This window comes from Pseudophryne corroboree, chromosome 10, assembly GCF_028390025.1.
Source record: "Pseudophryne corroboree isolate aPseCor3 chromosome 10, aPseCor3.hap2, whole genome shotgun sequence".
Classification (NCBI taxonomy): domain Eukaryota; kingdom Metazoa; phylum Chordata; class Amphibia; order Anura; family Myobatrachidae; genus Pseudophryne; species Pseudophryne corroboree.
Window position 1 is genome coordinate 271,050,158 of NC_086453.1, and position 72,089 is coordinate 271,122,246.

Genomic DNA, 72,089 nt, shown 5'->3' on the forward strand with positions numbered 1-72,089 from the left:
TGTAACTCTTTTGTGTTAATAGTTCTGTGATATTTAGACTTAGAGCTCTTTTGTTTTTAAGATCTTTCATGTTCATAATTCTTTTGTGTGTCTAACTATTATTGTGGAGATACGTAGTCTTCTTGCATATATATATATATATATATAAATATATATATCTTTCTAGTGTGTACAATATAATGTGTATAGTCCCTTTGCATGTAAAAGTTTTTGGGTTTTTAGCTCTTTTGCAATTATAGCTCTTTATTGTTTCTTTTTTACTCCTGTTTTAGTATCAAGATCTGTTACCTTTTATGTGATTACAGACAGTCTGGTACTGGACATCCTAATGGTGTGTTCTATTCCACCTCATTAATAATAATAATAATAATAATAATTTTATTTATATAGCGCTCTTTCTCCAATAGGACTCAAGGCGCTTAACAGATACATAGCATAATATAGTACAGAAAATAATGAAGTACATTTTCATAAAATACAGAAGCATCAAGATACTAAAAGGGACACTATGGAAATGCTTTAGTAAACAGGAAAGTCTTGAGTCTACTTTTGAAGGATTCTATAGTTGGGGCCTCTCGCACTGTGCGGGGAAGTGAGTTCCATAGAGTCGGAGCCGCATGACTAAAAGCTCGACCCCCAGATGAATTACGGGAGATTCTAGGTACTGCTAAAAGTCCTTCATCTACAGATCGCAGTAATCGAGTGGGGCAGTATGGGGTCAGAAGCTGTTTCAGGTACCTTGGGCCTTGGTCATGTAATGCTTTGAAACTCAGTAAGCCAATCTTGAAGATGATTCGCCATCTTACAGGCAGCCAGTGAAGGGAGTAGAGCAGGCATTCCCAACCACAGTCCTCAAGGCACACTAACAGTGCAGGTTTTAGTGATATCCAGGCTTCAGCACAGGTGACTTAATTAGTAGCTCAGTTATTTTGATCTAACCATCTGTGCTGCAGCCTGGATATCACTAAAACCTGCACCGTTGGTGTGCCTTGAGGACCGTGGTTGGGAATGCCTGGAGTAGAGGATGGGTGTTATGTGGCTAGAACGGGGCTGGTTGGTTAATAGCCTGGCAGCTGTGTTTTGCACCAGCTGTAAGCGTTGCAATTCTTTTGCTGGTAGACCAAGGTAGAGGGCATTACAGTAGTCTAAACGAGATGATACAAATGCATGTATGACTTTTGGCATGTCATCTGAGGGAATTAATTGCTTGATTCTGGCTATGTTCCTCAGGTGAAAGAATGAGGATTTGATTGTGGCTGATATCTGATGTTTAAGTGTCAAGCCACCATCCAGGACAACGCCAAGATTCCACACACGATCACTGGTCTGTAATTCTGAATCCCCCAGTGTAAGTCCAGTTGGTTGGCTATGCTGCAGTCTTGTCCTTTGATGTTGCGGTCGTATCAAAAGGACCTCTGTTTTATCCGGGTTCAGTCGCAGCCAACTGGCGCTCATCCACTCCTGTAGTTCAGCTAGACAGCCATTTAGGGTTGCTATTGGGTTATCAGTGCCCGGAGCAAAGGACAAGTACAGTTGTGTATCATCTGCATAGCAGTGGTAGACCAGGCCATGGCGCCTGATTATTTCTCCCAATGGGAGCATGTATACTGCAAAAAGCATGGGGGATAGTATAGAACCTTGTGGGACACCACATGGCAATGGCACTGGTGGTGATGAGTATAATCCAGATGATACTCTCTGTGACCTGCCTGTGAGAAATGATTTGAACCAGCTTAGGACTGTGCCATCCAGACCACAGAAATGTATCAGTCGCTCAATTAGAAGCCCATGGTCCACGGTATCAAATGCTGCCGAGAGATCCAGAAGGATTAATATTGAACAGTCACCTCTGTCTTTTGCCATCAGAAGATCATTTAACACACACACCAGGGCTGCTTCAGTGCTATGTCTTCTCCTGAATCCTGATTGAAATGGATCATAAATATCATGGGTTGTCAGGCGGGTTTCCAGTTGATTTGCAACGACTTTCTCAATAACCTTTCCTAGGAAAGGAAGGTTTGATACCGGTCTGTAGTTGGTCATGCAGTCGGGATCTAAATGAGGTTTTTTAAGAAGCGGTCTAACAATTGCTTCCTTTAGGGGTCCAGGAAAAATGCCTGTCTGCAAAGAGCATTGAACAATTTTTGTAAAGACAGGACCAATTATATCCATACAACCTATTAGAAGCTTGGTTGAGGCTGGGTCCAGATCACAGGTGGTGGGACGCAAAATTCGAGCTATTTCAGCAGTGTCCTTTACATCCACTGGGTCAAAGCTGGTCCATGAAGGCAGGTAGCTTATATTGGCAGGCTTTGTAGTTTGGTACTCCTTTGATGGCACTGTGAGGATTCCAGCCCGGATGGTGGATATTTTATCTGCAAAGAAGTTTGCAAACTCGTTGCATCTTGCCTGGGAGAGGGTCTCATCAGTCTGCAGGCATGCTGGCTTGCAAAGCATCTCCACTGTGCGGAAAAGCTGAGCTGGCCTATTGTTTGCTGCTGTGATCTCATTTGACAGGAACTGTGCCTTCTTACGAGTAATTGTCGATTGATATTCTTCGTTATGCTTTATTAGTTTTATTTTGTCATCCACTAGGTTAGTCTTCCTCCATCGTCTTTCCAGTCTACGCCCCCTTTTCTTGAGCTCACTAACACTGTTGTCAAACCATGGAGCTTGACGTTGTGGTTTACGAGGTCTTAAACGCACAGGGGCGATAACATCAATTGCAGCCATAACATCCCTATTATAATAACGGACTAGGGAACAGGGATCTTCACAGGCACCCAGTATAGCAGAGAGATCCAGATTTGCTGCAAGAGCCTGGGGAGTCATACCCCTCCTTGGACGATACCTGGTCAACTCCACGGGCAGAGATCTTATTTGAGGGGTTGCAACTGAGAACCAGAGGGAGTAGTGGTCTGACCAGATGACTGGGTTTATTTTTAGGTCAGTGACTTCTAATCCAATCTGAAAGACAAGGTCGAGAGTGTGACCACTTTTATGTGTGGCAGAGGGAACGACCTGTGTGAAGCCCAGACCATTCATTGTGCACAGGAGGTCTTGGACAAGGCGTGAGAGCTCATCATCCACCCATGCATTGAAATCCCCGAGGATGAGCCATCTTTGATGTTCCAGAACCAGGCCAGCAACAGTGTCTGCAATTTCTTGTAGAAATATCTTTCCATCTCCAGGTGGCCGGTAAATGAGAAGTACTCTGAAACCTAATCCTGTCGAACTCCGGGCAGCAATGCACTCGAATGAGCGAGTAGTTTCAATAGGGTGGACCCTAAGTTTAAGTTCTTTTTTGAAGCAGATAGCCACCCCGCCACCCCTGCGGTCCAGTCTTGGGTTGTGGATGACAGAGTAGTTTGTTGGTACTGCAGCCTCCAATATAGGTGCTGCATTTTCATCTAGCCAGGTCTCTGTAATACAGGCTAGATCTGCAGATTCAATAAGGTCAGCAATTGTTGCAGTCTTGTTTCTTATAGATCTGGCATTACAAAGGACTGACCTGATTGGGCATACCAGAGGGCCTTCAGTTTTCTTTATGTTAAGTGCAGGAGCTCTGGGTATGGGGGTCACAAAGTGAGAGTTGACAGTTCTGTCCTTCCAAACATTGGAGCTTGTGCTTCTGTAAGAGAGAAATGGAGGCAGTGTTTGTATAATGCTGTGCATGTGGTTAGGGAGCACAGTATATAGTATGTAGTGCATAAATATGGTTATGGGTGTGATGGTGGGGAGTAGATTAGAGTGTTGGTAGTAAAGGGGGTAATTCCAAGTTGATCGCAGCAGGAAAGTTTTTAGCAGTTGGGCAAAACCATGTACACTGCAGGGGGGGGGGGGGGGGGGGGCAGATATAACATTTGCAAAGAGAGTTAGATTTGGGTGGGTTATATTGTTTCTGTGCAGGGTAAGTACTGGCTGCTTTATTTTTACACTGCAATTAAGATTGCAGATTGAACTCACCACACCCAAATCTATCTCTCTCACCACACCCACATCTATCTCTCTCTGCACATGTTATATCTGCCTCCCCTGCAGTGCACATGGTTTTGCCCAACTGCTAAAAAATTTCCTGCTGCGATCAACTTGGAATTACCCCCAAAATGTGGTGTATGGGTTAACTGTATGAGGAGGGTGCAGAGTTGTTGTTGGAGTTGCTTTGTAGCAGCTGTAGGAAGTTGGACGACTAACTTGTGCATAAATGTGTGTGCTTGGTGCAGGGATGGCCATTGGAAACTGATGGTTGGCAACCATCATTGATCCTAATTCAATGGAAATGCTTTGTCCATATGATGATGGAATGGCGATTGTTGTTAACATTGTATATTTCTTTCCGCTAGCTCATCCGATGGCTGATGATATACATTCTGCTGTGGACACCAGGAAAAGGAATCTGTAGCAGAGCTCGCACTTGCGCATACTTGAACTTCCACTCTTCATATGCACTAGCTAACCATTGGTAGTGAAAAGATCAAGTGGTTACACCACCACTATTCAATGACCATTTTGTGATGATCAAGCCTACAGTCGTTTGGTGGGTCTCAACCAGTGGCAGTGGTGTATAGTGGCCCATGAGTACAGTGGATTTGTAACATCACCACTCACAATTCCACAACTGTGTCACCCTCTGTACGCACCACACCATATTTTACAATTGTGTATAGCTGCACCTCCTCTGGTCATCATGCCACCTTCTGTAGCAGGATCCTTCCAATACTGATGGAGCTACACTCATCTAGGTGCACCAAGGATTATTAGCATAAGCCTTTCATCTATTGTTCTCAGCTGCAATAAAACACAGAGAGAACAAAACAGCAGTGGATTAAGGGGGTAATTCCAAGTTGATCGCAGCAGGAATTTTTTTTAGCAGTTGGCCAAAACCATGTGCAGTGCAGGGGGGACAGGTATAACATGTGCAGAGAGAGTTAGATTTGGGTGAGTTATTTTGCTTCTGTGCAGGGTAAATACTAGAGATGAGCGGGTTCGGTTTCTCTGAATCCGAACCCGCCAGAACTTCATGTTTTTTTTCACGGGTCCGAGCGACTCGGATCTTCCCGCCTTGCTCGGTTAACCCGAGCGCGCCCGAACGTCATCATGACGCTGTCGGATTCTCGCGAGGCTCGGATTCTATCGCGAGACTCGGATTCTATATAAGGAGCCGCGCGTCGCCGCCATTTTCACACGTGCATTGAGATTGATAGGGAGAGGACGTGGCTGGCGTCCTCTCCGTTTAGACACTTGATTTACTAATTTTGGGGAGCATTAGGAGTACTCAGTAGTGTACAGTGCAGAGTTTTGCTGATAGTGACCAGTGACCACCACTTTTATTTATAATCCGTTCTCTGCCTGAAAAAAGCGATACACAGCACACAGTGACTCAGTCACATACCATATCTGTGTGCACTGCTCAGGCTCAGGCCAGTGTGCTGCATCATCTATTATCTATATATAATATTATATATCTGTCTGACTGCTCAGCTCACACAGCTTATAATTGTGGGGGAGACTGGGGAGCACTACTGCAGTGCCAGTTATAGGTTATAGCAGGAGCCAGGAGTACATAATATATTATATAGTGAGTGACCACCAGACACACAGTGCAGTTTATTTAATATATCCGTTCTCTGCCTGAAAAAAGCGATACACACAGTGACTCAGTCAGTCACATACCATATCTGTGTGCACTGCTCAGGCTCAGGCCAGTGTGCTGCATCATCTATATATATTATATATCTGTCTGACTGCTCAGCTCACACAGCTTATAATTGTGGGGGAGACTGGGGAGCACTACTGCAGTGCCAGTTATAGGTTATAGCAGGAGCCAGGAGTACATAATATTTTATTAAAATTAAACAGTGCACACTTTTGCTGCAGGAGTGCCACTGCCAGTGTGACTAGTGACCAGTGACCTGACCACCAGTATATAATATTAGTAGTATACTATCTCTTTATCAACCAGTCTATATTAGCAGCAGACACAGTACAGTGCGGTAGTTCACGGCTGTGGCTACCTCTGTGTCGGCACTCGGCAGCCCGTCCATAATTGTATATACCACCTAACCGTAGTTTTTTTTTCTTTCTTTATACATACATACTAGTTACGAGTATACTATCTCTTTATCAACCAGTCTATATATTAGCAGCAGACACAGTACAGTGCGGTAGTTCACGGCTGTGGCTACCTCTGTGTCGGCACTCGGCAGCCCGTCCATAATTGTATATACCACCTAACCGTGGTTTTTTTTTCTTTCTTTATACATACATACTAGTTACGAGTATACTATCTCTTTATCAACCAGTCTATATTAGCAGCAGACACAGTACAGTGCGGTAGTTCACGGCTGTGGCTACCTCTGTGTCGGCACTCGGCAGCCCGTCCATAATTGTATATACCACCTAACCGTGGTTTTTTTTTCTTTCTTTATACATACATACTAGTTACGAGTATACTATCTCTTTATCAACCAGTCTATATATTAGCAGCAGACACAGTACAGTGCGGTAGTTCACGGCTGTGGCTACCTCTGTGTCGGCACTCGGCAGCCCGTCCATAATTGTATATACCACCTAACCGTGGTTTTTTTTTCTTTCTTTATACATACATACTAGTTACGAGTATACTATCTCTTTATCAACCAGTCTATATATTAGCAGCAGACACAGTACAGTGCGGTAGTTCACGGCTGTGGCTACCTCTGTGTCGGCACTCGGCAGCCCGTCCATAATTGTATATACCACCTAACCGTGGTTTTTTTTTCTTTCTTTATACATACATACTAGTTACGAGTATACTATCTCTTTATCAACCAGTCTATATATTAGCAGCAGACACAGTACAGTGCGGTAGTTCACGGCTGTGGCTACCTCTGTGTCGGCACTCGGCAGCCCGTCCATAATTGTATATACCACCTAACCGTGGTTTTTTTTTCTTTCTTTATACATACATACTAGTTACGAGTATACTATCTCTTTATCAACCAGTCTATATATTAGCAGCAGACACAGTACAGTGCGGTAGTTCACGGCTGTGGCTACCTCTGTGTCGGCACTCGGCAGCCCGTCCATAATTGTATATACCACCTAACCGTGGTTTTTTTTTCTTTCTTTATACATACATACTAGTTACGAGTATACTATCTCTTTATCAACCAGTCTATATATTAGCAGCAGACACAGTACAGTGCGGTAGTTCACGGCTGTGGCTACCTCTGTGTCGGCACTCGGCAGCCCGTCCATAATTGTGTACTAGTATCCAATCCATCCATCTCCATTGTTTACCTGAGGTGCCTTTTAGTTGTGCCTATTAAAATATGGAGAACAAAAATGTTGAGGTTCCAAAATTAGGGAAAGATCAAGATCCACTTCCACCTCATGCTGAAGCTGCTGCCACTAGTCATGGCCGAGACGATGAAATGCCAGCAACGTCGTCTGCCAAGGCCGATGCCCAATGGCATAGTACAGAGCATGTCAAAACCAAAACACCAAATATCAGTAAAAAAAGGACTCCAAAACCTAAAATAAAATTGTCGGAGGAGAAGCGTAAACTTGCCAATATGCCATTTACCACACGGAGTGGCAAGGAACGGCTGAGGCCCTGGCCTATGTTCATGGCTAGTGGTTCAGCTTCACATGAGGATGGAAGCACTCAGCCTCTCGCTAGAAAACTGAAAAGACTCAAGCTGGCAAAAGCACCGCAAAGAACTGTGCGTTCTTTGAAATCCCAAATCCACAAGGAGAGTCCAATTGTGTCGGTTGCGATGCCTGACCTTCCCAACACTGGACGTGAAGAGCATGCGCCTTCCACCATTTGCACGCCCCCTGCAAGTGCTGGAAGGAGCACCCGCAGTCCAGTTCCTGATAGTCAGATTGAAGATGTCAGTGTTGAAGTACACCAGGATGAGGAGGATATGGGTGTTGCTGGCGCTGGGGAGGAAATTGACCAGGAGGATTCTGATGGTGAGGTGGTTTGTTTAAGTCAGGCACCCGGGGAGACACCTGTTGTCCGTGGGAGGAATATGGCCGTTGACATGCCAGGTGAAAATACCAAAAAAATCAGCTCTTCGGTGTGGAGGTATTTCACCAGAAATGCGGACAACAGGTGTCAAGCCGTGTGTTCCCTTTGTCAAGCTGTAATAAGTAGGGGTAAGGACGTTAACCACCTCGGAACATCCTCCCTTATACGTCACCTGCAGCGCATTCATAATAAGTCAGTGACAAGTTCAAAAACTTTGGGTGACAGCGGAAGCAGTCCACTGACCAGTAAATCCCTTCCTCTTGTAACCAAGCTCACGCAAACCACCCCACCAACTCCCTCAGTGTCAATTTCCTCCTTCCCCAGGAATGCCAATAGTCCTGCAGGCCATGTCACTGGCAAGTCTGACGAGTCCTCTCCTGCCTGGGATTCCTCCGATGCATCCTTGCGTGTAACGCCTACTGCTGCTGGCGCTGCTGTTGTTGCCGCTGGGAGTCGATGGTCATCCCAGAGGGGAAGTCGTAAGCCCACTTGTACTACTTCCAGTAAGCAATTGACTGTTCAACAGTCCTTTGCGAGGAAGATGAAATATCACAGCAGTCATCCTACTGCAAAGCGGATAACTGAGTCCTTGACAACTATGTTGGTGTTAGACGTGCGTCCGGTATCCGCCGTTAGTTCACAGGGAACTAGACAATTTATTGAGGCAGTGTGCCCCCGTTACCAAATACCATCTAGGTTCCACTTCTCTAGGCAGGCGATACCGAGAATGTACACGGACGTCAGAAAAAGACTCACCAGTCTCCTAAAAAATGCAGTTGTACCCAATGTCCACTTAACCACGGACATGTGGACAAGTGGAGCAGGGCAGGGTCAGGACTATATGACTGTGACAGCCCACTGGGTAGATGTATGGACTCCCGCCGCAAGAACAGCAGCGGCGGCACCAGTAGCAGCATCTCGAAAACGCCAACTCTTTCCTAGGCAGGCTACGCTTTGTATCACCGCTTTCCAGAATACGCACACAGCTGAAAACCTCTTACGGCAACTGAGGAAGATCATCGCGGAATGGCTTACCCCAATTGGACTCTCCTGTGGATTTGTGGCATCGGACAACGCCAGCAATATTGTGTGTGCATTAAATATGGGCAAATTCCAGCACGTCCCATGTTTTGCACATACCTTGAATTTGGTGGTGCAGAATTTTTTAAAAAACGACAGGGGCGTGCAAGAGATGCTGTCGGTGGCCAGAAAAATTGCGGGACACTTTCGGCGTACAGGCACCACGTACAGAAGACTGGAGCACCACCAAAAACTACTGAACCTGCCCTGCCATCATCTGAAGCAAGAAGTGGTAACGAGGTGGAATTCAACCCTCTATATGCTTCAGAGGTTGGAGGAGCAGCAAAAGGCCATTCAAGCCTATACAATTGAGCACGATATAGGAGATGGAATGCACCTGTCTCAAGTGCAGTGGAGAATGATTTCAACGTTGTGCAAGGTTCTGATGCCCTTTGAACTTGCCACACGTGAAGTCAGTTCAGACACTGCCAGCCTGAGTCAGGTCATTCCCCTCATCAGGCTTTTGCAGAAGAAGCTGGAGGCATTGAAGAAGGAGCTAAAAGGGAGCGATTCCGCTAGGCATGTGGGACTTGTGGATGCAGCCCTTAATTCGCTTAACAAGGATTCACGGGTAGTCAATCTGTTGAAATCAGAGCACTACATTTTGGCCACCGTGCTCGATCCTAGATTTAAAGCCTACCTTGGATCTCTCTTTCCGGCAGACACAGGTCTGCTGGGGTTGAAAGACCTGCTGGTGACAAAATTGTCAAGTCAAGCGGAACGCGACCTGTCAACATCTCCTCCTTCACATTCTCCCGCAACTGGGGGTGCGAGGAAAAGGCTCAGAATTCCGAGCCCACCCGCTGGCGGTGATGCAGGGCAGTCTGGAGCGACTGCTGATGCTGACATCTGGTCCGGACTGAAGGACCTGACAACGATTACGGACATGTCGTCTACTGTCACTGCATATGATTCTCTCAACATTGATAGAATGGTGGAGGATTATATGAGTGACCGCATCCAAGTAGGCACGTCACACAGTCCGTACTTATACTGGCAGGAAAAAGAGGCAATTTGGAGGCCCTTGCACAAACTGGCTTTATTCTACCTAAGTTGCCCATCCACAAGTGTGTACTCCGAAAGAGTGTTTAGTGCCGCCGCTCACCTTGTCAGCAATCGGCGTACGAGGTTACATCCAGAAAATGTGGAGAAGATGATGTTCATTAAAATGAATTATAATCAATTCCTCCGCGGAGACATTGACCAGCAGCAATTGCCTCCACAAAGTACACAGGGAGCTGAGATGGTGGATTCCAGTGGGGACGAATTGATAATCTGTGAGGAGGGGGATGTACACGGTGATATATCGGAGGGTGAAGATGAGGTGGACATCTTGCCTCTGTAGAGCCAGTTTGTGCAAGGAGAGATTAATTGCTTCTTTTTTGGGGGGGGTCCAAACCAACCCGTCATATCAGTCACAGTCGTGTGGCAGACCCTGTCACTGAAATGATGGGTTGGTTAAAGTGTGCATGTCCTGTTTTGTTTATACAACATAAGGGTGGGTGGGAGGGCCCAAGGACAATTCCATCTTGCACCTCTTTTTTCTTTTCTTTTTCTTTGCATCATGTGCTGATTGGGGAGGGTTTTTTTGGAAGGGACATCCTGCGTGACACTGCAGTGCCACTCCTAGATGGGCCCGGTGTTTGTGTCGGCCACTAGGGTCGCTAATCTTACTCACACAGTCAGCTACCTCATTGCGCCTCTTTTTTTCTTTGCGTCATGTGCTGTTTGGGGAGGGTTTTTTGGAAGGGACATCCTGCGTGACACTGCAGTGCCACTCCTAGATGGGCCCGGTGTTTGTGTCGGCCACTAGGGTCGCTAATCTTACTCACACAGCTACCTCATTGCGCCTCTTTTTTTCTTTGCGTCATGTGCTGTTTGGGGAGGGTTTTTTGGAAGGGACATCCTGCGTGACACTGCAGTGCCACTCCTAGATGGGCCCGGTGTTTGTGTCGGCCACTAGGGTCGCTAATCTTACTCACACAGCTACCTCATTGCGCCTCTTTTTTTCTTTGCGTCATGTGCTGTTTGGGGAGGGTTTTTTGGAAGGGCCATCCTGCGTGACACTGCAGTGCCACTCCTAGATGGGCCCGGTGTTTGTGTCGGCCACTAGGGTCGCTAATCTTACTCACACAGCTACCTCATTGCGCCTCTTTTTTTCTTTGCGTCATGTGCTGTTTGGGGAGGGTTTTTTGGAAGGGACCTCCTGCGTGACACTGCAGTGCCACTCCTAGATGGGCCCGGTGTTTGTGTCGGCCACTAGGGTCGCTAATCTTACTCACACAGCTACCTCATTGCGCCTCTTTTTTTCTTTGCGTCATGTGCTGTTTGGGGAGGGTTTTTTGGAAGGGACATCCTGCGTGACACTGCAGTGCCACTCCTAGATGGGCCCGGTGTTTGTGTCGGCCACTAGGGTCGCTTATCTTACTCACACAGCGACCTCGGTGCAAATTTTAGGACTAAAAATAATATTGTGAGGTGTGAGGTATTCAGAATAGACTGAAAATGAGTGTAAATTATGGTTTTTGAGGTTAATAATACTTTGGGATCAAAATGACCCCCAAATTCTATGATTTAAGCTGTTTTTTAGTGTTTTTTGAAAAAAACACCCGAATCCAAAACACACCCGAATCCGACAAAAAAAATTCGGTGAGGTTTTGCCAAAACGCGTTCGAACCCAAAACACGGCCGCGGAACCGAACCCAAAACCAAAACACAAAACCCGAAAAATTTCAGGCGCTCATCTCTAGTAAATACTGGCTGCTTTATTTTTACACTGCAATTTAGATTGCAGATTGAACTCACCACACCCAAATCTATCTCTCTCTGCACATGTTAAATCTGCCTCCCCTGCAGTGCACATGGTTTTGCCCAATTGCTAAAAAAATTCCTGCTGCGATCAACTTGGAATTACCCCCTTAATCCACTGCTGTTTTGTTCTCTCTGTGTTTTATTGCAGCTGAGAACAATAGATGAAAGGCTTATGCTAATAAACCTTGGTGCATTACAGCAGGGGATTTAGTCCGACTGCCCTGGCTCAGTTAATCCTATTAAAGGCATCGATGAGGAGGGCTCCTTCAGTATCTTGGCATTCCCTGTTCCCTGGGCTATTGCGACATAATAGTAGCTGAGTACCTCTGCTGTTGCTGCCATCTGAGTGCAGATGAAGTTCAGTGTCATTGTTTCCATTGAACTTAGTTCGGGATGGGCTTCTTCAATGCTGCAGTGTCAGTTTGCATATATGGCAGTCTTTATATAATGAGTGGAGAGCAGGGTTATTAGGATGGGCTTGTGTGCTGCAATTGGCTGTTTTGGAGAGGGCAGCAGCATATAAATGAAAAACCAGTGATGCTCATAGATAGAGAGGGGCAGTAGCCTCCCTAGGATAACCAGTGATCTGTCTGTACTGTTAACATGATGGGGAGCTATTGGTTTTTTTTTTTGTGTACCAATGTATTGGTAGATGGGAGCACTGGAGGCCGATCTTTTATAATTTTGGTGTTGTAGCTTTATAATATAGTAGCCATGGAATCTGGATTGATTGGTGATTAAAATAATTGACAGATAAGCTATTTGATATGTTATGTTGATAGACATCCAGGAAGGTCGGTGCAAGAGCCCACTCACCAATGGATCTTGTAGTGGTTTCACTCACAGCACCCACCATAGCTGTACTAATGCTGCCCTAAAATCATTTGGAATCTTTAAATCTTTTATATTAATAAACAGAATTCAGATATTTACAAAATCTTTACGTTATGCAAAGGTCATTCTGATTTTTGATGTACAGTTTGAGGTCTAATGTGAAAACCACCCACAGGATAGTAAACCAGAGGTCTATTTCTGAAAATAGCATGCAATGTGTGGTTTGCAAACTGAATACTCAACCACTAATTAGTTAATCTCAGCTAGTTATTTATTGTAAATTACTTACTGGTCATAGAGTATACTGACCCATGACTAACATTATGGTAACTCTTATTTATGTATGAGAAGAATGACAGAAGAAGTAACAATCTCACCTGCACTTTAGATTGTCCAACAACAGTAGATGATGTTGTTCTTTCATATTTCACATCGGATTGTCCATACATTTGAACATTAAATAAATGAAAACAATACAAAAGTGTAATATTGTTTAAACCAGACGAACCCAAACGCGGTCCTCAAGGCACCTCAACAGTCCAGGATTTAGGTATATCCATGGCTCAGCACAGATGGTTAAATCAAATTGACTGAGGTGCTAATTAAGTCACCTGTGGCCAAGCATGGATACATTTAAAACCTGAAACGTTGGAGGCCTTGAGTATCACGTTTGGGAACCTCTGGTTTAAACACTTTTCATTCCACATGTGAATTTTAGAAGGGAAAATAGTGGAAACAGTCCCATCCAGGAGATGAAGGTTCCCTGCTTCCTTTCTATACACCCAGAATGTGCTGGATGATAGGCGTTGTAAAAACTCTTACATGTATGCTTACATCATAAACTTGTTTAAAGAATATCACACTATTGTATTGCTTTCATTTATTTCATGTTCAAATGTATGGACAATCCCATGTGAAATACGAAAGAGCCACATCATGTATTGTTGTAGGACAATCTAAAGTGCAAGTGAGATTGTTACTTTTTCTTTTCATTTGCACTATGTATACGTTTGGTGAATTATTGTTGTAATTATCTCTGTTGCTTTGGAGTGCAGTGCCATTAGGTGTGAAGACTTTTTTATGTAACAGAAGAACATGACTCCTGAATCAATATACCATTCTAGATTTGATTTTTATTATCTGTATATTTCTAAACCAGTGATCTGTTGCACAGCATTGTACAATGAGGGGATCATAACATGACACAAAAACATTTTATACTCTGACATGACTGTCATGGTTCTGCAGCTCTTTAGCTCCGGCTCGGGGCTCTGGGTATGAGCTGAGACGTGCAGATAACGGGGAGGATTGACATTACTTGAATTTATAGGATTTACGGGAGTTTAAGCACACTAGTAACACACAGGAACCATGGACAAGTGATATGCAAGGATACTAAAATGAAACCAGGAATCACAAGTCACCGTGCAGCCTCTCACCTGGTGATCAATTAAAACCAACCAGGTCAGAGACATATTCCAGCAACAAGGACCCCTGGAACTCAAAGCAGCATAGTACTGGCATTGCAGAACCAGAATCCAAGTCAGAAATCAGAGTCTTATGTAACCAGGAAAAAGCATAAGGAAACTATATCTCTGGCACTACTTTGACGCTAGATCTGGCCCTAGAATCCAAATGAGGAATTTGGAACAGAGGATCAGAACAGGTAACACAGTAAGGGGTGTCTGAGTGCTTAGACTGCAACCCAACCCCAAACTCTAGCCACTGGAATTAGCACCCTATTCTGCCAGTCCAGGACAACGCACACACACTACTGGAAAACCAATAGGTACTGAAAGAGATACAGCACAGTGCAAAAGATTTAGGCAGGTGTGGAAAAATCTGCAAATGGAGTTGGGGATTTGGTCAGGATTAATGGTGTCCTGAATGCTGAGAAATACAGGCAGGAACTTGTCCATCATGCAAAACCATCAGGGAGGCATCTGGACAATGACTCCAAAACATACAGCCAATGTCACTAAGAACTATTTTTAGTATAAAGAAGTACAAGGAGTCCTGGAAGTGATAATGTGGCCCCCACAGAGCCCTGATCTCAACATCATTGAGTCTGTCTGGGATTACAGTGCATGAAGAGAGAAAAGGATTTAAGCAAGCAAGGATTTAAGCAAGCAAGGAGACCACAAATAGGTTGAACTCGATGGACAAATTGTCTTTTTTCAACCTTAGATACTATGTTACTATGTTACATCCACATAAGATGTGGTTAGATCTCCAAGATGTTTGGAACAACCTCCCTGCCGAGTTCCTTTAAAAACTGTGTGCAAGTGTACCCAGAAGAATTTATGCTGTTTTGAAGGCAAAGGGTGGTCACACCAAATATTGATTTGATTAAGATTTCTCTTCTGTTCATTTACTTTACATTTTGTTAATTAATAAAAACAAACTATTAACACTTTTTTGCACACCTGCCTAAAACCTTTGCACAATATTGTATGCCGTTTAACCTGAGTGAACTACAGAGCAGTGCACAGTCCAAGGAAGTGTCAGCCCAGACATAGGGGGTAATTCCAAGTTGATCGCAGCAGGAACATTTTTAGCAGTTGGGCAAAACCATGTGCACTGCAGGGAAGGCAGATATAACATGTGAAGGGAGAGTTAGATTTGGGTGTGGTGTGTTCAATCTGCAATCTAATTTGCAGTGTAAAAATAAAGCAGCCAGTATTTACCCTGCACAGAAACAAAATAACCCACCCAAATCTCTCTGCACATGTTATATCTGCCTCCCCTGCAGTGCACATGGTTTTGCCCAACTGCTAAAAATTTTCCTGCTGCGATCAACTTGGAATTGCCCCCATAGAACGGTATCAACGAAGATGATGTGCGATGAGTACAGCAGCAGATGGAATGAACTGCAGGTACACTGGTGACAGTGAGGACTAGAAACACATCTGTATGCAACATGGAAGGCACATTACTGGTGGATGGCATCCTAGCGGTAGTGTAATGTTCACTTAATGCCGGCAGCGTGGAAGCCACAGAGCTGATAGATGGAATAACAGCAGCAGGTGAAATTGCAGGTAACGGCAGGAGGACATGGAGAAGCAGAGTAGTTACTGGAGAATAATCACAGGATACACTGGAGCCTAGAATGATCCCTGGAAGGGACACAGTTGTTCAGGCAATGAGCTGTTCCCTGAGACAGGTTGATAGAGGAAGTTGTGTCAGCTCATTGGTCTGGCTGACCAGGTGAGCACTATAAGAAAATATAACCAGGCGCTAATAAATCATCACCATTTCCTGGTGATCAAATTACTAGTATTAAAGTTTGTATACAGATAGTACTATGATTAATAAATACTTACGCTGCAGGAGAGAGCTCGACTTGGGGTAAATCAAGTCAAAAAGAACCGGCACTTAAAAGTCTCCGGTAACACTAGAACACTAAACAAATCCCCTCTTGCACTATAAATAATATGGTATGGCTCAAAAGTTCAAATAAAAACAAATTGATAATTTCATATAATCTATGTTTTTTATATGTCTTTGCATATCTAAAGGAGGTGGATCTAGGTAAACTCTGTGCACAGAGAATTAAAATTTTCAAAAAATTTATAAAACTCAGTCCATATGTTGAAATATAAAACAAAATACCAGCTGTGATTTGCACCCTTGCTGTGTACTGAATTTCCTCTATAAGCTGCCACTCGGTAAAAGGAGATGTTATTGTGCAAAAACGATCGCTCCACACTGGAGCCTTACGTGTAGCTTACACCGGTTGTTGTAACACGGGAGAATCCAATGCCAGACGAGGCGGTCTCGGGCTGCGGGAATGGCGCTGCACTGGCGCCTGCTGTGTTAAGTGTTTTACCCGACTTCCAAGCTCTATGAGTCCACACCTCTATGTGCCGTATGCAGACACCACAGTCGCGGTTATGTTCTCCCGATCTCCGGTTTGTCCACAGGTATTAACGCTGGCTGATTATGTAATTTGGGGGTGCAAAGAAGGCTGGTACAAGTGTCCAATGATCTGCTTCTGACGCGTTTCGCTCCTCTCACGGGGGCTTCCTCAAAGAATGAGCTCCAAATACTCCAGAACCCTTTTTAAAGGAGAGATCTTAGCTCCTATTGGTGTTTCCATTAATGAGTATAAAAAACACCTGTTTCAACATTTACCTAATTCCACCTCCTGATCCAACCTCCTCACAAACACCATTTCAATTTATAACAGAGTTCTAAATACTCTTCTACTAAAAAATACAAATTAATATGTATAGACATACATATATATACACATACACATGCATGCCCGCTTGTCCATAAAAAGTCTTCTATAATACATATTCAATTATTTCCTAAACGATAAGAATAATAAAAAGAAAATAAACAATCTAGAACACACACATATATATATATATATATATATATAAATATACACCTACACTTATATTATCAGTCCAACATGTGAATAGAACCAAGTACCCTATCTCTCATAGTCCGCTGCTCTACCACTTGTCCGTCCTCAGCCTCTATAGCCCTGTTGGATCTTGATCACATAAGTGATTGTATTGGAACATGCGGCATTACTTATAAGTGCATAACCATACATAGCAAGTGTGACTTCCCTCCTCAAAGGGTAGGTTTCATATTCTCAATTCTATTATGTTTGAATAAAGAAAATATCTATTAACACAGTCTATATCAGTATTAATCTGCAGATACCATCATTCAACACTAATTTACCAATCTATAGGTCGTCCTATTATTTCGGGTATTGGGTCCCTCATGTCTAATTTATCACAATTTATTGATTATTATTTACAAAAGTTCGTGGTCTCTCTGAAATCCTATATAAGGGACACTACTAGTTTGATTAATTCCTTAAAAAATATAAAATGGAATCCTAAATATGCATTTTTGTCACTAGATGTACAGGCACTGTACACTCATATTCCCCATGATAAAGGGGTAAAATCTATTGAAAACTATTTTTTAAATAGCCCAGACATTTCAGAGGGACTAGGACGTTTTTTGCTTTCTGCTATTAAGTTTATTTTGGAACACAATTATTTTGTTTTTGAAGGTGATTTATTTTTACAAATATTAGGAACGGCCATGGGTACCAGGTTCGCGCCGAGTATTGCGAATTTATATATTGGAATGTTCGAAGATCAATTTATCTGGGATGGACCCTTCGGCGCGAACTTGGTATTCTATGGCCGTTATATTGATGATTTGTTTTTTATTTGGGATGGGGATTTGGATTCGGCACTTGAATTTGTCACTTATTTGAACACTAATGATTATAATTTAAAATTCACACACACTTATAGTAAAATTATGGTTAATTATTTGGATTTAGCTATCTCCTCGAGTGAAGGGAACATAATTACAAAAAATTATAAAATGGAAGTTGATACCAACAATTTCCTTCACTACTCTAGTAATCATTATAAACCTTGGTTACGTAATGTACCTTACAGCCAATTCGGCAGGCTACGTAGGAACTGTTCCAGTATTGAAGATTTCAGGGAGCAGGCAAATGGAATGACACAGGATTTTGTAACTAGAGGCTACCCGAAAGAGATGGTATCAGCAGCTTGTGATAAAATAGTAAGGAGTGATAGGAATGCACTGTTAACTAAAAAGAAAAAAGCATTGTCACATGAGGCATCAAATAAAGAAACTCCGGTTAAGATGAGGTTTATAACTAAATTTAACAGTCAATCTATAGAAATAAAAAGGGTAGTGAAGGAGAATTTCAAAATCCTACAGCAGGATACTCTGTTACAATCTGCAATCTTACCAGACCCTCAAATTATATTTAAAAAGAATCGCAATCTGAAAAGCTTATTAGCACCTAGCATGCTAAAAAAAAAACCTAGGGAGTTAATCCACTCCACTTCTTCTCCATGGTTGGGGAAACCAATTGTGGGTTGTTTTAGATGTGGGAAAGGGAAATGTCTCACTTGTGGTCATATAGTAAACAGGTCTAGTGAAATAGAATCATTCTCTACGAAAGAGAAATTTAATATACAGGAATTTATCAATTGTGACACTACATATTGCATATACGTGCTGCAGTGCCCTTGTGGCCTGCAGTACGTGGGTAGGACTACCCGTTCATTAAAAACCAGGTTTAGGGAGCATCGTCTTAACATTATGAAGAGCTTCAACAAACATAGTGTTTCTCGTCACTTCTACATGGAGCATCAATCCAATCCAACAGGTCTCAGAGTTGTAGGAGTTCATCATGTGAAGGGGACAATCAGAGGGGGAGACCGGTTTCGGAATTTATGTAAGAAGGAAACTCTTTGGATTTTTCAGCTAAGAACTTTATCACCTCAAGGACTCAATGAGAGTATTGAGTTTGAAACGTTTGCATAAAACCTTCTTGAGGTGTGGTAATATTTGCTATTTTTGTGAGGCTGTCTTACAGCCATATTTGTGTGTGGGTCACTAGTGGAAGTTGGAAGGGGGGGGAGAGGGGGGGTAGAGGGAGGGGGGGAGGGAGAGGGGGGGAGGGGCACCAACACAACATTAAGAAAAAAAGGGGGGGCATTAGATTATTTGATACCCCTAGTAAATGTTTTATATAGACATCAATTTGTTCATAGGAATTCCAACATTTATAAAGTTGGGGCATTATTATTATTGCCTAGTGTGTATGTATAAATTTTTTCACTGATGTTCTAGTTTTTCACTGTGTCAACGAATGTAGAAAATATGGAGTCGACTAATAACAACAATAATAAAAATAACAATAAATATAAATATAAATTAGATAAACAATAAGTAAAAATAAAAATGAAATAAGTACTAATTAATTAGAATATTGTTATTGTAATTCACTTTAAACGAGAGTATACGGGGGAAATGAAGTATACAAATCGAACACCTTGGATTTAAGGGCCGCCGAGGGGGGAACGGTAGATTAACGGTTTGGGGAAGGTGGGATTATAAGTTCGATCTATAGATTGGTAAATTAGTGTTGAATGATGGTATCTGCAGATTAATACTGATATAGACTGTGTTAATAGATATTTTCTTTATTCAAACATAATAGAATTGAGAATATGAAACCTACCCTTTGAGGAGGGAAGTCACACTTGCTATGTATGGTTATGCACTTATAAGTAATGCCGCATGTTCCAATACAATCACTTATGTGATCAAGATCCAACAGGGCTATAGAGGCTGAGGACGGACAAGTGGTAGAGCAGCGGACTATGAGAGATAGGGTACTCGGTTCTATTCACATGTTGGACTGATAATATAAGTGTAGGTGTATATTTATATATATATATATATGTGTTCTAGATTGTTTATTTTCTTTTTATTATTCCTATCGTTTAGGAAATAATTGAATATGTATTATAGAAGACTTTTTATGGACAAGCGGGCATGCATGTGTATGTGTATATATATATGTATGTCTATACATATTAATTTGTATTTTTTAGTAGAAGAGTATTTAGAACTCTGTTATAAATTGAAATGGTGTTTGTGAGGAGGTTGGATCAGGAGGTGGAATTAGGTAAATGTTGAAACAGGTGTTTTTTATACTCATTAATGGAAACACCAATAGGAGCTAAGATCTCTCCTTTAAAAAGGGTTCTGGAGTATTTGGAGCTCATTCTTTGAGGAAGCCCCCGTGAGAGGAGCGAAACGCGTCAGAAGCAGATCATTGGACACTTGTACCAGCCTTCTTTGCACCCCCAAATTACATAATCAGCCAGCGTTAATACCTGTGGACAAACCGGAGATCGGGAGAACATAACCGCGACTGTGGTGTCTGCATACGGCACATAGAGGTGTGGACTCATAGAGCTTGGAAGTCGGGTAAAACACTTAACACAGCAGGCGCCAGTGCAGCGCTATTCCCGCAGCCCGAGACCGCCTCGTCTGGCATTGGATTCTCCCGTGTTACAACAACCGGTGTAAGCTACACGTAAGGCTCCAGTGTGGAGCGATCGTTTTTGCACAATAACATCTCCTTTTACCGAGTGGCAGCTTATAGAGGAAATTCAGTACACAGCAAGGGTGCAAATCACAGCTGGTATTTTGTTTTATATTTCAACATATGGACTGAGTTTTATAAATTTTTTGAAAATTTTAATTCTCTGTGCACAGAGTTTACCTAGATCCACCTCCTTTAGATATGCAAAGACATTGTTAGTGATTTTATTGACCGGTCGAATAGTTTATTTGTAAAGTATATATATATACATATATCTTTTTTTCACGTAATAAAAAACATAGATTATATGAAATTATCAATTTGTTTTTATTTGAACTTTTGAGCCATCCCATATTATTTATAGCGCAAGAGGGGATTTGTTTAGTGACCAGGTGAGCAGCCAGATGAAAGATAATCACTTAGTAAGTCTGCAGGGAGGTTTGGATTAGAGATGAGCGGGTTCGGTTCCTCGGAATCCGAACCCCCCCGAACTTCAGCCTTTTTACACAGGTCCGAGGCAGACTCGGATCTTCCCGCCTTGCTCGGTTAACCCGAGCGCGCCCGAACGTCATCATCCCGCTGTCGGATTCTCGCGAGGCTCGTATTCTATCGCGAGACTCGGATTCTATATAAGGAGCCGCGCGTCGCAGCCATTTTCACACGTGCATTGAGATTGATAGGGAGAGGACGTGGCTGGCGTCCTCTCCGTTTAGATAGAGAGTGAGACACTTGATTTACTAGTAATTTAATTTTAGTAATTTTGGGGAGCATTAGGACTGGAGTACTCAGAGAGTGCAGAGTTTTGCTGATAGTTATACTAGTGACCACCAGTTTTATTTATTATTTAAAATCCGTTCTCTGCCTGAAAAAAAACGATACACAGTCACATACCATATCTGTGCTCAGCCTCAGTGTGCTGCATGATTGATAATATCATCTATGTATATCTGACTGTGCTGAGTGCTCACTGCTCACACAGCTTAATTGTGGGGGAGACTGGGGAGCAGTTATAGCAGGAGTACATATCAGTGCACACTTTTGCTGCCAGTGTGACAGACCAGTGACCACCAGTATATTGTCTGCCTGAAAAAGTTAAACACTCGTGTGGTGTGTTTTTTTTTTATTCTATAAACGCATTCTGCTGACAGACAGTGTCCAGCAGGTCCGTCATTCATTATATTATAATATATACCTGCAGTAGTGATATATATATTTTTTTATATCATTATCATCCAGTCTATACTAGCAGACGCAGTACGGTAGTCCACGGCTGTAGCTACCTCTGTGTCGGCAGTGCTCGTCCATAATTGTATACCTACCTGTGGTGGGTTTTTTTTTTCTATCTTCTTCATACTAGTAGTTTAGGAGTCTGCTGACAGTGTCCAGAAGGTCCATCATTATATAATATATACCTGTCCTGCAGTAGTGATATATATATATATAATTTTTATATCATTATCATCCAGTCTATACTAGCAGACACAGTACGGTAGTCCACGGCTGTAGCTACCTCTGTGTCGGCAGTGCTCGTCCATAATTGTATACCTACCTGTGGTGGGTTTTTTTTTTCTATCTTCTTCATACTAGTAGTTTAGGAGTCTGCTGACAGTGTCCAGCAGGTCCGTCATTATATAATATATACCTGTCCTGCAGTAGTGATATATATATATTTTTTATATCATTATCATCCAGTCTATACTAGCAGACGCAGTACGGTAGTCCACGGCTGTAGCTACCTCTGTGTCGGCAGTCGCTCGTCCATAATTGTTTACCTACCTGTGGTGGTTTTTTTTCTTCTATCTTCTTCATACTAGTAGTTTAGGAGTCTGCTGACAGTGTCCAGCAGGTCCGTCATTATATAATATATACCTGTCCTGCAGTAGTGATATATATATATATTTTATATCATTATCATCCAGTCTATACTAGCAGACGCAGTACGGTAGTCCACGGCTGTAGCTACCTCTGTGTCGGCAGTCGCTCGTCCATAATTGTATACCTACCTGTGGTGGGGATTTTTTTTTTCTATCTTCTTCATACTAGTAGTTTAGGAGTCTGCTGACAGTGTCCAGCAGGTCCGTCATTATATAATATATACCTGTCCTGCAGTAGTGATATATATATATATATATTTTTTTTATATCATTATCATCCAGTCTATACTAGCAGACGCAGTACGGTAGTCCACGGCTGTAGCTACCTCTGTGTCGGCAGTCACTCGTCATCCATAAGTATACTAGTATCCATCCATCTCCATTGTTTACCTGAGGTGCCTTTTAGTTGTGCCTATTAAAATATGGAGAAAAAAAATGTTGAGGTTCCAAAAATAGGGAAAGATCAAGATCGACTTCCACCTCGGGCTGAAGCTGCTGCCACTAGTCATGGCCGAGACGATGAAATGCCATCAACGTCGTCTGCCAAGGCCGATGCCCAATGTCATAGTACAGAGCATGTAAAATCCAAAACACCAAATATCAGTAAAAAAAGGACTCAAAAATCTAAAATAAAATCGTCGGAGGAGAAGCGTAAACTTGCCAATATGCCATTTACCACACGGAGTGGCAAGGAACGGCTGAGGCCCTGGCCTATGTTCATGGCTAGTGGTTCAGCTTCACATGAGGATGGAAGCACTCAGCCTCTCGCTAGAAAAATGAAAAGACTTAAGCTGGCAAAAGCACAGCAAAGAACTGTGCGTTCTTCGAAATCACAAATCCACAAGGAGAGTCCAATTGTGTCGGTTGCGATGCCTGACCTTCCCAACACTGGACGTGAAGAGCATGCACCTTCCACCATTTGCACGCCCCCTGCAAGTGCTGGAAGGAGCACCCGCAGTCCAGTTCCTGATAGTCAGATTGAAGATGTCAGTGTTGAAGTACACCAGGATGAGGAGGATATGGGTGTTGCTGGCGCTGGGGAGGAAATTGACCAGGAGGATTCTGATGGTGAGGTGGTTTGTTTAAGTCAGGCACCCGGGGAGACACCTGTTGTCCGTGGGAGGAATATGGCCATTGACATGCCTGGTGAAAATACCAAAAAAATCAGCTCTTCGGTGTGGAAGTATTTCAACAGAAATGCGGACAACATTTGTCAAGCCGTCTGTTGCCTTTGTCAAGCTGTAATAAGTAGGGGTAAGGACGTTAACCACCTCGGAACATCCTCCCTTATACGTCACCTGCAGCGCATTCATCATAAGTCAGTGACAAGTTCAAAAACTTTGGGCGACAGCGGAAGCAGTCCACTGACCAGTAAATCCCTTCGTCTTGTAACCAAGCTCACGCAAACCACCCCACCAACTCCCTCAGTGTCAATTTCCTCCTTCCCCAGGAATGCCAATAGTCCTGCAAGCCATGTCACTGGCAATTCTGACGAGTCCTCTCCTGCCTGGGATTCCTCCGATGCATCCTTGCGTGTAACGCCTACTGCTGCTGGCGCTGCTGTTGTTGCTGCTGGGAGTCAATGGTCATCCCAGAGGGGAAGTCGTAAGACCACTTTTACTACTTCCACCAAGCAATTGACTGTCCAACAGTCCTTTGCGAGGAAGATGAAATATCACAGCAGTCATCCTGCTGCAAAGCGGATAACTGAGGCCTTGGCATCCTGGGCGGTGAGAAACGTGGTTCCGGTATCCATCATTACTGCAGAGCCAACTATAGACTTGTTTGAGGTACTGTGTCCCCGGTACCAAATACCATCTAGGTTCCATTTCTCTAGGCAGGCGATACCGAAAATGTACACAGACCTCAGAAAAAGACTCACCAGTGTCCTAAAAAATGCAGTTGTACCCAATGTCCACTTAACCACGGACATGTAGACAAGTGGAGCAGGGCAGACTCAGGACTATATGACTGTGACAGCCCACTGGGTAGATGTATGGACTCCCGCCGCAAGAACAGCAGCGGCGGCACCAGTAGCAGCATCTCGCAAACGCCAACTCTTTCCTAGGCAGGCTACGCTTTGTATCACCGCTTTCCAGAATACGCACACAGCTAAAAACCTCTTACGGCAACTGAGGAAGATCATCGCAGAATGGCTTACCCCAATTGGACTCTCCTGTGGATTTGTGGCATCGGACAACGCCAGCAATATTGTGTGTGCATTAAATATGGGCAAATTCCAGCACGTCCCATGTTTTGCACATACCTTGAATTTGGTGGTGCAGAATTATTTAAAAAACGAGAGGGGCGTGCAAGAGATGCTGTCGGTGGCCAGAAGAATTGCGGCACACTTTCGGCGTACAGGCACCACGTTCAGAAGGCTGGAGCACCACCAAAAACGCCTGAACCTGCCCTGCCATCATCTGAAGCAAGAAGTGGTAACGAGGTGGAATTCAACCCTCTATATGCTTCAGAGGTTGGAGGAGCAGCAAAAGGCCATTCAAGCCTATACAACTGAGCACGATATAGGAGGTGGAATGCACCTGTCTCAAGCGCAGTGGAGAATGATTTCAACGTTGTGCAAGGTTCTGCAACCTTTTGAACTTGCCACACGTGAAGTCAGTTCAGACACTGCCAGCCTGAGTCAGGTCATTCCCCTCATCAGGCTTTTGCAGAAGAAGCTAGAGACATTGAAGGAGGAGCTAACACAGAGCGATTCCGCTAGGCATGTGGGACTTGTGGATGGAGCCCTTAATTCGCTTAACAAGGATTCACGGGTGGTCAATCTGTTGAAATCAGAGCACTACATTTTGGCCACCGTGCTCGATCCTAGATTTAAAACCTACCTTGGATCTCTCTTTCCGGCAGACACAAGTCTGCAGGGGTTCAAAGAACTGCTGGTGAGAAAATTGTCAAGTCAAGCGGAACGCGACCTGTCAACATCTCCTCCTTCACATTCTCCCGCAACTGGGGGTGCGAGGAAAAGGCTCAGAATTCCGAGCCCACCCGCTGGCGGTGATGCAGGGCAGTCTGGAGCGACTGCTGATGCTGACATCTGGTCCGGACTGAAGGACCTGCCAACGATTACGGACATGTCGTCTACTGTCACTGCATATGATTCTCTCCCCATTGAAAGAATGGTGGAGGATTATATGAGTGACCGCATCCAAGTAGGCACGTCAGACAGTCCGTACTTATACTGGCAGGAAAAAGAGGCAATTTGGAGGCCCTTGCACAAACTGGCTTTATTCTACCTAAGTTGCCCTCCCACAAGTGTGTACTCCGAAAGAGTGTTTAGTGCCGCCGCTCACCTTGTCAGCAATCGGCGTACGAGGTTACATCCAGAAAATGTGGAGAAAATGATGTTCATTAAAATGAATTATAATCAATTCCTCCGTGGAGACATTCACCAGCAGCAATTGCCTCCACAAAGTACACAGGGAGCTGAGATGGTGGATTCCAGTGGGGACGAATTGATAATCTGTGAGGAGGGGGATGTACACGGTGATATATCGGAGGATGATGATGAGGTGGACATCTTGCCTCTGTAGAGCCAGTTTGTGCAAGGAGAGATTAATTGCTTCTTTTTTGGTGGGGGTCCCAACCAACCCGTCATTTCAGTCACAGTCGTGTGGCAGACCCTGTCACTGAAATGATGGGTTGGTTAAAGTGTGCATGTCCTGTTTATACAACATAAGGGTGGGTGGGAGGGCCCAAGGACAATTCCATCTTGCACCTCTTTTTTCTTTCATTTTTCTTTGCGTCATGTGCTGTTTGGGGAGTGTTTTTTGGAAGGGCCAGCCTGCGTGACACTGCAGTGCCACTCCTAGATGGGCCAGGTGTTTGTGTCGGCCACTAGGGTCGCTTAGCTTACTCACACAGCTACCTCATTGCGCCTCTTTTTTTCTTTGCGTCATGTGCTGTTTGGGGAGTATTTTTTGGATGGGCCATCCTGCCTGACACTGCAGTGCCACTCCTAGATGGGCCAGGTGTTTGTGTCGGCCACTTGGGTCGCTGAGCTTAGTCACACAGCTACCTCATTGCGCCTCTTTTTTTCTTTGCGTCATGTGCTGTTTGGGGAGTGTTTTTTGGAAGGGCCATCCTGCGTGACACTGCAGTGCCACTCCTAGATGGGCCAGGTGTTTGTGTCGGCCACTTGGGCCGCTGAGCTTAGTCATCCAGCGACCTCGGTGCAAATTTTAGGACTAAAAATAATATTGTGAGGTGTGAGGTGTTCAGAATAGACTGAAAATGAGTGGAAATTATGGTTATTGAGGTTAATAATACTTTGGGATCAAAATGACCCCCAAATTCTATGATTTAAGCTGTTTTTTAGGGTTTTTTGAAAAAAACACCCGAATCCAAAACACACCCGAATCCGACAAAAAAAATTCGGTGAGGTTTTGCCAAAACGCGTTCGAACCCAAAACACGGCCGCGGAACCGAACCCAAAACCAAAACACAAAACCCGAAAAATTTCCGGTGCACATCACTAGTTTGGATACAGCAATGAATGTATGTTTAACCCTGTAAGGGTGGCTAAGACCTCGATTTGTGACAATGACATTGCAGGTAAAATGATTCTGTCCGAATATGTTTGCAATCTACAGTAAGCGGAATAGGGAACACAGGATACAGGAGGTAAAGGTTGGGACAGTTTAAAAGTGGAGAGACCCCATGTGCAGGCTCCATGCAGGCTTCCTAATCTCTAGCAGTGCTGTAGATTCTGGCTTTTTGCCAGAGTCTACTGCTCATGTGCAGGTCTCCGGCAAAGCATGTGACTTCTCTACTGCGCATGCACATGTCTCCAGGAAAATGGATGCAGTACCATTTTCCTGGTGATTTATGTCTGCAGTGCTGGCTGATGTGGGACTCTGGAGAGGTAAGTATAATTATCTGCATGCAGAGTGTGCAGTGTTGGCTACCGTTGACCCAGGGGACCGGGTGCACTGCACAGCCTGTGTCCATTATTGATAAACCAATAGGCAGAAGAGTGATATCTGCAGGAAAAGAGGTGGGTGGCTATTGTTAGGAAGCAGCATAATTAGCCTTCAATAATAAATGATAAAGCAGTAATAGGCAGCTGGCATGTTCGTGCAGCTACCGGTGCTGTGGTACTGTTGGAACAAGAAGAGACAGCAGAAGTCGAGAGACATGAAGCATAAATCAGTCACTGTAGAAATCTTCAAACAGTAAGCTGCTGGTACCCATAACTGTCCTTCACCATTTATCATCTGAGCATCCTTCCTCTGCAGGTTCTAGTGGAGGCTTTTGCTGCTGTGCTGCACAGGCACCCTTGAGGTTATCTGTCAGTTTGGAGTAACTGTACATAGTTCGGTGTTCTTCTATAGTGTCATGTTCACTAGATGGAAAAAGAGCCAAAACACATGTTCAATGGCAGCTGTCAATAAAAGTACTGAGAATCAGCATTTCCAGTGTCTAGAATGCTGCTTCAAACTACAGTATACTATATACTGTAGCTAAAATATAGAAAAAATGGAAGTGCAAATATTGGCATGTAATAATAGTGCCAACAATAAATAATAAAGGAAAACTATGAATAAAAACCAAATGATCACAAAAGGTTAGAGAAACAGAAGGTTATATAAAAGAGAGAAAATGTTTGATGATGAAAATTATATTATAGTGATGGGATATGTCCCTTTAAAACTGCATATATCTATAGTACCATATGTGTGTCCATATGGAATAGTAAATATTAGTATGGTTTAATAGATTTGTACAAAATCAAGAGCAGTGAATGTGAAAACATAAGACCTAAGTGTTTGTGATGGCAATATAGGTAACACATATTCTAGTTCTCCTGGTGAATGAATTTGGGAATGGAGGCAAAGTCTAGCAATATATAATAGCGAATCATGCAGCTGGTGTCTTACCCTATATACTCTCCATAGCCATACCATGTAGCGATGATCCACTGCTGGTAATTCTGACAGTTTTGTTGAATGTCAGCTGCGTGTCTCTGTGCTGTGCATTCACCCACAGTACAGCGCTATGTAAAAACAATGGTTGAGGTGGTGACTGGTGAGCTACCTGTAGTGGGTGCTGAAAACTTGTAAAATTCATAGTGGCTGTTCTATGTATCTTGTATCCCCCAGGGCACAGAGCTGATCTGAAGTCAGCCACTTACAACTGCCATCCAAATGCCACCATGATAAGGCGACTACACTGGTGCTAAGGAAACCTGAATACTTGTCATGTTGTCCTCTGCGTTTAAAGCACATTTGGCCTTCTGTTTGTTTTCTTTGCTTATTCATTCTAGCTTTTCAAACTTGGCACATAACATTTATATGACCAACTTTTTTGCATTCAAAACATTCTCTCCTTTCAAGCTTATTGTGTCCTTAATGCTGATACGGCTCTTGGCACATTGATATTGCTTGTCAGTTTTCCAATTGTATTCATCAACAAGTTTGTCTTTGACATACTGTATTGTAGAGTGAGCTTGCCATCTGGTCTAGCATCAAGTGTGGACAGTAGCATTTCAAAGCTCTCTTGGTGACAACAAAGTAGCAATACAGAAAAGTCTGTTACCTACAGTACTCTCATACTACATATGATATTGTAGATGCTCTATCACAGAGAATGCACTTCTTGTGAAGTCTTGCATGTGCTGTCATTGTATTTTCCTAAAGTTTTCAAACAAAATACAATGTATTGCTGAAAATTAGCTTTTCTCACACATTTTGCCATTTTCCCCACATTTCTTTAAGTTAATCATTGTTTATGTTAAGGTACAGTATATAGTACTTCAGGCTTTTTGATCTTTCTCAATCCAATTATCTGGGAGTAAAATAGGCCTGACATCTTGTGTATATTTCCATGATTCCCTTGTTTGTAGAATCATGTCATCACATTAAACATACTGTAAGTGAATGATATTTCTTGTTTGCCAGATTGATCACGGTACATTTTTTTAACAAGCATTATTTGTAGGTTTCTGTTTTCTGTTGTTGTGGTTTAGCAGCAGATACAGTAAGTCAGGATGATATCTGGATATTTTCTGGACATGCTGAGATGTTTATATTCAAGAGCAGATCATTTAAGATGCTTTGGATTCTGCATCCAGTGATGGAAAACTCCATGAAATCACACCTACAGTATAATTATGCAGTGTGCAGATTTATGCAAGGGAACTGGCCATCTACCAGTGACGGTTTTTACCTATGGGCTGCAGAACTGCAGCCCCCCATGTAAAATCCATCACTCAGGTCACTGTTAAGGTGTGAACACATGGTGAGATCCTTGCTATGCCTGACTTTGACTATGCGATTTCCACTGAACTCTCACAGAGCCCAGATAGCACAGATTTTGACTATCTGTACTTTAGATTTTGTCTGTGAACTATTTTGACTAAAGGCCCATATAGACGGGCCGATGCGGTTCGCTCAGCACACATCTCTCCCCCCCGCTTAGCACAACTGAGCGTGCGGGGGGGAGACGGGGGGGGGGGGGGGGGGGGCGCTCATTTCACCCAGCGGGTGAAGTGAGTGACCTGCTAGATTGGCCTGCATGGCAGGCCAATCTAGCACCAGCGATAGCGATGCGCGGGGCTGCGCATCGCTATCGCTGTAGGGGGTACACACGGAGCGATAATGCTTAAATTCTAAGCAATCTAGTAAGTACCCCCCTTAAGTGCCAACTGTATACTTTGTACTAGATAGTACACTAGATAGTCAAGATTGACTTGCCTGCACAGTCTAACTAGACTTACGATACCGATCCCACGGGAGTGCACATCGGGATCGAATCGTGATCGCAAGCTGCCTAACACCTTGAGATGTGCACTAACTTTCCTTAAGATTTTGACTATACAGTCAAAATCTTACAGATTTATCTCACTGTGTGTACACACCTTAAGTGAAGCAAGCTGCAGTCCGTACGACTGCATTGGCTTCACTGTGATTGTCAGTAACCTCCTATTGGAAGTCTTACCTGCCAGTCACAGATACTACAGGCATTCCAATTGGCAGGTGTTTCCTTCCTCTGGGACTGCCAGACTGGGCAGTGATTAGCAGGGAGCTAGCTTCCTGTAAAAAGCCAGCTCCCTGCCTCGTCAGCCCTAGCCGGCGTCTATGGGCTGCTGACGATATAGGTCCTCATTCCGAGTTGTTCACTGGCTAGATGCTTTTAGCAGCAGTGCAAATGCTAAGGCGCCGCCCTCTGGGAGTGTATCTTAGCTTAGCAGAAGTGAGAACGAAAGGATCGCAGCGCTGCTACAAAAAAAGATTGTGCAGTTTCTGAGCAGCTCGAGACATACTCCTAGCTAGCGATCACTTCAGACTATTTAGTTCCTGTTTTGACGTCACGAACACGCCCTGCATTCGGGCAGCCATGCCTGCGTTTTTCCAGGCACGCCCAAGTTTGTATCTGACACGCCTGCGTTTTTTCACACACTCCCCGAAAGCGGTCTGTTACCACCCAGAAACACCCTTTTCCTGTCAATCACTCTGCGGCCAGCAGTGCGACTGAAAAGCGTTGCTAGACCTTGTGTGAAACCGCAATGGCTTTTGTGAAAGTACGCGACACGTGTGCATTGCGCCCCATACGCATGCGCAGAAGTGCTGATTTTTTTTGCCTGATCGCTGCGCTGCGAACGAAAGCAGCTAGCGATCAACTCAGAATGAGGGCCATAGTCCATAGAAGCTGTGGTTTTGCACTTGCACAGTACCATCACAACTACTGCGCATGCGCCTAGTCCCGGTGTATGTGAACTGTACATAGTACAGGTGCCGGGACCCAGGTGGCACCTGTACTATGTACTATGTTTTCAATTTTTGAGTACCATAGGTTAAGAAATAATGAAGAAAAGAATATTATCTTATATTTAAGTGTTGAATTTGGAGAAGTTTTTTTTAGCCAAAGAAAGTTTCATTTAGAATTGCATGTGTGTTGTGGTGTTTTTTTATTTTTTTATTTTTAATTTTTTTAGTTTTTTTTATATAATGGTAATAAAAATAATTCTTAGAGATGCATATACTGTATACTAGTACCAATATGTCAGCAAATTTGCCACTCCAGTAGCATCAATCCTATTAATTGTCCCAATCTCTGATCAACAATTTAAAAAAAAAATGTTTTTAAGCACACCTGTATGCTGACATGCTGACAAGCCTGTTATAGAGTAGACTAATTAAGGCTGGCTGGTAATTTGGGATAAAGTGAACACTGCCCATTTTTTGTTACATTTTAAGGGTTGGATGAAAGCAGAATTACAAAATCCAAAGTTGCATTTTTGTGGCCTACAGATGTGTCTTCATATGTTATTGCTGCAGTCATGCCAAACAGCTCTTCGCACAACGCCAGGTCCCGAGCAGCTCGGCTTACACTGAGGGTTTTTTTCTGATTTTTTGCTTGAAAGTGTGTGACAATGTGATGTAACAAAACCGCCTCATGAGGCGGTACTGATTAATGTGATATGTAAAACTTGTAGATCTGTGTGAATGAGTGACTGTATATGAAGTGTGATGATGCAGCAGCCATGACTATTTTCACACCAAGTTCTGTTGTGCTTCATTTGCGACTTTGTACATATTTCAAACTTATTCCTGCCAGGTGAAAGTCTTGGTTTCTCCTGTATACACTTTGTCCGTTTGAAGGGCGGATTATGTCTGCCCAACTCCGATGCCCCCCCAGGTCTTAATGAGAGACAAAGGGAAATCCGAGACAGGGTGATAACAAGGGGCCCTCTGACTAAACAACCAGGCCAGGGGCTACAAGCTAACTTAAAACTAGAATATGTGCGGAAACACCGCCAGGGAAAAGGACAACCAAAATATCCACTTGTCCACTTCTCCTACCCAGCACCGCCGAGTTCCAGAGAGGACTTGTGGAAGCAGAACCCTCCGCAAATGCTCCAAAAACAGAATATATAAAGATAAAGCGGCTGAGCCGCAACACACGGCAGAGCCGCAACTCACGGAACACCACTCGATATACAAAGGTGATCAGTCAGGACAACTGGGAACCAAACGACTTCCTGGGATGAGATGACAACTCCCGAATGCAGGACTTCTGAGGACAGGAATGACCGGATACAGCAGGACTGGAACAGACTCTCAGCAAACCAAAGCAGCATGCAGGAAGCTATTACCGGCGTCTGTGAGAAGTACTGGGAAGGTATTTAACAGGGAGTCCTCCAATCAGCTGCTTAGAGCCTGATTGGGAATAAATGCCGTGCAGCTGCCTTGCTGCACGGCCAGAGGACAAGTGTGTGTGCTTGTTAATTAGGCCCTGCAACGGGGAACGCGGTCCGCCCGTGGCGTCCCCGTTGCTAGGGTCCGTGCGGCTCAGCGCACGGCGTCCCTAGTTGCTAGGCGCTGGGCCGCGCGGACATGCGGACCCCGGCGCCTAACAGTACCCCCCCCCTTGAGGAGGGGTCAAGGAACCCCTAAAGCCAGGCTTCTGAGGAAATTCCCGAAAAAATGCCCTCTTTAGCCTAGGGGCATGAAGATCCTTATCTAGGACCCAAGACCTTTCCTCCGGACCATAGCCTTTCCAGTGAACTAAAAAATAAAGCCGACCCCGGCACAATTTGGAATCAAGAACTTTCTCTACCAAGAACTCCTGTTGTCCCTGTACATCCACTGGAGATCTACCCTGAGAGATCCTCCGAGGAAATCTACTGGAAGAAACGTATTGTTTCAACAGGGAACAATGACACGTATTTCCAATCTTGAGAGATCTTGGTAAACGTAGCCGAAAGGCAACTGGGTTGACTCTTTTAATAATAAGAAATGGTCCAATAAATTTGGGTCCCAGTCTAGCCGAGGATTGTCGAAGCCTGATGTTGCGAGTTGACAACCACACCTTGTCTCCCACCTTAAAAGTGCAAGGACGTCGGAGCCTGTCAGAAAATTTCTTTTCTCGAAAGGCCGCTTTTCTGAGAGCAAGGTGCACTTTTTTCCAAATTGCTCTGAGATGGGAGGTCAATGCCAGCGAGGAGACTGGAGAATGATGAAAAAAAGAATTAGCTCTGGGGTGAAAACCAAAAACTGAAAAGAATGGAGACTCTTTAGTGGAGGAATGACAGGTATTATTGTAAGCAAATTCAGCCAAAGGAAGAAACTCGGACCAATCATTCTGGAGTTTGGCTGAATACAAGCGCAGATATTGTTTTAATGACTGGTTAACTCGTCCGGTTTGCCCGTTGGATTGTGGGTGATAACCGGATGTTAATGACAGTTTCATCTTTAATGAAGCACAAAAACATCTCCAGAATTGTGCGATGAATTGTGGACCCCGATCAGAAACAATATCAGTGGGTAACCCATGAAGCCTAAACACAGGGCGGAGGAACAAAACTGCCAACCCTTGAGCAGAAGGCAATCGGGGAAGAGCAATAAAATGAGCCATTTTACTAAAACGGTCCACTACCACCCATATGACTCGGAATCCGGCTGAAAGGGGAAGGTCAACCACAAAATCCATGGAAATATGAGACCATGGCCTGAGAGGGACACTTAAGGGCATAAGTTGCCCGATAGGCAAGGAACGGGGAACCTTATGCTGTGCACAAACCTGTCATGAAAAAACAAATTCCCTAACGTCTTTAGACATACTAGGCCACCATACTGAGCGAGAGACTAACTCCAATGTCTTAGTGATTCCCGGATGCCCTGAAACCTTGTTGTCATGGAATTCAGTTAAAACAGTAGCTCTCAAAAATTCAGGAACGTAAAGACGACCAGCCGGAGTAAATCTAGGAGCTTGGTGTTGAAGCTGGTTTAACTGGGTAAATAAATCCTGTGTGAGGCCTGCCCGGATGACCGAAGATGGAAGTATTGGGGTAACAACAGGATTGTTATTGTGAACCGGAAGAAAACTACGTGACAGGGCATCAGCTTTAGTATTCGTGGAACCAGGCCTGAAAGTGATTATAAATTTGAAACGAGTAAAAAATAATGCCCAACGTGCCTGCCGGGCATTAAGCCGTTTAGCTGATTCAATGTATTGCAGGTTCTTATGGTCAGTCAATACCGAAATAGTATGCTTTGCTCCTTCCAGCCAATGCCTCCACTCCTCAAAAGCCCACTTTACCGCCAGTAACTCCCGATTACCAACGTCATAATTGGATTCAGCGGAGGAGAACTTCCTGGACATAAAGGCACAAGGATGTAAGTCCAAAGACACCGGATCCTTTCGAGAAAGGACAGCCCCCACTCCAACCTCTGAGGCATCAACCTCCACAACAAAGGGCAATTCCGGATTAGGATGTCTGAGGACTGGAGCTGAGACAAAGGCTTGTTTCAGAGCCCGGAAGGACAACTCGGCTTCATGCGACCAGTTGGTAGAATCCGCTCCTTTCTTTGTCAGAGCCACAATGGGAGCAACCAGGTCAGAAAAAGAATGAATGAACCTCCTATAATAATTCGCAAACCCTAAAAAGCGCTGAATTGCTTTTAAATTGGTGGGTTGCGCCCAATTAAGGATGGCCTGAAGCTTCTTAGGTTCCATGGAAAATCCCTGAGGGGAAATTATGTACCCTAAAAAAGATACTTTCGTGACGTGAAATTCACACTTCTCCAGCTTGGCATATAAATGATTCTCACGTAACTTTTGAAAAACCAGACGCACCTGGGTGATATGTTGTTCCATCGATTAAGAAAAAATCAAGATGTCGTCTAAATAAACGACCACGAATTTCCCTAGGAAGTCACGGAGCACATCGTTAATGAGGTCTTGAAAAACTGCTGGAGCATTAGACAGGCCGAACGACATCACCAGGTATTCGTAGTGACCCGACTGAGTACTGAAAGCCGTCTTCCACTCATCTCCAGATTTAATTCGGATGAGGTTGTAAGCTCCTCTCAGGTCAATTTTAGAAAAAATCACAGCAGAACGTAACTGATCAAAGAGTACAGAAATCAACGGCAAAGGATAGGTGTTTTTGACTGAGATTTTATTCAAGGCTCTAAAATCTATGCATGGTCTAAGCGAGCCATCCTTTTTCTCCACAAAGAAAAAACCAGCACTTACAGGGGATTTTGATGGTCTAATAAAACCTTTCTGTAAGCTCTCCTGAACATAGTCATTCATAGCCGAAGTTTCTGGCAGGACAATGCATATAATCTCCCCTTTGGCAATGCGGCACCAGGGATTAGCTCAATAGCACAATCATAAGGCCGATGGAGAGGCAGAATGTCCGCATTGCCTTTGGAGAATACATCGGCAAACTCCTGGTATTCCACAGGAATGAGTTCTGGAATGATAGCTGCTACTCTAACTGGAAACTAAATACATTCCTTAGCACAAAAAGTACCCCATTGTGAAATCTCCCCGGACCGCCAATCAATGGTGGGATTATGAAAGGCAAGCCAAGGGTGACCCAGAACAACTGGAACTGCTGGGCGATGTGTTAGATAGAACTCGATCTTTTCGGAATGTAAAGCTCCTACTGTAAGTACTACGGGAGGTGTATGGTGAGTAATAACCCCGTTGGAAAGCGGACTCCCATCTAAGCCATGCATGGTGACACACCTACCCAATGGTAACTGAGGAATGCCTAAGGCCTTAGCCCAAGTTAAATCCATAAAGTTTCCTGCAGCTCCACTGTCAACAAAAGCCGACACCAAAGAACTGAGGCTGCCAAAGGAAACCTTAACTGGGACTAAAAGAGAGTTATTCGAGGAGATAAGCTGCAGACCTAGGTGAACCCCCTCACAATTCACCTGGTCAAAGCGTTTCCCGACTTGTTCGGACAGTTACGAGCAAAATGTCCCTTACCACCACAGTACAAACAAAGACCGGAATTTTGCCTTCTGGCCCTTTCCTCAGGAGACAGCCGGGAGAGACCCTTCTGCATGGGCTCCTCTACGTCTTCTGGAATGGAATAAACACAAGGACTTGACCTTACAGGTGTTCCTCTTTTAGCCCTCCGCTCTCTGAGACGACGATCAATCTTAATAGAAAGCTCCATGAGTTTATCGAGAGTCTCAGGAGCGGGGTACTGGAGGAGACTGTCTTTAATAGACTCTGATAAGCCGAGGCGAAACTGACTGCGCAGGGCTGGGTCATTCCAGCCACAGTCGTTCGACCAACGGCGAAACTCAGTACAATAAACCTCTGCAGGATTTCTTCCTTGTTTGAGAGCGCGCAGCTGGGTCATCATACAAAAGCCCTAAAGACTTAAAGAAAGCGTCTACTGACAACAACGCAGGATCCTCTGCCCTTAAACCGAACGCCCAGGTCTGAGGATCCCCCTGGAGTAAAGAAATAATAATCCCAACCCGCTGAGATTCAGAACCAGAGGAAGTAGGTCTTAAACGGAAATAAAGTTTACAGGATTCTTTAAAACTAAAAAATTATTTTCTATCGCCAGAAAAACGGTCAGGCAAATGCATCTTTGGTTCAGGGACTACCTTTGGGGAGGCTCGCAAAAGATCTTCCTGCGACCTCACCCGAAGAGAAAGATCCTGAACCATCTGAGTAAGTTCTTGAATCTGATTGACTAAGAGCTGGCCAGGGTTTGGCCCTAAACCTGTCGGATTCATGAGGCCAAAAATTTTTAACAAAAACTGAATGAGAGGAAAAAATTAAAGCCCTGTTTAATTTTAATTTTTTGGTATGGCCGGTAATAATGTTATGATTCCAGCACTCTGGTCTGAGGAGATCTTTTTGCGAGGACCAGAGCACTGGAACGAAATGCTGGGGAAGGGAGCGGGAATGGAAAATAGTCCCTTGCGCCCTAACTCCGTTGTCTCACCCGTGCTGTCGGAAATCCCCTGCGAGACTATGGTTGCTTGAGCCCATGGCAGCCACGTTTGAAGGGCGGATTATGTCTGCCCAACTCCGATGCCCCCCCAGGTCTTAATGAGAGACAAAGGGACATCCGAGACAGGGTGATAACAAGGGGCCCTCTGACTAAACAACCAGGCCAGGGGCTACAAGCTAACTTAAAACTAGAATATGTGCGGAAACACCGCCAGGGAAAAGGACAACCAAAATATCCACTTGTCCACTTCTCCTACCCAGCACCGCCGAGTTCCAGAGAGGACTTGTGGAAGCAGAACCCTCCGCAAATGCTCCAAAAACAGAATATATAAAGATAAAGCGGCTGAGCCGCAACACACGGCAGAGCCGCAACTCACGGAACACCACTCGATATACAAAGGTGATCAGTCAGGACAACTGGGGACCAAACGACTTCCTGGGATGAGATGACAACTCCCGAATGCAGGACTTCTGAGGACAGGAATGACCGGATACAGCAGGACTGGAACAGACTCTCAGCAAACCAAAGCAGCATGCAGGAAGCTATTACCGGCGTCTGTGAGAAGTACTGGGAAGGTATTTAACAGGGAGTCCTCCAATCAGCTGCTTAGAGCCTGATTGGGAATAAATGCCGTGCAGCTGCCTTGCTGCACGGCCAGAGGACAAGTGTGTGTGCTTGTTAATTAGGCCCTGCAACGGGGAACGCGGTCCGCCCGTGGCCTCCCTGTTGCTAGGGTCCGTGCAGCTGAATGCGCACGGCGTCCCTAGTTGCTAGGCGCCGGGCCGCGTGGACATGCGGACCCCGGCGCCTAACACAAATAAGCATAGTAAAAACATTGTTATTGAAAAATAATTTTCTGTAACTTCAGCAGTACAATCTGATGTGTTTCCATAGAGTGCCAAGATGTGTTACATACAGTAATGACAAAGTGTCATGGTAGCTGTCAATATAACTCACTTTGTGACAACTATATACTGAGATGATCTGGGGTAATTAGCTCAGTAGAGGAGTGAATTGGTTCAGCATTTATGTGAGTACTCAGGATCTAAACACAGCTTTTAATGTAAATAAATGAAACTAATGCTTTACTGTCAGCATAAATTAAACAAAAACAACAAATAGCCTTGCCCCCATTCGGCAAATCAACAGACTTCTTCACTCTTCACTATACTTGGGCAGCTAGTATGCAAACCAAATGTCTCACAAAGTCTCAAAGTAATACCTACTTCTTGCAGATACTGAATATCACAGGCTCCAGCCTGGCTTGGCTTGGCTGCCACAGCTATTCACATACAGTATAGTGTCAGTTTTCTGGTTCTTCCTGCCTCCTGCAGGTATAAACTACTGTTTCCCATCCTACTCACACTGAGGTCTCATTTTCCTGGCTACTTTCCAGCAATAGAAGCTCAGTCCCAGATTTTGATGATCTTCCATGTCTCCTACAGGTTTAGATAAAGGCCTCGTGTCCCTCAATGGCATCCTAGCACACTGAGCTCTGACTGGTATTCCTAACCCCACTTGGGCTGGACACACAGGCCACAGCCTGTTCTGACTGCATCAGTCTTCCAGAATTACTCTACTCTGTAGCCCTTATGTGTGTTCATACCTGCCTTTTCTTTCCAGAGTGGGAGGATCCCTCCCGTCCCACACAGAATCCAAGTATCTTTAATGCAATTTACCTTCCTACTGTCACATGTCCCATTCCCCAGCTCAAAACCCCTGAGTTGAGTGGCATGGGATAAGGAATTTCCATTATAAATTTCCTCTTTACTTTTCCCATCAGGGCCATCCACCACATCCAAGATCATCATCCAGGCTCTTTTCCAAGTTTTGTGGTTTCCTTTTCTTCTAACTTTTTGTCCTAACTTTATGTTACCCTTGAACGCTCTGTTTTCTACAGGTGTATGCCGTACTTGTTATTCATTCTTGGTTAACACGTCAGGCTTTAACAATTTGAAGTACTGTAATTTCTCCCGAAGTAACAGACTTCATCTTTACTCTTGTCAACTGTGTCAAAGTCAAGCAAGTTATTTTCCTCAGAATCTTCTGGTTCAGACAAATAATAGCTTTTACTTTGTTTCTTTTTACTAGAATAAAGGGTACAGCCCTTAGGTGCAGGGCCGCAACTAGGTGGGGGGCTAAGGGGGCATGTGCACCGGGTACAGGATTTGAGGGGGCACCAAAAAGTTACAGAGGAGCAGGTTCCCTTCCCCCTGGCAGTGCTGTGCTGCTCCAGTGAGACAGCAGATGGCTTCCGGGCAGTATCTCTGACCCACCTGTCTGCCCGCAGCTGGCTCAGACACTGTGCGGGTGAGCTCCAGTACCTGGGATTTCTTCTATGCCAGCTACTGTCTTAAACTCTCTTCTTTACTATGGAGTTCTGTGACTAGCATGCAGTGCACTTTACAAGTTATAGAGGTGAGCTGTTGGTGCTGTGTTTTTTGGCAGGCTATGATCCCGGCTGCCTGCCCAGCACCAACTGATAACAAGCTGCCAGCTACAAACCATTGCGAGGACACGCTGCCCCAGGCTTTTGCTTGTTGACAGGTGCAGTCACCGAAGTTACAGAAATCAAAGGCTCACTTTTATAGCTATCAACCTGGCAGTGGAAACTAAGAGCCTGTGCAACCTCCAATTCTCACCTAGTATCCCTACAACAGCTTTGTGGTGAGTTAAAGACAGCCTTTATTATTGGCACTGTGCTCCCAGTTAGCAGTATCAACCTCCGCTTTGCCTGGGGGGGATTTGGTGTAGCTTATAGGGTATGTAGTGTCGTAATGTATTGCAGTATATAGGGGCATGTAGTGCACTGATGTGGTGTAGCATATAAGGGGATGTAGTGTAGTGATGTAGTGTAGCACATATGGTATGTAGTGCAGTGTATAGGGGAATGTAGTGTAGTGATGGAGTGTTATGATATAGTGCAGTGATATAGTGCAATGTATGGAGATACACCAGGGGGCACGTAGAGGAACATGCTGCTGGGGGGACTTGTGACGCTTAGGGCATTTGGGGCACATAAATTAACTCTCTGATAGTTCCCAAATGCTTCCGGATTCTTCAAATTCAACTGGATAAGTTCTGGAGAGTTCTCATAATCAAGGGACCATATCTGGAATAAAAAAAATAATAACAAATATTCAGTATCAATCCTTAGGGTCACTGCAATACAATCTTGTTACAGTCGCTGCTGGAGGATCCTTCTACAATTATTCTGGGGTGTGCAAACTTTATCCTTATAGCTTCTCCCAAGTGTCAAGGAAATCAGTGCTGCATACATGTATGCTTACATTCAAACACACTTGCTCACACCTATCACAGTTTCTTTTCCTCATATCATAAGCCTCTCACCACCCAGAATGCCTTGTCAATCATACAGTTGGGTGCTTACATAAGCGCTCACTTGTTACGGCGTGATATGGTCATAAAGCAGTTTCTTTTCTGTAGTCCTGTGTGCCCTCCTCAATTCCTTGTACTGTTTCTATAAGTTCGGTATCAAGCACAGAGGCAAGAGAATTGGTTAGGTTTTGCACACAAATTTGTTCCATAAATGTAGATAAAATATCATAAAACAAATATTCCAGCTATATACATCAGAGGGTATCCAGCATATAGGACCAGTGTGCTTTTATTTTAACAACTGCACCCTTTAATTTTTACAGCATACAAGGCAAGTGTAATATTATCTTAACAGCAGCACCCCTGTATTTTTACAGCATACAGGACCAGTGTGCTTTAATTTTAACAACAGCACCCCTGAATTTATACAGCATACAGGGCCAGTGTAATATTTTAACAACAGCACCCCTAAATTTTTACAGCATACAAGACTGGGCCAGCACCCCTGTATTTGCACAGCATACAGAACCAGTGTGCTTTTATTTTAACAACAGCACCCCAGAATTTTTTACAGCATACAGGAGGACAGTGCCCCTGCCCCCTGTACAACACCCATGTACAGCTGCAGCACCCCTAACAGCACATGAAACACCAGTGAAGGCGAGGACAGCACCCCAAACAGCACAGGTACACCACAGTGACAGAAGCAGCACCCCTACAGAGCACACACTGACCACACCTGACGCCACCACCCACAGAGCGACAGAGGTCTATCTCCCTCACTCTCAAGTCAGGAGTGAAAATGGCGGTAATACGCGGCTGTTTGTATGGTATCCAAAACCCACGAGAATCCGACAGCGGGATGATGACGTTTTGCCTCGTTCTGGTTTCTGAGTCTGGCGGGAAGTCCTGAGCCAGACTTGGATCCAGGCTCAGAGCGTAATGTTTGGGGCAGTTTGGTTCTCTGAGAACCAAACCCGCTCATCTCTAACAAATACCCATAGAAACATTAAACATTATACCAAAATATGTACTGTATGTTATATATTATATTGTGGTAATAAGACTGTGTAAAAAAAATCTATCAATGACATCAGTAAAGTACACGCAGATTTAATATATATTCCAATGCATATAAATGTCAAACTGTAACTTTCAAATGCCGTAAAAAAGGGAAAAAACATAAAGATTAATAAATGAAATATTTCTAAATGTTTAGCCAATAATAATTAATAGTTTATAGCAAATGTCTGCCTTCATACTCTCTCTTGATGCTTCTGAAAACTTATAAAATATTCACAGTATACAAATATTATTAGGCTTTCAGTATTGCATGTAGGTATTGAGCTGCTAGATTAAGAAATCATCCTGCATGCATCAAGCTGCTCATTTCATAGTAATCTAAGTTTATTATCAATTTTAAGTAAAGAAAATATACTGTAGGATACTTAGAAAGTTAACAGAAAGATCAGTAATCTCTTATTACGTTGTAAGTCCACGCTTACAATAACTCCCACAATGTGTGTGATATGCATATTTTCAACCATCTCATTGATTTCAGAATAGAATTGTGATATGATTTGAGATTTAATATTTAATCCATATACTTAGGCAGACTTCACCAATTCCCTTCCATCTAAAACAATCACAGAGATTTACAACGTTATTACAAGCAATTGAGTTCTGCTGAAAGCTGGCTGCACAATTGACTCTAAAAGAAGGCATGGACAAAGGAAAGTTATTGCTGAACCTTTATGTACACTATATAAAACACAGAATCAATCTTCTCTCTCTATCTATCTATCTATCTATCTATCTATCTATCTATCAGCAATTATTGTAAAATACATTACTACTGTAAACCCTTAACACAATACAATTCAGCTATTAACTTGATACATATACATGTAACTTAAATTATAAAATAATCTTGCGGCTCTCAGGCACAGTAAGGGCATTAGGTAAAATTTATAAGGCAAGTGTAAAATAAGTGTTTTGGATTTTTTATTTTTTTTAAATGTATAGAATTTTTTTTTATGTCTGAAAGGGTTATGTTTTGATTTTACTTTTTTTCCCTAGAATTATTCTAGATAGTAATGATAAGAATTATTCTAATAACAGCCCTCCAAATTTGAGACTCTCCCAGTTCTTCTGGAAGAGATGGAAAGTATGATTAGAGCATTGGAGAACATTGTCATTTATTTCCTTTCCATCCAAGAGAATCCACAAATAACAAGGAGCAATATGTTTTCCAGGTATATTATTTATCATGCTTGTTACCCCTGGAGCAAGCATTTATCTGAAGGGGAAAGGAGAGTCATGGGCAGAGTTCCCAGCATATGGGGGCTATGTAACACAATCTCTCATGCTGAAAACTACAAAACCCAAAGCTGGGTTGGTGCTACCATTAGGCAGCTGCTTAAGGCGCCAGAAAACAGGCAACACCCTCAACAACCTCTGTTTATTTTGAAAAATCTGTGTCCCTGTAAATTGCTGGCAGTTATGCTGTGGAATATCCTGTAAGATGCAGACAGGGGCACCAAGAGGAGATGGGTAGAGGACCTGGGCATGCACACACCCCTGCTGCATGTGCCGCAGTTTCTTCAGAGGAGTGAGGAGTCTGAAGACCGATCTCTGTCTTAAGGTGCATACACACGGTGTATACAGCTTGCAATACCGATGCGCGCTCCCATGGGGCCGGTATCACAAGAAAAGATAGCCTGTGCAGGCAAGTCAATCTCGACTATGACTATATTGTGTACAATCTAGTACATAGTATAGTCAAAATTGTCACTTAGTCAAAATGTCACATAATCAAAATCTCAAGTAAGGTTAGTCAATATCTGTGGTTCAGGGATCCGGGGAGTTCAGGGGAAATTGCAAAGTCAAAATCGGAGATATTCAATATCTCACTGTGTGTATGCACCTTTAGTGTCTTGTACTGGGCACAAATCACAGCCTCCATCTCAATTTCTGCAAACAATGCAGGTAAATGCTTTCCACGAGACTTACTGTATTTCACTTTGGTGGTGCTGCAGTCTGGGGATCTTTGAGAGGGAAAACAGTACAACATGACGGATACAGTAAAGAACATCTGGATTCACGTTTTTGGATGACTGTCTCACCATCCCCACTGCAGGCATAATTGGGGGTTTTGTTCTGCTTCAAACTGCCCTCCTTGTGAAGGTAGAGCTCCATGTTACTTTCAGTAGTGCACACAGAACTACCTATGTAATTTAAGGGGACAGCAAGCAGTCAGACAAAGGTCTAGCACTACCTGAAATGATGGCCACGCCACTTACTGTACATGATGGTTATGACAGAATGGTGTGGAACACCTTGTATATGTATTCATTAATTTAAAAAGTAACGTGTGTAAATGAGGGGCTAGGGGGTATTGATGGAGCAGGGGCAGTAGGCTTCTTACAAACCCTGTACTGGCCCTGACCCCAAGATGTTAGAATATTACATCAGAGCCCAAAAGAGATTGGGAAAATTTATAGGAAGATAAGGAGATGTATAAGAGTAGCACAGGAGGGCGTATGTGCTCCCACAATCAGGTCTGGATTCTGGAACTATTTAAAACTATTTAAAAACTATTTAAAACAAGAAACCAGCGCCTACATGCCTACTGAGTCTACAAAAATGACAAAAACACACAAAATGCAACAAGTTTAAGGAGTTCTAGAGCTAGTCATAAAAGAGCTACTGGGAAAGTAAGTATCCACAGTCTGTGTGAGTACTGTAAATGTGAGCATCCTGCCATCGGACAGAATATCAGAGGGTACCATTCCTAGGGTTGTATCTACTAAGTGGTTGGTTTTTTGGTCAGATTATTCTGTTTTACCAGCAAGTTTGTCCCCCACTAAATACTAGGGTCAAAGCGAGTGGAATCATGCAGATAAAGCACACTTTAGAATACAATTAAATATCAAAGCACCATTAGTGTTTCTTCTATTATACATATAGAAAATCCAGTACTGCTAAGCTGCAGGATTAGAAGCCAATGCAAACCTCACTGGGGTATAAAGGGCCCACCGGGGGAACGCAGTGATGCATACTTAGCGGTGTGGCCAGCCTACAAAGGGGGTGTGGCCATCCTCCACAGAGGCTTGAAATGCACAATAGTCTTGTGTAGTGTAATGCAACATATCTACCATGTATAATACAAGTGCACAGTCTGGAACCTGATCCCTAGGGGAAGGAGTGGGCCCTCAGGCAGTGGGGCCCACCGGTGGTTTCCCCTGTACACCTGTGGGCCAGACCGACCCTGTGTTAACCCATTTACAAACACATCAAAATAAATTATCTGCATCTGACAGGGGTGTTTGTACTCTATGTTGACTAAAGTGATTGGACACTGGCAGCAAATAGATCAAAATTTTATTGACGTCAGTACTTTGCAATGATTACTGCAAACACCCTCCTTGGCAAACTGTCTGCAAGTTCCTAGACAACAGCAGGCAGTATGTTTTGCAATTCCGCCTTAAGTACAGGGTCCAACTGTGACAATGAAGAAGATCGAGTCAGTCTAGAACACACCTGTCACTCCAATTCGTCCCAGAGGTTCTCAATGGGGTTAAGATTCGGACTCTGAGCTGGCCAGTTTATCTGGGTTACCAAACTTTCTGTATATCAGTCCTGTATTGCCCTGGAAACATGACAGGTGGCATTGTCGTCCTGATAAAAACATTTGTTATTTCCATAGAACTGCCACAAAGTAGGGAGCCAGAGTTATCAAGAACATCTCTATACTTCTGAGTTAATGTGACTTTGCATTACAACTAGTTGACTGATGCCAAACCAGCTGAAACAGTCCCACAGCATAACGCCAATCATCTCCATGCTTTACTGTAGGTACTGTGCACTCTGGCATTGGATATTCTCTTGGCAATTGCCAAACCCAAACACGTCCATCTGATCTGAAATATGTGATTTGCCACTCCATAACACTCATCACCATTGTTCCACTGTTCAGTTTTTGGTAAATAAGACATATTATAGCAAGTTAACAGCTAACTATGGGCCTAATTCAGAGTTGTACGCTATACTGATGTACTTGCAATTGTGTGATTTTCGGTAGACTGTGCATGCACTGCGATCACACTGTGTATACACACAGGCACCTCACGATTGCATTTGTAATGAGGATCCTGTCACAAAGAGATTGACAGGAAGTGACCATTTGAGAGTGGTAACATGTCGTTACTGTGATGTTAGTGTATTAGAATGCTTAATATTTGTAGACACTCCCTTACTAATCTGTGTAAGCCTGAATCTTCAGTGATGGTCCCTGGGACCAGGGGGATGCTGGGAAGTGGGTGGTCCAGTGTGTGTGTGTCTGGAGTTGGTGATGGAATAAACAGCACAGCAGTGAACTCGCATGTCTCTGTGTCCTGATGACTAGATTTACAAACGTATGAACAAAACATGGTGTGAGAAGAAGTTTAACTTTGACTGCTAGTGCTCTCAGAGTGTGAAAGAATCTTGCAGAAGTCTGTAAGGCTGTGATACTCAGTGTCTGCAAGGCCTGCCGTGCGCTCCTATCTTCAAACAGTGAGAAACCATGGCTAGACTAGCTCCTCCAACCAGCATGCTGATGTCTGGTAACTTGTCTGAAAACTGGAAAAGATTTAAGCAAAGGTTTAATATATATCTTGCTGCATGTGGAGCTGATTCAGAGGCTGACAAAACAAAGGCATCCATTTTCCTCCATGTGATAGGAGAGGATGTGCTGGACATTTATAATAGTTTTCAGTTTGCTGAGGGGCAGAATATGGTGCTATCTTCTATAATGCAAAAGTTTGAAAATTACTTTGTGCCAAGGAAAAATGTGACATATGAAAGATAAAAGTTTTGCACATGTGATCAGAAGTCTGGAGATGGATTTGATCAGTATGTTACAGAGCTGCAATCACTCAGTAAAACCTGTGAGTTTGGTGATTTAAAGGATTCACTGATTAGAGATCGTATTGTCTGTGGAATACCTGATAATGGACTCAGAGAGAGTTTGCTGAGAGATCAAGACCTAACACTAGAAAAGGCAGTGACTATGTGTAGATCTGCAGAAATAACTAGATTTCAAACCAAAACATTACACAAGGACGCTGATGCTGCTGTATATGTAGTGCAGAAAACAGAGCAAAACAAACCTCCATTCTCCAGAATGAAGCAGTCTAAGCCACAGTCTAATAAGGAAATGTGTAGTAGATGTGGAAATGCTCACAATCCTAAAATGTGCCCTGCTTATGGTAAAACCTGCATGAAATGTGGTAGACTTAATCACTTTGAGAAATGCTGTAAAATTAAAAGTAAAACAACCAAAGTGCATGCTGTTAAACAAACAGATGAATTCTTTGTGGATTGCATTGAACTTTGCAGTGCAGATAAGAAAGGATGGACTGGGGACTTCCGGTTCCGGCATGGCGGAGTAAGCAGCAACTCCAGTGCGCTCCTCCGTTGCCATCAGCCTTCACCGCTCACTGACGGATCATTCGGACTCTCAGCCCCGGCCCTCGGCGCTAATCACCTCCCGCTGCAGTCTCTCCCCCGCCCGACACGATACCCGCTCACGCTGTGCACGTTAGCGCGACGTGCTGAGGATCGGCCCTGCACGGCGGCTGGCAGCAGCGCCCCGGCGGCTGTGATCATCACACAGAGTGCACATATACAAGCTCCCTGCACGGTGCCAGTGCACTTAAACATTATAAAGGACAATCCTTTTTAAGAGCTCCCGCACCTCTCATCACACAGACGCTAACGACGTCCACTAAGGTGCCTGAAAGGGATCATATGCTACAGGAATAGCTACCCGCGCCCGCCCTGTTACTATCTACTACCCCTGCACAACATGGAGAAGTTCCTGGGCCCACCAGCTACTCCCAAGATCCTTCCTCCAGCACTTCCTCCTAGGCAGGATAAACGGAGGGCAGACCAGACTCCCCCGTCCAGCTCGGACTCCAGCCCAGTGAAACCTGCAGCGAAAAAATCGATCAAGGACACCTCTGACGCCTCCCGAGAACAGGTACACGATAATGTTTCACCTCCAGGTAACCCCCTAACTTATAAGGACATGGTAACTGCTATCCAGGATACAATGGCACCTCTGCTGAAGAAAGCGGTTGGGGACATTACTTTACAATTACAGCAACTTTCAAGCAGAGTTTCTACTACAGAGATTAGCTTAGGGGTCACCATAGATGAGGTTGAAAACCTAAAATCCACTGTGGGGCGTCTGGAAAAGGACAATAAACATCTCCTTGAAAAGATGGACAATATTGAAAACCGCACGCGCAGGTGCAATCTTCGAGTAATTGGTCTGCCCGAATCTTTTAAAGGTCCCAGTCTGGAGCAATTTGTTAGGAATACCCTGCCTAAAATGCTTAACGTTGAAGACGAGTGTGCTGACATGGTGATTGAACGTGTGCATAGAATGGGTGACCAGTCACGTACAGGAGCTAACAGACCACGTGTGGTCATTTTTAAAACCTTGAACTTTCTTCATAAGGACGCTATATGGAAGGCCTCTCGCAAAGTAGATCTCCGATGGGAGGGCGTCCCTATTCGGATTTTTCAAGATTACTCCGCTGAACTTTCTCGCCTTCGCAGAGCTTTCAATCCTGTTTGTGCCTTTCTGGCCAAGAATAAACGAAAATTCGCAATGCTATACCCAGCTCGGCTCAGAATTTTCCAGGGATCCTCCTTCACAGACTTTACTAATCCTGATGACGCTGAAGCATATCTCAAAGAAGAAGCTGATTCGTTGGAGCAAGATATTGCAGATGATCCACCTGGGTGACTCTTTCTTAGTTTCTTAGTTTATTAGTAGCCCATTTCAGGTTTCAGGCATGCTAATTAAAATGTTGATTAAAATGTTGAGTATAATTCTAGTGTGCAGCTTAGGTGATACACACAACTGTGCAGTAGTATATATGGTTTGGTGATCTTTTGGTGAGCTTGACAAAATATTTCAGTAATGTTAATGTATTCTATAGTTGCTGATGGCGGCGGAGAAGCCCCCGCCGCCCTTTTGATTTTCTGTAGTTGTAGCCGTCTTCTGTTACAGTTTCACCCGAAGTCGGTTAATACCAGTTCTAATACTTTTGTAATGTTTACTTCATTACTTGTGTTTTTGCTGTCTAACTTTCTTTTTGCCACAATCTTTCAGTTCGTCGCCCCTGTCATTGTCTTCTTTCCTCATGTGTTTCCCTCTCCCACCCATCTCCCTCCAATTCCTATAGAGATGAGATATGATGTTATAATGTATACGTGCCAGACGCCATGTACTACTTCTTTGAGACATGGCCACGATTAAAATATGTACACTTAATGTAGGAGGCATAAACACACCTGCTAAAAGGAGAAAGATTTTATCTTACCTGAACAAAAAACATATTGATATTGCATGCTTACAAGAGACGCACCTGGTTCTAAAGGAAACTAAAAAATTACAGATGTTGAATTGGTCCTTGTTAGGCGCAGCATCCCTTAACTCAAAATCTTGTGGCGTGGTAATTTTAGCGAGACGCTCCCTCCCAATCGAAGTATTGTCGATGGAGGCAGATCCAGAGGGCAGATACGTGCTTGTGCAATGCAAATTGGGCAATACGCGTTATCACATATGTTCCGTTTATGCTCCTAACATCTATAAAAAAAATTTTTTCACAAAACTCATGGCCAAACTCCACTCCTGTGACCTCTCTTCCCTGATATTGTGTGGAGATTTAAATTTAATCTCCTCCCTGTATCTTGACAAATCCCACTCTACAAGTCGATCCCGTCCTCTCCCAAAAATAGGTGTGCCGTGGCTAGCCAAGAGACTAAATCTGATAGATGCCTGGCGGGCTTTAAACCCCACAGAAAAAGAGTTCACATGCCTTTCAATGGCACATAATTCTTGGTCACGTATAGATTATGTCTTGGTTGCTTCTCTACTATTCCCTAATATTCATCAGGCCACCATAGAGCCGATTTCTATCTCGGATCATGGATTGGTCTGGGTTGAATTGGCTTATACAGTGGAAAAATCTTCCCCTCCTTTGTGGAAATTCCCTTCGCATTTAGCGAAATCGGACAAATTTAAAAGTAAATGCGAAAACGTCTGGGAGAATTTTCGACTGGATAACTCAGTGCACGAAATAGAGAATCCTTCTCTTTTCTGGCAAACCGCCAAAACAGTTTTAAGAGGCGAAGTGATCTCTTACTACTCACATCTTAAGAGATCGCTCAACCAATCGTACCTGGAAGCCCAAAGCAACCTGTCATCGACGTATCAGTCTTTCAAAACAAAACCCTCTCTGGAAACCAGAACAGCTTATATTTTAGCTAAATCTACCTTTAACGACATCTTACATGTAGCTGGGGAAAAATATCAGTTTAATGTTAGTTACAAATTTCACCGCTACGGAAACAGAGCAGGTAAACTCCTCACCTCGCTACTGCAGGGATCCAGGAAGCCAATGATGGTCCACCCCTTACAAAAATCGGATAACTCCCGTACCACCTCTAACGCCCAGATTGCGGCCATTATGCGTGAATATTACGTATCCTTATACTCCTCTCCTGGTCAGGGAGATACTCTTACCCCACATGATAAGTACCCCCCCCCCCACTTCTGGGATAACATCCCATTACCCCAAGTGCCGGAGACAATGATCTCCTCTTTAACTTCTCCTATTACTCTTCCTGAAATCCTGACGGCTATAAAAAGGCTTAAACCTTGCAAAGCCCCAGGCCCAGATGGCTACACAAACGAATTCTATAAACTTATGTCCTATAAGATTAGTCCCCTCTTGCAGGCGGTTTTTAACAAAATCATGACCGAGGGGATCCTTCCTGATAGGTTCACCGACGCAGTGATCAAGGTGCTACCCAAAGCTGGCAGAGACCTCTCCTTACCGGGCTCCTATAGGCCTATTTCATTATTAAACGTGGATTTTAAAATCTTTACATCTATCCTCACGCAGAGATTAAAACCAGTCATGCCTATACTTATACACAAAGACCAAACAGGTTTTATAAATGGTCGACACTCGGTAGTGAATCTTAGGAGGGTCCTCTCGGTCATCCAACATGCCAATTCTTCCACTACCTCCCCCCCGGCGCTTATCTTATCGATAGACGCAGAAAAGGCCTTTGACCTTTTATTATGGCCCTACCTCTTCCAAATATTACACAGATTTGGCTTCCCTGATTCCTTCATCTCTGTTATCCGTACATTATATTCAGCACCATCCTCCTCCATTTCTTGCAACGGTCTTCTTTCAGCTGCCTTTGTTTTACAAAGGGGGACGAGACAAGGCTGTCCACTGTCCCCACTCCTTTTTGATTTATCAATTGAGCCTCTTGCTATAGCTGTCCGCAATTCCCCACACATACATGGTATCACCATTGGAACGCATGTTTTGAAAATAGCACTATTCGCGGATGACACACTTTTGTTTTTATCAAATCCAGAACAATCACTACCGGCCCTATTACAATTGATTCAATCCTTTGGAAAATTGTCAGGTTACAGAATTAATGTTAGTAAATCGGAACTCCTGCTCCTAGGCAATTTAACACCTTCCATAATGGTCCATCCTGACATCCCATCTTTTAAAGTAACCCTTACCCATTTCAAATATTTAGGTATTAACATTTGTTCTGATCTCCTTAATCTTTACAAAATTAACTACTCTCCTCTTATAGAGAACCTGGCCCTCAAGATGGATTCATGGAAGGATTTACCACTATCTCTCCTGGGAAGATTAGAAGTGATAAAATGTATTATTTTCCCCAAATTATTTTATTTAATGCAAATGCTTCCTATATCATTAACACGTAAAGATATCCTCAGACTTGAATCACTTTTTTCTAAGTTTCTTTGGCGAGGCAAGAGACCACGCATAGCAAGACAGAAACTAAAATCCCCTAAAGCAAACGGCGGCTTTGCTGCTCCTGATATTCAAGCATATTCCGTAGCTGTCCAGTTCCGATATATTGTTGACTGGCTCCATACAACATCCCACTATGTTGATTACGACCTTGACTTAGCAATATTCTCTCCATACGCTCCTAGTGCACTAATACTTTCGCATCACTCCCAGATACCTCCCCAACTAAAGAACCATATACTATTTAAAGACACTGCCAAAGCTTGGTTAACCATCAACAAAAAATGTCACCGAGATCCTTATTTCTCTAAATTTATCCCGTTGTGGGGTAACCCAGCTTTTCCGCCCTCGCTGCACAATGCTACGTACTCCCTCTGGAAGGAAAAAGGCCTTGATTCCTTTCACAAGGTGTTTGATCCAGGAGGAATATTGCTCTCCTTCTCTGATCTATGCCAGAAATTTGATTTATCTCCTCGCCACTTGTATATGTATTTCCAGGTGCGTCACTTTGTACTCTCTTATGATGTCTTGACTCATGCAAAATCTTCTTCAAAGGTCAACACCGCATCTCATGATATTGATGCTCTTTTGCATTCCTCCCAGATACGACCATTTAAGATAAAATATCTCTATACCATTTTGATATCCTGCTTACCCACTGCGCAATGGGATAATTTACTTCTAAAATGGAAAGACGACATCCCTGCTTTAGTTACCATTTCTGATATCACACAACCCTGTGAAAAATCACTGAAATTTTTGTCATCAGCTTACTTCCAGGAAGTCCACCTGCGATTTTTGCACAGGGCATACATTTCACCCGCACAACGATCTCATATGTTAACCGACGAACCAGGTGATTGCATTAAATGTGGAAAAGCTTCTGCTTCTTTTGTACATTGCGTGTGGGAATGCAGAAAAATCAGAAAATTCTGGGGTAAACTTTTTATCTATATTAACAATCTATTCTTGTTAAACATTGCACCAGATAAGCTAGCCTGTCTTACATTAAACTTTACAAACTGGCAGATCACTGCTGGACATATTCCCCTCCTCAGCGTGATCCTCACACTTGGGAAAAAATGCATATTGATTAGATGGGTTAAACGTTCTGCTCCTTCCCTTGCAGAAGTCAAGCAAAAACTGCTGCAGTTATTGTTTTATGATAGAAAATCGGTTTTAACCTCTCCATTCTTTACTACGCGAAAGTTTTGTCGTAAGTGGAGCCCATTCATAGAATCGCTGCCCGCATCCACCAAACAACATATATTAGAAACCTTGGACTGCTCTATGCTATCTTATGAATCATTTGTAAATGCTCGAGTATAGTAGGCTATCTGGTTAAAGTTGCAGTACAAATATCATAATAACTCTGTTTCACCCTGGCACTAACATAATATGATAAGGAGTGTTATGGGCAGGCCCTAACACTCACCCTCATCCGGTCTTATCTCCCCCTCCTCCCATCTCTGTTACCCTTCTGTGTTTCCCCCCCCCCCGCACATATATTACATGTATAATACATAGTACTCCTATGATGTATGTATATTTCTTCTTGTGTTCTGCGTATTTGCATGTATATGCTTGAAAACCCTTCAATAAACATATTTAAAAAAAAAAAAAAAAAAAAGGATGGACTGTCCCTTTAACTGTGAACGAGATTGTCATTCCCTTTAAGCTTGATACTGGCACGCAGGTGAATTTAATATTATTTCAAGACTATAAGACTTTTAGAGTAAAACCTAAAATTCATCCAGCCAAAGTGAAAGTTACAGGGTATACTGGGGAGGAAATTCCTGTGAAAGGTACATGCTTAATGACATTGAAATATAAGGGACAACAGTTTAAAACATCTCTACTGATTGTGGATAAAAATGTGCAACCGATTCTCGGATTAAGTTCCTGTGAGAAACTAAGCTTGCTAAAGAAAGTTTTTATGGTGACATCACAAGTAGAAGATGACTGCAAATCGATGTTTACAGAATACAGAGACTTGTTTGAAGGTCTAGGTTGTTTGCCTGGAGAGCATAAAATAAATATAGACACGCAAGTTTCTTCAGTGAAACACCCCTGTAGAAAAGTGCCGTTTGCGCTGAGAGAAAAACTGAGAGTTAAATTGCATGGAAGCCTTGGGTGTGATACAGAAAGTTGATGAGCCTACTGAATGGGTAAGCTCCTTAGTAATTGTTGAAAAGAAAAATGGACAACTCAGAATATGTCTAGACCCCAGAGATTTAAACAAAGCTATTAAATGAGAACATTTCAAACTACCAACCAGAGATGAAATCATGTCGCAATTTGCGGGAGCAAAATGGTTCAGTAAATTGGACGCATCTTCAGGATTCTGGCAAATGAAGCTAGATGAGGCCAGCTGAAAGCTTTGTACATTTAATACACCAGAAGGTCGATACAGATTTCTTAGACTACCATGTGGAATTTTGTCTGCTCCAGAAGTATATCACAAGAAGATACACATGATTTTTTAACATATTCCAGGTGTTGAAACAATGATGGATGACATTATTGTCTGGGGATCTACAAAGGAAGAACATGATTCTAGATTGAGACAAGTAATGGAACTTGTCAAGAAAGTGAATCTAAAGCTAAACAAGGACAAATGTGAATTTGGCGTGAATACACTTACCTTTATGGGCGACGTGGTCTCGGATCAAGGTGTAAAACCAGACCCAAGGAAAATATCAGCCATAGTGAACATGGAGCGTCCTAACAACAAAGACGACGTCAGAAGATTCCTAGGAATGATTACTTACTTAGGAAAGTTTCTTTCTCAACTCTCTGAATGAACAGTTCCTCTTAGATGGTTGTTGGACAAAGATAATGAGTGGATGTGGTCACATGAACAAGAAGAAAGTTGGCAAAACTTGAAACAGATCATTACAGAGCAACCAGTGCTAAAATTCTTTGATCCTGCGAAAATAATAAGAATTTCAGTGGATGATTCGCAATTTGGCCTAGGCTCAGTGCTCTTACAAGAACATGAGGATACATGGCAACCAGTAATCTATGCATTAAGAGCACTGACAAGTGCTGAAACAAGGTATGCTCAGATAGAAAAAGAACTTATAGCGATCACATATGCATGTGAGCGATTTCATCAGTTTGTGTATGGTCAAACATTTACAGTGGAAACTGACCACAAGCCATTGGTAGCTATCATGACTAAATCATTACATGACTGTCCCATGAGAATTCAACGAATGCTTATCAGACTACAGAAATATGATGTACACTTGCTGTACTGTCCCGGCAAATACATGTACATTGCTGATTCACTTTCTCGTGCTGTGGACAAAAGTGAAGGTTCCAAAAGTCTGATGGATGAAGAGATATAAGCCTATGTTAATTTGATAGTAGCTTCTCTACCAGTGTCTCTTGCAAGACAAGAACAGATTAGGAAAGATACTGAGACAGAAGACACAATGAAAGTTTTAAAAGATATCATTCTGATAGGTTGGCCAGCAGAAAAACATGCGTGCCCGCTGTCTATCCATGATTATTGGATGTACCACAGTGACCTTACAGTTGTCGATGGTATTATTTACAAAGGCAATAGGTTTGTCATACTGTACCTGCACGCAGGGCAGGTGCAAGGTTTCTCGGCACACTAGGCAAAACTTCTGCCTTCTGCCCCTTCCCCCTACCCACCCTTCAGATGAAAGGCATGCTGCTCTCGCCCCCTCCCCCATCTCTGTTAAATATCTGCTGTTCTATCCCCCCAAAATCTGTGTGCATGCTGCTGCTCATCCCCCCAGACTGTGTGCATGCCTGCTCCTTATCTCCCCCCCCCTCCACCCCCTCACCACACCGCTGCTCTCGCACTCTTTCCTTATCAATGCAGAGAATGCACTGTGTAGCCACGTTACCTACAGGCTGCAGTGCAGAGTTGGAACTGAGTAATCTGTGAAAGAGCCTGGAATGAAGAGCAGTGCTCCATGTCACCCCCAGCCAGGACTCCAGGAGCTGTCAAAGTTACTGCCTGTGCCGGGTGGAGGTGGAGCTGGAGGCTGCAATACGGGAGCATAGCAGTCACGGCTACTGTAAGATATGCATTCTGGGGGATTGCAGTGGCTGTGAAAGGTAGGACTATGCTACCTTTTTTAGGCAGCTCTAGCAGGCCGCCCCCTCAGGTCCCGGCACCCCTAGGCAGCTGCCTAAAGCTGCCTAGTGGAAGCTCTGGCCCTGCCTGCACGACTAAGAAAAACTATGCTGTGCAAGATACATGAAGGCCACTTAGGAGAAGAAAAATGTAAGCGATGAGCGCGTGAAGTTATGTATTGGCCAAGAATGAACCAAGACATAGCACAGACTACAGCTACATGTGAATTATGTCTTACGTATAAATAGAAACAACAAGTCGAGCCACTGAGTCCTCACGCAGTGCCAGGGAGACCGTACCAGAAAGTTGGCGCAGATTTGTTTGATTGCACTGGGAAAACGTACATTGTCGTGACTGATTATTACTCTTACTACCCTGAGGTGAAGACACTACATACAACTACTAGTAAAGCCGTAATCAATTGCATGAAGTCAATCTTTGCAAGGCATGGTGTTCCTATGGAAGTGTTCACTTACAATGGTCCTCAGTTTTCCAGTGCTGAATTTAGACAAATTGCTGATGAGTGGGAATTTGTCCATACTACGTCAAGTCCCCACTATCCACGCTCAAATGGGTTGGTGGAAAGTTCAGTAAAAACTGTAAAGAGTCTCATGAAAAAAGCTCAAGAAGGTAAAGAAGATTTATACAAAAGTCTTTTAATCTACTGCAGTACACCTTTACAGAATGGACTTTCGCCTGCACAAATGCTGATGGGAAGGAGGATTACAGCAAATCTCCCGATACATGATGAACTGCTTAATACACATAACTCAGCGATGGTCAGACTGAGTAAGGAACTTCAACAGGCGAAACAGAAACTGTTCCATGACAGGCGAGCAAAAAGCTTATCTGATCTAAAATCGGGTGACCAAGTCCTTCTCAGAGATCATGAGAAAGGTATTTGGGTGCAGAAAGGTATTGTGCAAGCACAAGTAGCACCAAGATCTTATACTATACGTACAGAGCGTGGAACGGAAGTAAGAAGAAATCGGATGGATTTAAGATGTCAACCTAACCATAATGAAGACAACATGACTGAAGGATATCTGACATGTATGATTATCCTGATAATGGTGAACAAACCACGATTCTAGAAAGGTCCAACATGGTCGATGAAACACAGACCCAAAAGGGAAATACGCAGACCTGAGAGACTCATTGAAACGTGTTAGATGATGTTCTTAATATGACGTTGTTAATTGTTGCATTGAAGCGTACAGGGCTTATCTTTAAAGAAAAGAGGATGTGATGTTAGTGTATTAGAATGCTTAATATTTGTAGACACTCCCTTACTAATCTGTGTAAGCCTGAATCTTCAGTGATGGTCTCTGGGACCAGGGGGATGCTGGGAAGTGGGTAGTCCAGTGTGTGTGTGCCTGGAGTTGGTGATGGAATAAACAGCACAGCAGTGAACTCATATGTCTCTGTGTCCTGATGACAGGATTTACAAACATATGAACAAACAGTTACCCGCAAGGGAGTGGTTATGAAAGCACAGGTGTGTAATGGACATTATCGGGGCGCTTAGGTGATGTCAACTGTGAGCTCCTGCCTACAAAACCATGGTGCCTGTGTGAGTACTGCCACGTCTAGTCTGCATAGCCATAGACCTACTTGAGCAGTCGCTGTTTAATGTTCTTCTGTATAGGCTGCATATGTGTATGCAAATTGTGTGTTGCATTTCCTCCGGTAGGCGTCTACATATAGTTTCTGGATGGAACCGTCACTTGTTAACATTAGCAGTTTGTTAGCATAGAAAATCGCAATTGCAAAAGCGTACAACTCTGAATTAGGCCCTATGTTCTCTCCATACACTTGCTCTAAAATTAAGCATTCGGAAACCCCCCCTCTGGAAATCTTGTGTTTTCCCCTGATATTGATTCAAGTTTGTAATATTTGCATACAGCTAATATAGAAACATTTATAGTTGGTCATATAATGGTCTAAATAGGTTTAATTTCAATTTGCACTCATCTCCTATATAATTGCCCAGATCTGTCACTCTGTGACTGTGTGGCTAATGCTGGGCGTGGCTAGGAGCTCTCATTGGGTTAGCAGCAGGTTTATCACACCCAGTCCACAGCTGATTGGTCGAGAAATGCCCTCCCACACATACAATGGGAGGCTCTGTCATTTGGCTGCTGTGTGTTGTGTTCCCCTAGCAGGATTAACAATGGGGCTGATGGAGCTGCAGCTCCAGCTCCACACCCCAAAATAAGCCCACTGCATCTGCAGCAAAATACCGTCCAACAATTTACACATAAAAATCGCTACAAATTCGAAAAGGGGGCGTGGCCACCGGTACAGTGGCGTGGGCACGCCCCTTTTCCTATACTTTCAATGGGAGTTTGGAGAGCCAAAAATCGGTAGAGACCATAAAAAAAGGTACTGTACCTGCCAAAAAGGTACAGCTGGAGGGTGTGCCACTGCATCTGCAGCAAGTCTCTGTGCTGTAGATAGGGAAAAAAAACTTTTACTGCAGCGTCCTATGGGGGTCATTCTGACCTGATCGCTCACTGCAGTTCATCGCAGTGCAGCAATCAGGTGAGAACTGCACATGCACAGGCGCCGCAGTACGCCGGCACATGGCTGACTGCCGACGGCTGTTGTTGCCTAGCGATCACCTCTGCCTGATTGACAGGCAGAGGCGGTCACTGGGCGGGAGGGGGCGGCATAGCGGCGTTTGCCCGCAGTTTTGTGGCCGCGGTACAGCCAATGCACGCTTAGCCGGAACGTGAGGTGGGCGGGCCGCAGCGGCTGTGTGACGTCACACGCAGCCGCTGCGACCCGGGCAGCGACGAGTAACTCCCGGCCAGCCGCTGGAGCTGCGCTGGCTGGGAGTTACTCTTCAAGTACAAAAGCATCGACGCTATGCGATGATTTTGTACTTGTGCGGGGGGGGGCAGGCCTGACATGCGGGGCAGACTAGCCCTATGCTGGGCGTCCCTCCACATGTCAGTGTAAGTGATCGCAGCTGTACTAAATTTAGCACAGCTATGATCAGGTCGGAATGACCCCCTATGTCCTGTTGCCAGTCCACCTGTCCCCTCTGGCATCAACAATCCCCACTCCCTAGCCGCGGCGCACGTGAAACAAAAGCTGCTGCGGCCACGGGCATAGATGTGTATGAAAACGGTGCAGTGGAAGGCTTTCATAGCCCTCCCAGAGCCACATACTCTCTGAGCCCCGGAGCCTCCTTTGCATGTGATGTCACAGAAGTGCCTCCCCGCCACAGTCGCGCACAGATCCCCAGAGGCCCTGACTCCGCAACACAGCACCTGGCCGGCCTGGAAGCCCCGAGATGGCTAATCTAACAGATAGAGTGGGTGATATCGCGGAGGGTAATGTCTGTACGCCGACACTGCACAGCACTCTTACCTTTTACACTGATTCAGCGAGTCAGTCAGTTCTGCCAGCCAGTCACTATTGTTAGCGCCGGTGTCCCAACACACCGCATTACAGGGAAGTATACGCACTAAATAAACTACAGCTCCCAGCAACCCTTAGCGCCGAAGCATTCAGGCGCTAAGGGCTGATGGGAGCTGTAGTTTATTGAGTGCATCTTCTTCCCTGTAATGCAGTGCATTGGGACACCGGCGCTAACAATAGTGATCGCCTGCTGTGCGAGTCTCCGGGAGAGCCACTGCCAAAGGGAAGACAGCAGCCTAGCTGCTTCCAGGAGGAGAAGCAGGAGAAGCATCACCCTCCCCTTCCTCCACTCGCAGTACCTCTGAGCCACATCCGTGGCACCCCCCCCCCCCCCTCCTCCACCCACGGTGGCTCCGAACCCCCTCCTCCACCCGCCGCACCCCTGCATCCACCCCTCTCCCACCCGCGGCACCCCTGCACCCGCAGTGGCTCTGGACCCTCACCCGTGGCACCCGCCCCTCCTCCACCACCGCACCAGCCCCTCCCCCACCGCACCACCTCTGCAACCACCCCTTCCCCCCCGCGCCCCCTCAGCCCCCCTCCCCCATCCGTGTCTACCCTGCACCCGCCACTACCCCAACCACAGCACCTACTAGGTGATTCATCAGGCCCTGCATGCGCTGTTCACGACGTTGCAAGGGGCTACAACCCCTTAACCATTGCCAGCCCTTTGTCCGTGCAATATTTAACCACTCACACATTTATGGAGGTAATACTACATATAATACAACTTTCTCTGACGTCCTAGTGGATGCTGGGACTCCGTAAGGACCATGGGGATATAGCGGCTCCGCAGGAGACAGGGCACAATAATAAAAGCTTTAGGATCAGGTGGTGTGCACTGGCTCCTCCCCCTATGACCCTCCTCCAAGCCTCAGTTAGATTTTTGTGCCCGACGAGAAGGGTGCAATCTAGGTGGCTCTCCTGAGCTGCTTAGAATAAAAGTTTAAGTTAGGTTTTTTATTTTCAGTGAGTCCTGCTGGCAACAGGCTCACTGCTACGAGGGACTTAGGGGAGAGAAGTAAACTCACCTGCGTGCAGGATGGATTTGCTTCTTAGGCTACTGGACACCATTAGCTCCAGAGGGATCGAACACAGGCCCAGCCATGGAGTCCGGTCCCGGAGCCGTGCCGCCGACCCCCCTTGCAGATGCCGAAGTTGAAGAGGTCCAGAAACAGGCGGCAGAAGACTTTCAGTCTTCATAAGGTAGCGCACAGCACTGCAGCTGTGCGCCATTGTTGTCAGCACACTTCACCAACAGTCACCAACTGTCACTGAGGGTGCAGGGTGCTGGGGGGGGCGCCCTGGGCAGCAATGTATAATACCTTTTTATGGCTAAAATACATCACATATAGCCCTTGAGGCTATATGGATGTATTTAACCCCTGCCAGATCTCACAAACTCCGGGAGAAGAGCCCGCCGAAAAGGGGGCGGGGCCTATTCTCCTCAGCACACGGCGCCATTTTCCTGCTCAGCTCTGCTGTGAGGAAGGCTCCCAGGCTCTTCCCTGCACTGCACTACAGAAACAGGGTTAAAACAGAGAGGGGGGGCACTTATTTGGCGATATGATTACATATATAAAAATGCTATAAGGGAAAACACTTGTATAAGGGGTTGTCCCTGTATAATTATAGCGTTTTTGGTGTGTGCTGGCAAACTCTCCCTCTGTCTCCCCAAAGGGCTAGTGGGGTCCTGTCCTCTATCAGAGCATTCCCTGTGTGTGTGATGTGTGTCGGTACGTGTGTGTCGACATGTAGGAGGACGATGTTGGTGAGGAGGCGGAGCAAATTGCCTGTATTGGTGATGTCACCCTCTAGGGAGTCGACACTGGAATGGATGGCTTATTTAGGAATTACGTGATAATGTCAACACGCTGCAAGGTCGGTTGACGACATGAGACGGCCGGCAAACAAATTAGTACCTGTCCAGGCGTCTCAGACACCGTCAGGGGCTTGTAAAAACGCCCATTTACCTCAGTCGGTCGACACAGACACGGACACTGACTCCAGTGTCGACGGTGAAGAAACAAACGTATTTTCCTTTAGGGCCACACGTTTCATGTTAAGGGCAATGAAGGAGGTGTTACATATTTCTGATACTACAAGTACCACAAATAAGGGTATTATGTAGGGTGTGAATAAACTACTTGTAGTTTTTCCTGAATCAGATAAATTAAATGAAGTGTGTGATGATACGTGGGTTTCCTCCGATAGAAAATTATTGGCGGTATACCCTTTCCCGCCAGAAGTTAGGGCGAGTTGGGAAACACACCTTAGGGTGGATAAGGCGCTCACACGCTTATAAAAACAAGGGGCGTTACCGTCTCCAGATACGGCAGCCCTCAAGGAGCCAGCTGATAGGAAGCTGAAAAATATCCTAAAAGTATATACACACATACTGGTGTTATACTACGACCAGCAATCGCCTCAGCCTGGATGTGCAGCGCTGAGGGGGCTTGGTCGGATTTCCTGACTGAAAATATTGATACCCTTGACAGGGACAAGATTTTATTGACTATAGATGCATTTCTATATATGCGAGATGCGCAGAGGGATATTTGCATTCTGGCATCAAGAGTAAATGTGATGTCCATATCTGCCAGACGAAGACACGACAGTGGTCAGGTGATGCAGATTCCAGACGGCACATGGAAGTATTGCCGTATAAAGGGGCGGTCCATCGGACCTGGTGGCCATGGCAACAGCTGAAAAATCCACCTTTTGTTACCCCAAGTCACATCTCAGCAGAAAAGGACACAGTCTTTTCAGTCTCAGTCCTTTCGTCCCCATAAGGGCAGGCGGGCAAAAGGGCCAGTCATATCTGCCCAGGGGTAGAGGAAAGGGAAGAAGACTGCAGCAGGCAGCCCATTCCCAGGAACAGAAGCCCTCCACAGCTTCTGCCAAGTCCGCAGCATGACGCTGGGGCCGTACAAGCGGACTCAGGTGCGGTAGGGGGTCATCTCAAGAGTTTCAGCACGCAGGGGGCTCACTCACAAGTGGACTCCTGGATCCTACACGTAGTATCCCAGGTGTACATTGGAAATTCGAGACGTCTCCCCCTCACAAGTTCCTGAAGTCTGCTTTACCAACGTCTCCCTCCGACAGGGAGGCAGTATTGGGAACAATTCACAGGCTGTATTCCCAGCAGGTGATAATCAAAGTACCCCTTCTACAACAAGGGAAGGGGTATTATTCCACACTATATTGTGGTACTGAAGCCAGACGGCTCGGTGAGATCTGAAATATTTGAACACTTACATACAAGCGTTCAAATCAAGATGGAGTCACTCAGAGTAGTGATAGCGAACCAGGAAGAAGGGGACGATATGGTGTCACTGGATATCAGGGACGCTTACCTACATGTCCAAATTTGCCTTCTCACCAAGGGTACCTCAGGTTCGTGGTACAGAACTGTCACTATCAGTTCAGACGCTGCCGTTTGGATTGTCCACGGCACCCCGGGTCTTTACCAAGGTAATGGCCGAAATGATGATTCTTCTTAAAAGAAATATGGACGCTTTCCTGATAAGGGCAAGGTCCAGAGAACAGTTGGAGGTCGGAGTAGCACTATCTTAAGTAGTTCTACGACAGCACGAGTGGATTCTAAATATTCCAAAATCGCAGTTTTTTCCGACGACACGTCTACTGTTCCTAGGGATGATTCTGGACACAGTCCAGAAAAGGATGTTTTCTCCCGGAGAAGAAAGCCAGGGAGTTATCCGAGCTAGTCAGGAACCTCCTAAAACCAGGAAAAGTGTCAGTGCATCAATGCACAAGGATCCTGTGAAAAATGGTGGTTTCTTACAAAGCGATCCCATTCGGTAGATTTCACGCAAGAACCTTTCCGTGGGATCTGCTGGAAAAATGGTCCGGATCGCATCTTCAGATGCATCAGCGGATAACCCTGTCTCCAAGGACAAGGGTGTTTCTTCTGCGGTGGCTGCAGAGTGCTCATCTATGAAAGGGCCGCAGATTCGGCATTCAGGACTGGGTCCTGGTGACCACGGATGCCAGCCTGAGTGGCTGGGGAGCAGTCACACAAGGAAAAAATTGCCAGAGAGTGTGATCAAGTCTGGAGACTTCTCTCCACATAAATATACTGGAGCTAAGGGCAATTTACAATGCTCTAAGCTTAGCAAGACCTCTGCTTCAAGGTCAGCCGGTATTGATCCAGTGGGAAAAACATCACGGCAGTCGCCCACGTAAACAGACAGGGCGACACAAGAAGCAGGAGGGCAATGGCAGAAACTGCAAGGACTTTTCGCTGGGCGGAAAATCATGTGATAACACTGTCAGCAGCTTTTCATCCCGGGAATGGAAACTGGGAAGCAGACTTCCTCAGCACGACCTCCACCCGGGAGAGTGGAAACTTCGTTGAGAAGTTTTTTCCACATGATTGTAAACCGTTGGGAAATACCAAAGGTGGACATGATGGCGTCCCGTCTGAACAAAAAACGGGACAGGTATTGCGCCAGGTCAAGGGACTCTCAGGCAATAGATGTGGACGTTCTGGTAACACCGTGGGTGTACCAGTCGGTGTATGTGTTCCCTCCTCTGCTTCTCATACCTAAGGTGCTGAGAATTATAAGACGTAGAGGAGTAAGAACTATACTCATGGCTCCGGATTGGCCAAGAAGGACTTGGTACCCGGAACTTCAAGAGATGCTTACAGAGGTCTTATGGCCTCTGCCGCTAAGAAGGGACTTGCTTCAGCAAGTACCATGTCTGTTCCAAGACTTACCGCAGCTGCGTTTGTCGGCATGGCGATGGAAAGCCGGATCCTAAGGGAAAAAAGGCATTCCGGAAGAGGTCATTCCTACCCTGGTCAAAGCCAGAAAGGAGGTGACCGCACAACATTATCACCACGTGTGGCGAAAATTTGTTGCGTGGTGTGAGGCCAGGAAGGCCCCACAAAGAAATTTCAACTCGGTCGTTTCCTGCATTTCCTGCAAACAGGAGTGTCTATGGGCCTCAAATTGGGGTCCATTAAGGTTAAAATTCGGCCCTGTAAATTTTCTTCCAGAAAGAATTGGCTTCAGTTCCTGAAGTCCAGAAGTTTGTCAAGGGAGTATTGCATATACAAACCCCTTTTTTGTGCCTCCAGTGGCACTGTGGGATCTCAACGTAGTTCTGGGATTTCTCAAATCACATTGGTTTAAAACCAGTCAAATATGTGGATTTGCAGCATCTCACATAAAAAGTGACCATGCTCTTGGCCCTGGCCTGGACCAGGCGAGTGTCAAATTGGTGGTTTTTTCTCAAAAAAGCCCATATCTGTTTGTCCATTCGGACAGGGCAGAGCTGCGGACTCGTCCCCAGTTCTCTCCCTAAGGTGGTGTCAGTGTTTCACCTGAACCAGCTTATTGTGGTGCCTTGCCCCTACTAGGGACTTGGAGGACTCCAAGTTGCTAGAAGTTGTCAGGGCCCTGAAAATATATTCCAGGACAGCTGGAGTCAGAAAATCTGACTCACTGTTTATACTGTATGCACCCAACAAGTTGGGTGCGCCTGCTTCTAAGCAGTCGATTGCTCGTTGGATTTGTAACACAATTCAACTTGCACATTCTGAGGCAGGCCTGCCACAGTCTAAATCGGTTAAGGCCCATTCCACAAGGAAGGTGGGCTCATCTTGGGCGGCTGCCCGAGAGGTCTCGGCATTACAACTCTGCCGAGCAGCTACGTGGTCAGGGGAGAACACGTTTGTAAAATTCTACAAATTTGATATCCTGGCAAAAGAGGACCTGGAGTTCTCTCATTCGGTGCTGCAGAGTCATCCGCACTCTCCCGCCCGTTTGGGAGCTTTGGTATAATCCCCATGGTCCTTTCAGGAACCCCAGCATCCACTAGGACGATAGAGAAAATAAGAATTTACTTACCGATAATTCTATTTCTCGGAGTCCGTAGTGGATGCTGGGCGCCCATCCCAAGTGCGGATTATCTGCAATACTTGTATTGTATGTAGCGTATGGCGCGATAAATCACCTAGTACACCATAATAGGCAAACACTTGTGTATCATCTCAAATTGTTTTATCTTTGCTAGAAAGGAGTGTAGAATCCCCCTATACTTTTACATTTCATAAGCACTATTCTATATATTGTGAGAAGCCTTTTAACTATGGGAGTTTGATTACACACAGGATCAGTCAGGCTGAACAGGTTGCAACAATCTACAGCTAATTGCCCACTGAGTGTCTGAATGTTTTAATTTAATACAGCTGTGGTCGATGACAGTATTGTACTGTTGTGAGATTGATTGGGAAAGTTAATAACGACTTGATGTTTCTGTCTCTAGGTTAATCCAGTTCATTTCTCAATTATATAATCAATTGGGTTTGCCAGCACAGTATAGATACTGCAAAACAACAATACAGTATATTGCAAGTGTAACACTTGAAAAGTGTAATTTAATGGTTCAGTTATATTTATAAACCAAAAGCCTACATAGTAATATATCTTTTTTTGCAGTGTATCTATAGTTAATGGATTTTTGCATTTCACATTTCCTGTTTTAAGAGTCATTTATGTAATGGAAAACCTTAGGCCAGTATGAATTTGATCTTTTTTTCAATATGGGCAAAACTGTGCTGTAGTTCATTTAATGATTCCTGTTTTAAATAAATCCAATTTGATGTGTGCTGTAATACAGAAAACCAACAGAAATTAATTTTATTCACAAATTTGTAGTATAAGATAGTAGGCACTACTGGATATAATAATAGAATACTACTGAGCACTATATGATTGCTTAGAACCAGACATATATAGGTCCACACTGATAACTAGCCACCTTTCCTTTAATGGGATCTACAGTATATTTGCAGTACTTTTATGTCCCTTGGATTAAAAATGCAGAATAGTAGGGATTTATATGGACAATTTGCTTGTGAACTGAAGAAAAGACAGGGTTGTGGCTTCTGGGATTGTGCCTCTACTGCAGTGGCAAGAGTAATCTCGCCTTCTCCTACCTTCAGAAAATGGGAAAGATAAGGCTTGAGTAACAAGGGAGAGACACACTTGGGCCTATCTACAATCTCTCCGAGTAATTCTGTCATAATTCCAGTACAGATACACTTTTGTAACAAAGAGGTTTAGGCTTCAGACTTTTTGGATAGTGGTGCCGCAGGAAATTTTATGGACATCACCATTTTCCGTTCCCTGGGAATCCCTGTAAAATAATTGGAGTAATTTGTCACTATGTGTGGCCTTGATGGTTGTCCTCTCCTTAATGGAAAAGTGAAACCTCAATCACCCCCTCTTACCTTGGTTATAGGCACCTTACATTCAGACATCCTTGTCTTTTTATCTAGTCCACTGTGCTATGGCTCTAATAGTATTCCATGGCTAAGAGACCATAATCTGGTATTGAATTGGAAATCGGGTGAGCTCATTGGTTGGGGTCCTAAATGTTCTATAGGATTTCTTTCTCTGCCAGTTCAAATCCTGCAGCCAATTCCAAAGGTTTGCACCTCCTATCATGCTTATTCTGACATATTTTCTAAAAAGAAGGTGGACACTCTTCTTCCACATTGTCCATATGATTGTTCAATCAACCTAATGCATTGTGCAAAACTTCCCAAAGGCACAATACTGTATATGCTCTTTCTATTCCTAAAACCAAGCCAATGGTGGATTACATCCAGGAGAATCTTAGCAAAGGCTTTATCTATCCTTCTAAGTCACCTGTAGGAACGTTTTTTTTTTTGTGGCAAAGAATGGTGGCTCACTTTGGTCTTGCATAGACTACAGGGGGTTAAGTATGATTTCCCTCCCCACTTGGTACCTAACCCTAACCTCCCCTGCTCAGTGTCTAACCCTAACCCTCCCTCCCCAGTACCTAATCCTAACCTTCCCATCCCTAAAACCTAACCTCCCTTCTAATGGCTAAACCTAACCCTCCTCCCCTCCAGGGGCTGCATGTGAAGGTCTGGACTCCTTCAGCTTGGAGTGGCACCCCTCCCAACTGCCCTGACTGATTTTAACAAGCACGGGTCTCTGGTACTCACAGACTGCGTATTGAAACTACAGTAAAGGCACAATGAAGGTAAGCCCTACAAATTTGTACAATTTGTCAGTTATAGGGATGGGTCTGGGGAGCGGGCCGCCTGGGATGGTGTGATGGGATTGCCTTGGGATGGCACGCTATGACATTTAATTTAGCACTTTTTAACACTCTGAATATTTTTTTTACCAATACAGGTTGAGTATCCCTTATCCAAAATGCTTGGGACCAGAGGTATTTTGGATATCGGATTTTTCCGTATTTTTGAATAATTGCATACCACAATGAGATATCATGGCGATGGGACCCAAGTCTAAGCACAGAATGCATTTATGTTACATATACACCTTATACACACAGGCTTAAACTTAGTTTTAGCCAATATTTTTTTATAACTTTGTACATTAAACAAAGTGTGTCTACATTCAGACAATTCATTTATGTTTCACATACACCTTATACACACAGCCTGAAGGTCATTTAATACAATATTTTTAATAACTTTGTGTATTAAACAAAGTTTGTGTGCCTTGACCCATCAAAAAACAAATGTTTCACTATCTCACTCTTACTCAAAAAAGTCTGTATTTCGGAATATTCCGTATTTCGGAATATTTGGATATGGGATACTCAACCTGTACTACACTTTTTTTTGTTTGTTTCTCCAACACCTTTCACCTCTGTAACACTTTTTTTTAAAAATTGTATTTATATTAAAGCAATGAGTATAATAATATCATTGTAAAAATAGAAGACATATGTGTCACAATTTGTTTGAACAAAAAAACAGACATAATTACACAATGCCATCTTCTCAAGAGTTTTTTGTTACAGTACAAAACAGAACCTCGAATTTGCTCTATGTTAGATTGCAGTTTATTAAAATTATTCTGACTAGCAGTTCTTGGTATTGTGGAGTGTGCATCTGCACTATATTCTCTTCCTACTACAAGTCCCAGCATAGTAGCACCTACCACTATACATGTAATTAGGCTGTGCAGTCCAAGATCCCCCTCCTCCATCTATACTATATTGAATCTCAAAGAGATTAAACTAAAGACAGGCATGGGTGGCATTTTTCTTTGCTATATTCAACTTTAATATCACCTACAGGCCTGTCCAAGATTCCTCCAGTCTTTTTATACCTATTATTCCAGCCGCATGTATTCTTGCCGGTCTTGTATAGAATCAAGCTGTTCATATTCAGTACTTGCAGGTTCAAGCACCTTCTGGAACACTTTCAGGACTCCTGCCCATTCCTGAAAAACTCTGAGGGGCAGTTCTCACTGATTTTCATTCCAACAAAGTCTCTGGTTATCTATGGGTCACCAGAACATTGAAATTGCTACCTCGCTCAATGTAGTGGCCAAGCGTCACTCAAGATGTTCAGGACCTCTTTCAGTCACGTGAAACCTGATACAGGATGCCTTCTGGGCATCTGTTGCCATTACCTGTGCCTTCCAAGCCATGGTCTCATATTTTCATGGATTTCATTGTAGACCTTCCATTATCCTCTAAATGCAGTACTATTTGGGTAGTAGCAGATTGGTTCAGTAAGATGGCTCATTTGATCTCTTTATTTATTTATTAACAGTTTCTTATATAGTGCAGCAATTTCCATTGCGCTTTACAATTGGAAATAACAATGATATAACAAAACTGGGTAATAACAAATAGTCATAGAGGTAAGAAGGCCCTGCTCACAAGCTTACAATCTATAGGGAAATAGGCATGTATATACAAGGAAAGGTGCTATCTATTCCATAGTTTTCCGCCAGATTTTAAAGGTTCTTGGTGGGCTGTATGATATGGTCATACAGCAATGATGAACCGGGTTTGAGAGGAAGGGAAAGTGAAGGATGAGAAGACGTGAGGATATGTGTGGACTGTGCAGAGTGGATGCAATTTTATAGGAAGGTTTATGAAAGTTATATGGGCAGTTCTGGAATTTGATATGCTTGCCTAAAGAGGTGAGTTTTCAGTAGTGATGAGCGGGTTCGGTTTTACTCGGTTTTACTCGGTTCTCAAAACGGCATCTTATTGGCTCACGGATGTCACGTGTTTTGGATAGCCCATAAGGTTCTGTTTTGAGAACCGAGTAAAACCGAGTAAAACCGAACCCGCTCATCACTAGTTTTCAGGGAACGCTTGAAGATTTGCTAAACTACTTGGCAACACTATTCATCCAGCATATCTTCAAATAACATGGTCTGCCTCTGGATATAGTTTCAGATAGAGGCACCCAATTCATTGCCTGATTCCGGAAATCTTTCTGTTCTAGATTAGGTATCAATTTCAGTCTTTCCTCTGGTTATCACCCACACTCAATTGCGCACAATCTCTCCACTGTTATGTCTCTAAATATCATAAAGATTGGACTGAACATCTACCTCTATTGGAATTTGCCTACAACAACTCCTGTCAATCTTCTACTACAATGTCACCTTTTGTTTGTGTTTCTAGATATTCAAGTTGAATTTTTTTGATCCCACTCAATAACGTGTTTCCTTTTCTAATCATGTGTCTTGTGTCAGAATGATCTGGAAAAAGGTGCATCAAGCTCTTAAGAAGGCCTCAATTTGCACAATTTTTTTTGTAGAAAGACTTCGGAGACTGTAAAGTAGGTGGCATGGTATGATTGTCTGCCTGGAATATAAAACTTCACCAGCCTTCACAGAAGTTAGAACCCTGATTTATGAGTCCATTCTGGATAATTAAACAAATTAATCCAGTAGCCTTTTGTCTCTTGTTACCAAAGCCTCTGAAGATAAATAACACGTTTCATTGCTCTCTCTTCCGGCCAGCATTCCTTTCTTAAAAATACAGACTCTGTCACCCTAGGAAACTATCTCCAGTTATGGTTCAATGTCGCAGAGAATATGTGGTATAAAATATTCTGAATTTTAAGTTTGTACAGGGGCAAGTACACTTCTTGGTCCATTGGAAGGGCCTCAGTCCTGAAGAGAGAGTGTGGATTCCTGAAAGATTTCTTCATGCATCAGAACTTAAGAAATCTTTCTTCAGAGAATTTACACATAAACCTGGTTCTAAAGGTTTCTTAACCCCTTCTTAAGGGGGGTACAAGCTGCCGTGTTGCTTGTGCTGCTTGGTAGTCCCGGTTGTTGCCTAGCAAATTGGACATAGCTCCTTCCAGCCACAAGGGCCAGTGGTATCTGCTCATCACTCAGTAACCAGGACATCAATTTGCTACTGCATCCCTAGTTGCCATGCAATGTTGTTATGCACTGACAGCAGGGTTATGTGCTAAGTGCAATATTGCAGCTGTATTCAGTTGTTAATTAGGAGTCCCTATATTACTGCCTGTGCTCATAGATGGATCTCCCTGTTATAAGGCAGCCAGGCCAGCTCCCAAATGCTGTTTATAGTTTATGCTGTGGCCTAAGCTGTTGGTCCATGTCCCAGGTTTCAGCATCTTGTGTATGTCCTGTGGATACTCTGTCCATCTGCCGAATTCTCTGCCTGTCAGAAGTCTAGCCTTTGCCTTGCCTGAACCCTTGTCATGTTTCAATGTTTGTTAACTTCTTGTTTGCCTCCTTAGTGTTACCTAGGCCACACGATGTATACCAACTGCACAGTGCTCATATTTCCCCTCACTGTGCCTCCTCTGCCTTTGCTGAGATCCTGACCCAGTCCTGACCTTAACCCCCTGTGTTCAAGTCTAGTCCATTACTTGTTCCTTGGATATTATTCCAGCCTCCTATCCAGTGGTTTCAGCTAATTGTGAAGTTTACTACCTACAAAAGGATATTAATACATTAGAAACTGTACAAAGGAGGGCAACTAAAATGGTGCATGGCCTACATCACAAAACATACCCAATAAGACTAAGAAATCTCAATATGTATAGTTTGGAGCAGAGAAGGGAAAGGGGGGACATGATAGAAACTTTCAAATATATCAAGGGTTTTAACAAAGTCCAGGAGGGAAACATTCTCCAAATGAAGAGAAGCAATAGGACACGAGGACATGCACTGAGACTGGAGGGGGGGAGGTTCAGGGGAAATTTGCGGAAAAATTATTTCACAGAAAGGGTAGTGGACAAGTGGAATAGCCTCCCATCAGAGGTGGTAGAGGCTAAGACAGTAGAGCAATTTAAACATGCATGGGAAAGACATAAGGATATCCTTACAAAGAAATAAGGATCAAATAAGGTTAGAGATAAAAATAATATAAAAAAAAAAAAGGGGCAGACTAGATGGGCCAAGTGGTTCTTATCTGCCGACAAATTCTATAAGACCTGGTGGCATCTTAAGTACAGGTGTGTGTATTGTTTTCAAGGGTAACAATGGGCAGCTGTTATAGGTGAAAGTAGGGTCTGTTTGCCCATAGAGCCCAAAAAGGAAGATTCCTGGTGGGCTGATGTGCACATGGGGCCTGTTTTGTTATTTGACTTTTGAGGGGCGGTGCTGCCTATGTGGGGCCACTTCTACAAACTTTACCAGGGCCACTTTCAGATCCCACTCAGCTCCTGATCCAATTTGTAATGAAATTTGCTAGCGCTAAATAAATGTTAATAAATAAATGGATATATAGATTTTACAGCTAAGAGTTATAAAACCACTTGGTATCACTTGGCCTTTCAAAGAAGTGGAAGTTTGAATACATTTGTAATACCAAAAGTCATATTATACATTTCTTTTTTTCTTTCCCTGTGGGGGCCAGTTTATTTTATTGTTTTCTTGTACAATGCTTTTCATCTGTGCTTGCATCTGAGTTGGACCGAGCATGCATGCACCACGATGGTGTTGGTACAGAGTTGCAGTACAGGGTCAGACACACGCACCAAGATGTGTATTAGAAATCTGTTAGGCATTCCTGTGTGGTTATAGGGGGTTGGCTAATCAGACACAGATGTAATGTAGTGTGGGCGTGTTATTGGAGTGAAATGGGCGTGTTGCTGAAAGTGGTTGCGTAAAGAGACGTTTAATTGATCACTCTGGAGGCCATACTGTACTCAGACAGATGATCTGCACCTAGCATAGGCTGGTGAAAGTTACAAGGGTGCAACCGATGGTGGCGTCTAAAGTCAGTGCGAGCATG